Below are 72089 nucleotides of genomic sequence, written 5' to 3' on the forward strand. Positions count from 1 at the left end.
CCTGAGCAGTCAGTTGGAAGGCTCTTACATTCCTTTTTGCTTCTTCTGCGGGTTTGGCTTTATTGTTAGATAGTTTGTTCAGTTTTGGATAATCTGGCCTAAGATGTCCAGCTTCTCCACAGTTGTAGCAAACTGAAAATCTCTTCCTCCTGCAGTCTTCTTCTTGATGCCCCGGAATTTTGCAAAAATTGCAATATCCTTTGCATCTTCCAAAATGCTTTCTTTTGCAATAATCGCAAAATGGGCTAGTGGAAGATTGCCCATTTCCTCCTTTCTTGAAATTATTATGGTTACCCGGACGGAATCCTTGGGTAATCTTTTGGGCTATTTCCTTTCTTCTATTTTCTTCTCTTGTTCGTACTAGTTCGTCAGTCAGAGTATTGGCTAGATCCACCGCATCATCAATCGTGCGAGGTTTCGCAGCCTTGACGATATTACGGATTTCAGAAATCAATCCCCAAATATAACGGGAAATAAGTACCGGTTCTGGCGAAGCCAGGGTTGGTACTACTCGAGCATATTCGAAGAATGTCGAAGTATACTTTCGACAATCTACATCCACCATCCGGTGGGTTAAAAACTTATTTGTCATTTGCTCCTTTTCATATTCGGGACAGAATTTTCTTTCTACAAAGCTCTTAAATTCTTCCCAGTTCATAGCATACGCCATCCTTCTTCCTTTTGCTTGTAACACCTTATTCCACCATTCTAGCGCCCCTTCTTTAAAAAGATTTGACGCGTACATAACCTTATCATCCTGAGCACATTTACTTATGGCAATTACGGCCTCGGTTTTCTCTAACCAACGCAGTGCCGCAGTTGCTCCTTCATTGCCTGCAAACTCAGTGGGTTTACAAGCAAGAAATTCTTTATACGTGCAACCAGGGTTTGCAACTTTCATTTTCTTAGGGAGCGGAGCTTGTCGTGGTTCATTATCATGATTAACATGATCATTGCCTCCGTTTACGCTATTACTGAAGTTATCTTCAGAAATACGTTTGCTAGGAACGATTTGTTGCGGTTCTATTGGATTTTTAACAGCAGCAACGATTGCTGGAATAGCGTTGGCTATCCCTTGAGCAATTATTGTTGGAATAGTGTTGGCTATCCCTTGAGCAACGATATTTTCTATATCCTGCCTAGTCATATATTGATCCCCCGGTTGTTGCTCAGATTGATTAACCTCATTAACTGGTTCATTATTTGCGTTCTCCATCTGATAGTTTAATGTATGTATATATAATTTTATTAGTATCAAATAAATAACAATTATACATAAAATCATTATAAAATTTCACAATACACATATAGTCAAAACTATCAATTTCTCGATTCCCATTTTTATAATTTATAGTAGGCATCAGTACACACTTTTATCTTACAAAGTTTTATTTGTAGTTATTTTGACTATTACTTATTACATAACCATAGTTTCATAAATCCCCTATCCTTTGTCAGATGATATTCTAGTAATGGTGTTCCCTCTCGTCGTATTTCCAGGAGATCTGTTCCCCAATCTCTTGGATCCTATTCCTAGTATTCATTAGTTCTTGGTCAAAGTGGCGGAGTTCAGCTATATTCTCGTTACTCATTGGTGGTTTTGGTAAAGGTTCTGGATTGCACTGAGGAAAAAGCCTATAGGGATTGTTTTGTAACTGTAGTTCATTAGTTAACCATTCGTCTATTCCGAAAGGTTGCAGGTGGATTGAAGGATTTGGAATAGCTGATTCTAAGTTAGTTGGTAGTTGTGTTTCAAGAGAGTGAATAAAAACATTTTCATTAACAGGCTTAATAGTATTATAGCTTGCTAATATAAAATCTAGCTCTTCCTGAGATGGTAACTTTTCAATCTGCTTAGAACTTTCCTCAATTTCCATTTTCTTAGGCTTGGGTTTCTCGAGAGGTAAAGCGTTGAATTCTATAGGTTCCTCTATGTCTGGTATATATCTATTGAAATCTCTGGAAACCTCTATTCTTACTGGATAGAGATTTAAATTCTGAAGGGCGTCAGACAAGTCACTCATGCTGTTTAAGATATACACAATTACTAAGTTAAAATTTATAACAAAATTTTATAGAAAAACTTTTAAATATTATTTCATACTGGGTAACTATCAAAATAACTGAAATTTAAAACACCCTAGGTTTTATTTATAAATTTATTTACTTACTGAATAAGGCTTCTAGACTGTAGATAATAAAGGTGCTAAAACTTGGATCAAATTATTTAAGAATTTGCATTAATTGCTACATTGGCTAGCATATAAAGATCTGTTCCATACTGTACACAATTAGTCAGATAATAAAACACATAATCATAAAATAGCAGTTAATAAAAATTAAGTATTTTCTAAATACTTAATTGGCTTAAATCAGTGGCTTGATCAGTGGCTCTGATACCACCTTTTTCTGTCATGGCCCCCGGCCCAGTTTGACCGGTTCCAGGAGCCGCGGGACAGTAATCCCGTGGTATTTAATTTAGGCGACAGCGGAAGTCTTTTTAAAACAGGATCTTTCAATATCTAAAACTGCACGTTTACATATTTTAGGGATAAAACCCTGTAAATTACAATAAGGTGATTTCACCGGGAAATCTTTATTTTTCAAAACATGTTTCTTTATTTATTTACATTGAGCCACTTCTCTAAGCTGGTAGTGCTCCACGGCACTTTTCTTAGCTCACAACAGATCACCTGAAACATGTTTGAAAAATGTTTTGTCAGCGGGAAATACTGAGTGAGTTCATTCAGGTTTTATAAAATGATCCTTAGTTATAAATTATATAAAATGATCCTTAGTTATAAATTACAGCATAAGAGCGATTACAATGGTTTATATCTTATATTTATCTGGTACTATGTCACAATGGTGACATGTCACAATGGTGACGATGGTCATACCACTATTAGGTCAATGAACCCAAATAGTGATGATTATCCCTAGTAGGTTAATGAACCTAACTGGGAGAAAATTAGTAATGTGCACAATACCCTACTAGCCAGTAATTCAAGATATCCATGACTTAGTCCCTGTAATTATAACTTTTGAAAATAATTTGGAGTATTGTAAAACAGTTGATAAAAAGAGAATGACTCACCTTGCAGATTTAACGAGCAGTGTATAAGCCTACTCATTAGCCTTGATTATCCTAATTTAAATAATAATGCACACACACAAACGCATTAGTAACTAATACAGCAGTTACGACAATTCACGAGATTAAACCCTCACAACGATTTACAAGTGCAATACTTAACAATTCAACGGATTCACAACGAATAACAGAGCATAGTCCGAATTCGAACAGCACTCAAATATTCAAGTCGAAATCCCGATGAATAACAAAGTATAAGCTCAATTTGAGCAGCACTCAAACAATCGTTGGATAGTTACAATCGATCGGACGTTGAATCGTAATAGCGATCGAGTTATTACCCTGATTGCGGCAGCACCTCGTGAATCGTGTGTGTTACTTGTAGTAAACAGAGTATAACTCCGTGCCTCAGACGAATTTCTTCGTCGTTTCAATCACAGATTTCAAGTGCCAATGTCTGCTATTTATACCCGAAATTGGACATGCTTACAGACCGTATGCCATTTCCCTTACGGTCCGTAAGGGAAACAGTCTAAATAGAGGCTGCCTAGGTTCGGGACTAGGCTTGCTGACTTATCAATTTTGTCCAATAAAAATTTAACAACGACTTTATGTTGATAATTATCAACTAGGGTTTACCCCCCTTGAGTTTTAGGGGGCCCTGACCCAGATTCCGATTGTTCTGGAAATTTTAGGGTTTATGCAGAATTACTTGGGTGTCTCAATTAGGGTTTCCTTATTGACCAATTATCATCCTAAGTATTACTTTTAGTGAGAGTTGTTACATCATCTTAAATTTTTCAGCTCTCCTTAAAACACTAGCTAAACACCATTTAATATCCATGAGCTCCATTTCTTCTGCGTCGATCTGATCGTAATCCTCTTTCGTCAACATAGGATTTCCGATCCTTCCTGCAACCAATCCCTCATATGATTCTAACACAGTAGCAAGTAATGACATGTGACCTTTAGCAATCTCTTCAGAGAAATTTTGACCATTCTGAAGATGCAACGCGATGTTGCAGTGTAAAACATGACCATTACTGTTGTTTGAGCTTTGGAACTGATGACTTGATGTAGAAACCTTTGGATTAACATTGGGATATGAAGAAAATCCACTGCTACTGTTTGGACTTTGATTGACTGATCTAGATGAATTTTCTGCACTAAAACCAGTTTGGACCTTCGGACTTGCTTCAACATCCTGAACACTCCCTTTGTAATACATTTTGATGTCTTGTTGACCACTCAGACTGTTCATTCTAGCAATCTTTTGTTGCTCCAGATCTTGTCCTTCAATCTTTTCAATGAACTGGGAAATTGTCAATTTATCATATTCTCCAGTGTTTTTTCAAGATCATCAAATATGTACCCCATTCTTTCTGAGGTAAAGCATCACCTAATTTATCAACCCATTCTTCTTGATCTTTGACAATTTCTAACAAAGACATAGATCGCACTAAGTGACAATATCTTTCAATCAGCTTCTTTGAAGATTCACCCGGTAAACTTGTAAACAAGTCAAATTCTTTCTTTAGCAATGATTTCTTACTCCTGATCATCTTCTCACTTCCTTCAAACTTAACTCTAAGTGCTTCACAAATTGAACGCGAAGTGTTGTCATGCTGGAGTAGAATGAAGATGTCTTCTTTTACAGCTTGCTGCAGTAGACTAATCATCATCTTTTCTGCTTTGTACATATCTCGTTCTTTATCCGTCAATTCAAAAATTGCTTTAATAACTCCCAAATCTGTACGAGGCTTAACATACTTTTTCTCGATACATTCCCAAGATCTCAAATGATTTGCTTGAACCCAGTTTTCAAATCGATCTTTCCAACCATAATATTCCTCAATGCCCATAAGCTTCGGGGGTTTTTGCAATGTTCCTGTTTCATTTTCCATGTTCACGCTCTGAGCAATGGTGGCCGGAGTAGTCGGGGCAGTAGCAAACGCATTATAGAATTCCTCTTCCATGTTTTGGTTTCAAGTTTCACAATCACAACCTAAAAAACAAATCTCAAATGAAATGATAATTCAAACGAAATGGATCAGTTGATACGAAATGAAATCTGATGCGAAATGGCTTTCTCAAGCGAAATACCCTGCAAATCTATTTCGTACGAAATGATATACTTTCACACGAAATGAGTAATTTCGTGCGAAATGAAAATGTCTTCACACCAAAATGAAACAAATTTCAAACGGAATGATGATTTCGTACGAAATGAACTCTTGATTTCGTACGAAATGATGCAATCGATGGTTTCGTACGAAACGAAATGCAGACTCAAGCGAAATGGACCACAAAGGTGATTTCGTGCGAAATGAAAGATCTATTCCGTGCGAAATGAAAGATCTATTCCGTGCGAAATACTGCTGACGTCATCTTTTCGATCTGATTTTTGTCCAATTGATCAATTTTTAGGTTGATTTTAGATCCAATTCTCTTAAGGCTTTGTTAAAACAGTGTTACGCATATAATGTGTGAAAATTAGCCCATTTTAACCGTAAAAACTTGTTAAATTTTGAAAAAAAAGGTGTAGATGTCAGAAAAATGATGAAATCAAGCTGAATTCGGTAAGAACTCCTCCTCCTGAGCTCTGATACCACTTGTAGGATCGTTTTCACGACCGAAACGAGTCGTTCAGAGGTGTTCTTCTCAATATGAGAGGCGGAAACTAACGTATAGAGTTCGAGACAGCTTGATATTCACTTCAATTGTCTTTCTGATTGATATAACAACGTTTTACAGTGAGTAGACACTTCAGCAGCACTTCGGCTCTGGAATCGGAAAGTTACAAATGAGATGACACGACCTACTATTTATAGACAGCCTATTCCGCACGAAACAACACACGCGAAATGACCAGGTTCATTTCGTACGAAATGACAAAGTCATTTCGTGCGAAATAGCTTATTCATTTCGTGCGAAATAGACTCTGATCTATTTCGTGCGAAATAGCCTCCAAACACATTTTTGACATTTTTCTCGTATATCGTGCCCTGATCTATCAATTCTAAAACAAGATTCGATACAAGACGAAGTCGACAGACATATGCACCAACAGGGTCGGGGCGCCCCGTGATCGGCCCCGATCACGCGTGATGAACAACAAAACATCGCCGTCGCCTATATTTATCACGCGTTGATTGTATAACGCGTCAAACCAATCACGCGTTTTCGAATTGAAAAGTTGAACGTTAGTGGGTCATGACCGTTGGAATGTTACCGTTTTTTACCAAATATATATACATACACAACATAAAATTTTTATTTACCAAACCTTCTTTCAATCACAAAATTCTTTCTTTCAACACATTATTTCAAACACAAAAAATACAAAGATGGAAGGTTCAAGCAAGAGAGGTTCGGGTTCGAGCAAAAGAGGTTCGGGTTCGAAGAAAAATCCCGAACGACCGAAGGTTCGAGCGAATCTTGACGAGCCGGCGCGCTTTCGGTTGCAAGACAAACCCGACCAAATCCCACATTTTCAACCCCAACCTTTTCCACCCTTTCAAACCCAACAACTTCCACCCTTGCAAACACAACCGTATCAAAACCAAATGTCCGTTCCACCATTTCAACCTCACCAATTTCAACCCCAACCGTTTCCACACTTTCAAACCCAATCCCACCATGTCGACCCACTAAAAGATGACACCCTCATCCAACAATTCGCACGTGCGTACCGTGAACCACGACTAAATCTCGATGATGATGAAGATGATGATGACGTTCAAGAAGAAGAAGTTCAAGAAGTTGAAGTTGTCCCGACATCCGCTCGGAGACAATGGACTAATGGAGGAGTGAGGAGGATGTTGCCTTGGTCAAGACGTACTTGCACACCTCCAAAAATAAGAAACATTCCAACGAGCAAAGAAAAGACTTGTTTTGGAGACGAGTCATGGCTCATTTTCGCCAACTTCCCGTTCAACGGAACGAAACATGGATCAAATGACTTCGAAGTGGGGCGATTTGAACCGGAAAATGAGTAAATTCAACGGTTGTTTCATTCAAGTGGTACGTTGTTTTATAAATTTAAAATTGTTTTCTTAATTTTAAAAACATAAAACTGCTTTTTTTTTTAATTTTAAAAACAGAAAACTAGTTTTATAAAAACAGAAAACCGGATTTTATAAAAAAAAAACAAAAAAAAAACTGTTTTTATTAAAACAGAAAACAGTTTAAAAAAACAGAAAACTGTTTTTATAAAAACAGAAAACAGTTTTTTATAAAAATAACAGAAAAACACTTTTTTTAAAACAGAAAAAACTGTTTTCTGTTTATATAAAAAAACAGAAAAATAGTTTTAAATAATTTTTTTTATTTTTGTAGAACCGAAATCCACAAAGTGGAGCGAGCGAGACGACTATCATGAAAACCGCCATCGACGACTATTGCCAACTATACAAAAAGCGGAGTTTTCCACACTTGGCGGCATGGGAGGTTGCGAGACATCATCCGAAGTAGGTACCGGTTGATTTGGTTGCCATGGGTGGGCCGACGGCTCCAAAAAAAAAGAGGAGGTCCCAAAAGATCAAAGACCTCCTAGTCAGATAACATGCCCCAAATAAATTTGACCGATCAAATGTAGGTCATAAAGATAAGTGTGAAAATTATCTTAATATTTTGGAATGTGAAAGTTGTGTTTAAACGAAAATGAGAAATTGGGTTATTATTTATTTCTATATAAATAAATATATATTTGGCAAAGACTTGCAGGTTTCCGGCACCGTCTTTTGTGTGAGCCTCCCGATCAAACATTAAGCACAACCACCCACATTGATGACTGATGTGATACAAGGAGTTTTATTTTTAGAATATACTTTTAAACAAAAGGGTAGCATAAAATGACTAAAATACCCTTATGTGCCTTGCACATGATTAGACCTAACTGATAAATTTAACTGGGTTAGTGATAAAGGACGTAAGGTGTAATAGATTTTCCAAATAAAGGACGATGACTGTAATCATTGAAGATAAAGAGTGTCTATTTTAATCTGATACAAACATAAAGGACGAGAAGTGTAACTCACCCAAAAACTAATCTCTTTCTTCCACCTTTTTTTTCGAATGGCCATATGCCTATATAGCAAAATATAGAAACTGGCGAGCAAGAAACTGGAACCCGAAGGTTTACAAAATAGCTTCACAAATGTTAAAGTCTAACCATCTAGCCCAATTGATATTACAATATTTCGACCTACTCGTAATCCAAAAGAAGGAATTTTCTTTGATGATATCCGTCGTTCTATTATAAGGACCATTATGATTGTTGAAGTGGTTGTCGTTTCTCGCCTTTCAAATCTTCCAAAAAGTCACCATAATCACCGCCCCGACCGCCTTCTTCCAGTCTGCTTATCGTTATAGTTTGCCACCAAGCCCAAAAGCTGCTCCAAAGAGGGATCGAAAGATGGGAAAAGTAGTTTCAGCCAAACCAGAACCGGCCACCAAATCGATTTTGCTACAAAACAGTTCCACAAAATATGATGAGTCGTTTCTTCACGTAAGCCACAACGGATGCACATGTTGTCTTGTAAGTAAACGCCTCTAGTGCCTTAGACGGTATCCGATCCAAAAAGCCCTTCCAACAAATAAAATTGACTTTTTGCGGGATCCGGTTATTTAATGGCCATTTAATACACTCATCTGTTTTAGTGGCATGATTCGTCAAAAATATCAGCCCAACAACCGAGAGATCCAGATGGGTCGCTCCTTTCCAAGCCCACTTGTCCTTCGACCCATTCAGCTTCACTTCGACTAGATGGTTTTTTAATAAACCCAACTGATGTAATTCATTTGATGTCATTTGTCAATGTATCCTTGAAGCAAAGCTCCTGCCAAGAGTTCATTCTACCCACTTCCACTATATCTTTCACGGAAACATTTTGCACCTTTGCAACTTTAAACAAAGATTTGAAGACATCTTTTAGGGGCCCACTATATGCCAATTATCAACCCAGAATATTATCCCCTGCCTCTACAATCCCAACAATATTCTCCTTCAAAGACAAATTTAGCTTCAAAAAATTCCTTTTCCACAGAACTAATGTCATTCCAAAATCCAGAAACAATTTAATTAAAATGGATCGAAACTACTCCTTTATTCTTGTGGATAGCTCGAATGACATTAACCCAAAGTGCCTCATTACATGTTTTGTACTTCCACCACTATTTCACGAGAAAGACTAGATTCAAGCTCTCCGATACCCAAACCCTCATGGCTTTTTGGTCTCAACAATTTATCCCAAGCGATCAACTTTATTTTTCCGCCACCCCAAACAAGGACCTTCTAATCTTCTCAAGAGATTTAATAACGCCTAAGGGTGTTTTAAATAGAGAGAAGTAACAATTAGGAAGCTCCCCGAGCACCGCTTTTGCCAACGTGACACGACCCGCTAAAGAAAGTGTCTTAGCTTTCCACACGGATAATTTCGTATTAAATTTATCCAATAAAGGTTTCCAAAATTTGACCCGGTTTTACGTTCGCACCAATGGGAAATCTCTTTCTTCCACCTAAACAAGTTTTAACACAACCCAACCCTACTCAATTTTAACACACATACACGTGTTCGAACGAACTCTGTTTTTAATAAAATTTATATCGGGATGTTAAAAAAATAACAAATACCTTGTATTTGGTTATTTTTAGGTTCGAATATTATAAGTAATTTGAGTAACTAAATTATTAGGGGAATTAGTTTGGGTTGCAACCTAGGTTGCTCCCTCAACCTAGTTGCAAACTTGGGTTAGTATGAATTTTTTTTTTTTTTTTTTTAATTACTCAAACTTTTGTTTTATTAGTGACAAACCCAACTCTAGGTCACTAATGGGCATAGCCTTATATCCTATACAATTACTTTCTTTCCATTGTGTTTCTGAGGTGGTGTTTGTTTTTTGGGTAAAAGCTCTTCTGAGCACTTATGTCTGCGTCGTGCAGACGTGCGCAGACATAAGGGTCCTGCAGCTTGTTTGTTTTCTTGAAGATCTGCAGACCTTTTACCTCTGCCTCACCTCTTCCCCAAGCAGACTTATACCCATGTCTTCAAACCTCTTCTCTCCTCTCCTCTTCAACCTCCACCACCCAGATCCACCACATCACGGTCACCGTCAATCCTCACCACCACCGTCACCATCAATCCTCACCACCACCGTCACCACCACCACCGTCACCGTCAATAGAACACAACCCAGAAAATAGAACCACCACCGCCACCTGAATAAATCATTATCCAATAAATTTTCACTTGAATAAATCATTTTTTCATCAAGTTGCATTGAGATATCTGGACCGTCATCGTCGGTAGCTTTCGAAACTGTAACAGAATCTGAAGAAGCCATAAACCCGTCAGCAAAAGATTTCGAAATTCCATTTCCGTCGGCAAACTGATAGGCCCGTTTAAAGCTAAAGTAGCATCAACTTCATCACGATTATCTCCAATATTCATATTATCACTAGAAGGTTCTAGAACAGGCAAACCAGTATCAACTTTCACATCGGTTCCAGAACATAAATTAGATTCCATATAATAATCTTCCATAGTTGTAAACCTCAAACAAAAACTCCGTGGGCAAATTGTAGTGATTTTGTGTGGTGAGAATTTGGGGGAAAAGGTGGAAGTGGTAGATGAAGATAGAGAGAGAGGGGGGAGTGTTGTGTGTGTTGTGAAAAGAGGTTTTTGTATAAATAAAAAAACAAACACTCTTCTCCTTACAGACTGCAGACCTTTGGTCCACCTCTTCTCCTGCAGATGCCTGCAGATGTGGTCCGCAGACTGCAGACATTTTACCTCTTCAAAAACAAACAGCACCTGAGTCTCATTTAAGAGGGGGAGAGAAAGAAAAATGAATTAGAAAAGGAAGGTACAGATGTGATTTTTTTCGTGTTTCCGAGTTTAATGAAAAGTAAAGGAAAAGAGAAGAAATCAAGCATTTTATGTGTTCCCGAATTAGAAGGAAAAGAAAAGAAAAGAATAATTTTACAATTATACCCTTTAAACATAAAATATTTTAATTAGATATAAGGGTAATTTAGTAATTAATAAGATTTTCTTTCCTAATCTCTCCGATTTGGGAGGATAAATATACATACAAATTTTCTTCCCTTTTCTCTCCTTTCCGCTCCCCTTCTATCCTTAAAAAATCACGGGAACATGGTTTTTTCATATTTTCATCTATTTTCTTTCCCCTCCCCCTATTAAATGAGACTCGGTATTACATTATAGCCTAGTGGTATTTTAGTAACGAGATAAGGCTTATGACCATTAGGTCATCGGTCCGATTTTCCCATATATATTAGGTTTACTTGTGAATTGGTGTATAGGCATTATTATCTAATAGAAATGGATATAATCAAGTGGTTACACAATAATACTCCATGATCCAGATTTGCCGAAAAAAATACTTTGTTTGGTAAAATCTCATTTTCATATTTAATCACTAAAAAAATATTGATAGTGATCGAAATAAGATTTTAATTAAAAAGGCAGTAAAATAATATAACAAGGTTATAACAAGTTTCATGGTACAGCACTTTATTATAAAAAAAGAAATTGATATAGAGAGATGTAGAATCATGTAGCAATTCATACTTTTAGCAATTCATACTTTTGAATGTAGCCAAATCATCTCTAACAACCAGCATGAATCCGCAATCCGAACGAACGAAATCGATCATCTCATCACAACTCAATCCAATTTCTGGTTTAAAACCCTTCCTAATTCTGTCGAGTTTTGTGCTTCAGCAGCATCTCACGCAGCTCAGCTGGATCAATCTGATTCCCATGACCTTCAGGCTTATAATAACCCGTAACCGGATCCGGAATCCACGCACTAGATTTCTTTGATTCTTCACCTCCTTTCTTCATCATTGCAACCACACTCCCTTTCGCAGTTTCCGACACCACACCCTGCGATGCCGATGCATATCCACGCCTGTACAAAACATGATCCATGAAAAACAATAGAGAAATTCAAATTACAAATAATTAAAAAAAAAAGTCTTGTCCGTGAAATCACCTTGCAACAACAGACAAGTGATCAACGATGAATGATGAGACAATTCTAGCCATTGATGAACTTGTTCGATGCAACTACAGAAACTGGTGAAAGTTCTGTAGCTGCAACGGTTGCGTTAGGGTTTATGAGGTAGAAGTGAAAAACAATATTTATAAAGGTGGGAAATAGGGTTTTTTTAAAAAGTGGGCTGGATCATGTGTAGGTGAGGTTCAGTGTACGTTTGGTGGCCCACCAAGGTCCATGTGTTGTAATATTTTAAGTTATCGGTCACCGAAAGGAATCACAGGTGTTGAGAATCGCGAAAGGGAGCATAAGTTTGGGGCGGCGGGTTGCTGATTACGACGACACCCCATGTGGCGGTCGTTTTTCGTGAATGGTGCGGGTCCACCGTCCTACAGTGTGAGTCAAAACCCTATACATTTGGTTGCTTCGACCATAATTCTTAAAGGATGTTGCATTTTACAAGACGAAAATAATATATGATTGTTATCGTTTCAACAATTTTACAAGAGTAAATTTGAGGATCTTCGATGTAGGGATTCAAAGAGCCGAAAAAGCTTAAGCTTTGGGATTTAAAGTTAAAAGACACAAGTTCGGCTTAACTTATTTATCCTTAACGGACTTGAACTTTGAGTTAAAGCTCGGCTAAAAGAAACTCATAGCTTCATGCCTTGTTAGCAAAGAAGCGAGCCTTTTTAGCTTCATGACGAGTCGAACGAAGGAATTTATCTTGGCTCAATCTTGGTCAGGTCATTTATAAACAAGCTGATTTAAAGCAAGCCTTTTAGCGACCCTGAGTTAGTTATATAATCTATGATGGAATGTTATTAATTTTCCGATGGTATCATTCCACACCCCAGAAATACTAAAGGGATACGAGTTAGGTCTATGTAACACACTTTCTTTTAATCACGTGTTGTTTGTCCAACCAAAACTGGACCATTAACTCTCTTTGTTGTTGGTCGACAATTCAACATTGATCAAATTTTTATAGTCGTTAGAAATCCTCTGGTTCAGATATGAGGGTTCTTTTGTGTGGGTTTTAAGTCACGAGAACGTGACTACGGAGGTGGAGATTGTTGAATGGGTTCTTGGTTCGTTGTCCAGGCACAAACAGGGTCGCAGAAAAAAGTGGCACATAGAAAAAGTTAGTATATTTTTAGGCCATTCATTTTAGGGAAGAAGAGTGTGATAATCAAATGAATAGTAAAAACCATAACCATAATTTATTAAACTAGTTGATGCCCCGTCCGCGTTGTGGGGCGATGGCCGAATATTCTCAATCAATTAAAAAAACAATACTATAGTTTTGCTAGAAATAAAAAGTAAAAAAAGTGTTAGGCAGCTCTTTGACACGATTTTTAGTTCGGGGCAAAGTCAAATTTTTATTTTTACTTGGGGGAAAAATCAAAAATTTTTTCCCGATGGTAAAATCCAAATTTTTAGGTAGGAGAAAACCATATTTTTACTTTGCCTAGGAGCAAAAACGTAATTTTGAATTGAGGGTGATATCGTAATTTTGAACCGAATGGAAATTCGTAAATTTTAGCTGGGGGCAAAAGCATAAATTTATTTTGAACTGTGGGCAAATACGTAATTTTAAACTGTGGGCAAAACCGTAATTTTAAAGTAGGTATAAAATAATAAACTGGTTAGCTCGGGGCAAAAGGGTAAACGTATTTTGAAGTTGATGCAAAACCGTATTTTTTAACTGAGGCAAAAACGTAATTTTAAAGTGGATATAAAAGAATAACATGGTGGGTCCAATAGGTATTGCTCGCCGCACATTTGAACCAATGGCAGAGAAACACTATTTCAGGGCAAAAACGTAATTTTAAAGTGTGTATAAAATAATAAACTAGTTGGTCCAATTGGAATGGCCGGCCGCCCATTTGAACCAATGGGTCTACTGTTTCTTTCCTTCAATTATTAGGATAATAATAGGATAATGCTATTTTTTCTTTGTTATTGTTCAAAACGTTGGAGAATTAATATATAGGAGAATGAGTAAATTACGATTTTGGCCCCTGTGGTATATCACATTTACCTTTTTAGCCCAAAAAATATTTTTTTAATATTTGAACCCCCGACGTCTTTTTTTCTAACCCTTTTGGCCCCTAACACTAACTCAATCCATTAAATGGTAGGGGCCAAAAGGGTTAGAGAAAAGATGTTCGGGGCCAAAGGGTTAGAAAAAAGATGTTAGGGGCCAAAGGGTTAGAAAAAAAAAAAGACGTTAGGGGCTCAGATGTTAAAAAAATATTGGGTTAAAAAGGCAAAAGTGATATAACCACAGGCAGTGGCGGACCCGGAATTTTTTTGCTGGGAGTGCGGATGAGGTGTTCAACCATATTTTCAAGGGGTGCGGTCGGGTTTTTTTCACTAAAATATACACTACATTTTTTTTCAAGCGGTACGACCGCCCACCCTGGCCAAAAGCTAGGTCCGCCCATGATCACACCACCAAATTCACTCTTTTGAAAAATTATAACCATCTGATAACATTCCTTCTTGGCTATAATTTTTTTCTTCACCCACCATAGATAGTATTCAGACAAATCTAGATGGTAAATTTATTCTTATAACTATTTTTATACCAAATCATATTAAATATAAAAAAAACTATGACTACCAAATCATATTAAATATAAAAAAAACTATGAATTAGTAGTTCCATTCTAATCATCTTGGTGTATCATTAGAGCCAAAGGACAGAAGTCCTCTCCATCTACCAATGGTGCATTCTCTTAATCAAAAAAAAAGTACCTTTGTCCTTAGTCTTTGAAAAGCCTTTGCATATTGTAAAATTTTAGAAAAAATGACAGTGCACGTCCTTTAGGTTTAACTAAAAGTACAGTGCACTTCCTTAACGTTTAAAAGTTGCACTGCAAATCCTTTAACTTTATTTTCGTTGCATTGCAAGTCCTTTATGGTAAACGGTGTTAATTTTAACCGTTAAATCCCCCATGTGCCTCCCACGTGAGGGGTAGATCTGTCCTTTCCCTTCATTTTCCTCCTTTAAAACCCCAGTTACCAAAAACATTCAACATTTCTCTTCATCCCTTTCCTCTGTAACAACCATAACCCCAATACGTATTTCCCCTTCAACAAAAATTGGAACCCTAGCTCAGATAAATCTGACCCGCACTTAAATCTGACCGAGTTGCACCAAACCCGAACTCGAATCATGACCGAACCCGTAACGAACCCAATCTGCTGTCGACTAATTTTTAACCCGCACCCGAGACCAAGATAACCACCACCTCAGTTGTTGTTGTAGGCGTGGCTCCGGCTGTCGAAGCCACCGTCAACATCATCATCATCATCATCATCATCATCATCATCATCATCATCATCATCATCATCAATTATCATCATCAGTCATCGGAAAAGAAAGAAAAGAAAAGACTAAAAGTAAGAAATGCAATATTAAAGAGCTCACCGGAAAAAGCTAATCCGAACGACACCGGAGAAGTCTGTTGCCGGAAAATAACCATCGTCGCCGTCATCGAAAAAACAGGGGGTAAGAGGGTATACAAAGAGAATAGGGGGTGTTTGTCGGACAAAAACGGCGTGGAGGTCACCGATCTGGTGGTCGGATCTGGAAGACGAGAGGGAGAGTCGAAGGGGTGCGGCCGGGTGGTGTTTGGGTGCCGGAAAAACGAGGGAGGAGGAGTTAGGGGTGTTGTGGGTGTTCGTCGCTGGCAAAACGAGGCGCCAGAGCTCGCCGGAGTGTGGCTCCGGTTGCCGGACACGGGAGAGATGACAGAGGGTGAGCGTGTGTGTGCGGGTGTCTGTGTTTGTGAAAAGTGAAGGAGATTAGGGTTTGTTTCTCCTTTGATAACTGGGGTAGGGAAAGGATAGATCTAGCCCTCACGTGGGAGGCACTTGGGGGATTTAACGGTTAAAATTAACACCGTTTACCATAAAGGACTTGCAATGCAACGAAAATAAAGTTAAAGGATTTGCAGTGCAACTTTTAAACGTTAAGGACGTGCACTGTACTTTTAGTTAAACCTAAAGGACGTGCACTGTCATTTTGTCTATATATGATTCAACCACAAACACAATACAACACAAGAGATAGCGACAAAAAACAGTGACAAAATCTTATTTATCCAACCCAAAAGATTTGCCCCCCAAATACCCAGAAGATCTTACAATAGTAAGATCAAACAATACAAGATACAAACTCTACAAAGATGATCATCCACTGATGATCATCTACACAAGAATACAATCAAACCAACTGAATAATCTCTCAGATACAGATGAGAGATATTCAAACAAAGCCCTGATCTCGAAACCCTAGTAGAGACTGATTACAAGAGAGAGAAAGTTACAACTCAAAACTAAACTCAATAATGAAGGATATGAAGCTTTTATAATGTGAAACTTCACAAGTTCCACTTTAGTCCAGAACTTCATACAAAGGCAATCGCAGTCCCCACAAGTTACACAAGGCCCCCTTGAGATATTTTAAGCTGTTGGACCTGTTACAACAACCCAACAACCACTAACAAACATATCAGCCCAATAAGAATAAGTGAAGAGCCCATCTCAAATATAAACCAAATGAATGAATAATAAGAATCAGCTAAATAAGCCCAAATGTTTTTAGCATCCCCCCTTCATTCAATTGGGTTAAATAGATCAACTAAACCCAGTTTTCTACAAAAAACTTAATGTTGATCAACACTCAGCCCTTTTGTAAAAATGTCTGCAAGTTGACTTTCTGAGTCAACTTTAGTAGGACTAATAATACCATTTGCAACCTTTTCTCTTAAAAAATGCAAGTCTAATTCAAAATGCTTGGTTCTTTCATGAAAAACTGGGTTGGCTGCTATTGACAAAGCATCTTGACTGTCACATTTTAACATCATAGGCAACTTGCAATCAACATTCAACTCAAACAACAAATTTTTAACCACATAAGCTCACAAGTAGCAGAACACATAGCACGATACTCAGCTTCTGCAGTGGATCTTGAAACAGTGCTTTGTTTCTTGCTTTTCCAAAAAACAAGACACTCTCCCAAGAAGATACAAAACCCAGTAACTGACTTCCGAGTAGACAAACACTTTGCCCAGTCAGGATCAGCAAAACCATACAAGTTTAACTCAACTGTTTTCTTAAAAGTCAGTCCTTTACCAGGACTTTGTTTTAAGTATGTTAATAGTCTCAAAGCTAAACTTAAATGCACTTCTTTTGGACTATGCATAAACTGACTTAAGAACTGAACAGTGTAACTAATATCAGGTCTTGTTAAAGACATATATATTAGTTTCCCTATAAGTTTTTGAAACCCAGTTACATTTTTGAGTTCTTGTTGATTTTTTTCAATTTTAGAAGTAACTAAATAATTATGTTCAATTGGAGTACTAACAGGTTTGCATCCTAAGTAACCAAATTCATTCAGGAGTTCTAAACAATATTTTCTTTGGTTAAGACAAACAGACTTGTTATCATACAAAACTTCAATACCAAGAAAATATTTTAACACTCCTAAGTCTTTAATTCTAAAGGTTTCATGCAAAACTTGTTTAATCCTTTTAATCTCAACATCAGAATTACCAGTTACAACAATATCATCAACATACACTAATAAAAACACAGTTACACTGGTTTTAGACATAATAAATAAAGAATGATCACATTTTCTTTGCACATAACCATTTTTAATCAAAACATCAGTTAACCTCTCATTCCACTTTCTAGGAGCTTGTTTAAGCCCATACAAAGACTTAACAAGCTTGCATACTTTGGACTCATTCTTAGAATAGTACCCTTGAGGTAACTTCATATATACATCCTCAGTAATAGTTCCATGCAAAAAAAGCATTGTCAACATCAAGTTGATACAAAGACCAATCATAAAACACAGCTAAAGTTATAATAGTTCTAACAGTAACCATTTTGACAACAGGTGAGAAGGTCTCTCCAAAATCAAGACCTTCTCTTTGATTAAAGCCCTTAGCAACTAATCTGGCTTTAAACCTTTCTACTTCCCCATTTGATTTATATTTAACTCTATACACCCATTTGCACCCAATAGCCTTTCGACCTTGAGGAAGATCAGTTAGGATCCAGGTATTGTTTCTAAACAAAGCATCCATCTCTTTGTTCATAGCCTCTACCCACCTGGGATCACTAGTTGCTTCCTCATAACAAGAGGGTTCAATTGTTTTATTAAGAGAAGCAGTAAAACACAGATTATCAGTAGACAAACAAGAATAACTAACAACTTTATCCAAACTGTATTTAACTTTACTATTCGGCACAAAATTTTCAAACCTTTTTGGCAAAACAACTTTCCTATTTGACCTTCTAAAAGAAGAACTTGTTCCCTCAGATGGGTTATTCTCATCATCTGAGATATTAGTGTCCTCTGCCCTACCAGACCCTTCACTACTACTACTTTCAACTCCAAGTGTGGAATGTTGAGGTTCAACATTACTTGGAATGGCAGATGTAGAGGGGATTGGTTGCTGATCATCACCAGTAACCTCATGAGACTCATGACGCCCCTCTTCATCATTAGGAACTATAGGATAAGTTGTTAATGCTTTAACACTATCAAAAAAATTTAAATGGTTCAATTTATTTGGTAAAGTTTTATCTTGATTACTTAGTTGATATGATTTATAAGGAAAGACAGTTTCATAAAACTTAACATCTCTGGAAAAAAACTCTTTTTTTTATTATCTAAACTACATAACTTGTAACCTTTTTTAACATTAGAATAACCAATCAAAATACACTTTTCAGCATTGAAAGACAATTTATCTAAATCATTTAGAATAGTGCTAAAGCATAAACAACCAAAAATCCTAAGATGTGCAAGAGGGGGTTTAAAACCAAACATTAACTCATATGGACTTTTTCCTAAAAGCACAGATGAAGGTAACCTGTTGATTAGATAAACAGCAGTTAACACACAGTCAGACCAGAAGTTTAATGGGACACCACTTTGGAACAACAGTGATCTTGCCAAGTTTAAAAGATGGCGATGTTTTCTTTCAACCACACCATTTTGTTGTGGTGTGTAAGAACATGATGTTTGATGTAAAATGCCTTTTGATTTACAAAAAATTTCCATTTTATTATTTACAAATTCAGTTCCATTATCACCTCTAAAGATTTTAATCTTTTTCTTAAACAGAGTTAGTATCAATTTATAAGAACTTTCAACATTTTCAAATACTTCCATTTTATTTCTCGACAAATAACACCAAACAGCTCTAGAATAATCATCAACCACAGTTAAGAAGTATTTGAAACCATCTCTACTAGTCACCTTATATGGACCCCAAACATCCAAATGAACAATATCACCTACATTTTTTTGTTTTATGTTCACTTAAAGGAAAAGGAACCCTAAGTTGCTTAGCCCTATGACAAATTTCACATGAATGTTTGGTAACATCAACAACACCTAACTCATCTTTTAATATTGACAAGATCTGATCAACATGATGCCCTAGCCTGCTACGCCACAAATTACTGTTGTTCAAACTATAAAAACACAAATTGACAGAATTACCACCTTTATTTAAAAAATATAGCCCATTATCCTGTTTACCAGTCACCAGGACTCCCTGATTTCGAATCCTGAAGTGAACAAGTATTTTCATTAAAAACAACAGTAATTTGATTATCCTTAGACAGCTTATAAACAGAAAGAAGATTAACACTATAAGTAGGAACAAAGAACACATCATTTAAAATAACATTTTCAGCAAGTGTTATACTCCCAATCTTTGACACTTTAGCCTTAGTTCCATTTGGATGAGAAACAGTTAAGTCATATTCAGACACATCAATGCAATTAAACATATCTTTATCAGTTTTGACCATGTGTTGATTTGCACCAGGATCACAAATCCAATTATAATCAAAACCAAAATTAATTAGACTGGAACAACACATAAATTCTCCTAAAGAATTGAAACTACAACTAGACTCACTTCCCATATTAGAAGGCTGTGAATCAGTACTTGTTTTTTTCATTCACAAGGCTCAAGAGTTTTGCAACCTGCTCTGGAGAAAAAGGAGACACAGATGGAACAGAAGACACATTTGATCTAGTATTTGAAAAAAATTTTCCACCTTGACCTCCAGGTTTCTTTTTCAAACCTGAAGGATACCCAACTAACTCATAACACCTATCAACAGTATGACCAATTTTATTATAATGAGTACATTTAAAGTTAGGGTTAGGACCTCTAAACTCTTTCCTTTTCTGCTCAGAGACCTGATTTGTTTTAGAAACAAAAGAAGCATTTTGGCCTTTAGCCCCTACACTTGTGTTTCTATGTGACTCTTCTCTGGACACTATTGAAAAAGCAACTTTGACTGAAGGTAATGGCTCTCTTGTTAACAAATTAGTTCTAACAGGTTGATAGACATCATCTAAACCCATTAGAAATTGCATAAGTTTGATTAAAGTAGAGAAATCATTATAGTCTTTAGCTGCTTGACATGAACACGAAGGCAGTTGAAGCACAGCATCAAACTGCTTCCACATTGTATTTAGTTTATGCTAATATTCAGAAACTGAACTGCCATTTTGAGTAATGCAGTTATTTTTTTTATACAAATCATACACTATAGAGCCATCAAATTTATCATAAGTTTCTTTCAAATCTGTCCAGACATCAGAAGCTAACTTTGAAAAAACTTGCCCTAAATACAACTCTTCTAAAATAGAATTTAACAACCAACTTAAAACAACAGAGTTACATCTGTCCCACTGACTACTCAAGACTTCATCATCAGTATTTTTCATACATTTACCATCAATGAAACCAAATTTGTTTTTAGCTTCTAAAGCTAATTTCATAGCACTAGACCAAACCCTATAATTTTCAGTTCCTTTAGTTTTATACCAACAATAGTTAAAGAACTTGAGTCACTAGGATGTAAAAACAATGGATCACCTATATCCAACTTGCAAATTAAAGTCTGAGAAGACCCAGCATTATCATCTTTACCAGTCATGATCAAAAATCAATGAAGAACGAACACAAACAATAAATAGAACAAAATAATATCACAACGATACACACAAACAAGACAAGTATACAAAAAACCCTAAGGCGAAGCTGTATCAGTGTCCAGATTCCAGGTTCGTCACTTATAGTGCCTGGACAGGTCTTAATACAGGAGCCAAACACAAAAAACCAAGATCCAAACAGAACAATCAAATAAAAGTGCCGGTCCTCACTACCCCGACTTCAACTAATCCAATCAACAGAAAGTAAAAAAAAAGGAGAGATAGAACAGCCTCACAGTGTGTCACACCCCAACCGATGGCGGAAACATCGGGATGAGACGAAGTGTGTATAGATTGCAAGAGACGTCATAACACTATGTGACAATATTTAATTTAATTCAAATTTCATTTCAAAACTAAGTGTCATACAAAATTCGAAAGGAAATAACAACATCGTTTCATAACAAGCATAACAAATAAAAGATAGATAAATCAAGGTGTGTATCTAGTCCACCCTAAACTTGTTTCATCAATCATCCATACTTCAATAATCAACCTGCAATATGTATTAAAATAGAGTTCAATGCAAAAGCAAAGAGCGAGTATACAAGTTTGTTTACATAGCATAATAGAATAAAAGTCTCATATCCAACATGAACATAATAAAATAGTTTCAGCCATGCTAGTTCACGCAGTCCAAGTGATAGCCCAAGTTTCCAATGCGTTAAGTGCCTTTCCCAAAGTTTAACGGGAGGTTATATGTCTCATCCTAACAATACCCCAAAGACTAACGGGGAGGTGCATTACCCCTATAGCGCTACTATTGTTAAGGCGGAACTACACACAAGGATTAAACGTTCACATAGCACAAGATAGTCTCAAGTATCACAAGTTTCATGTTTCATGTTTAAATGGATAGTGCATGTTTCAAATAAGTTTCAAGTGTCACGTGCGTTTAATATAGAAATACATGTTGCACCCAAAGTGTTTAAAAGTAAAAATGGGTTCGAGTATACTCACTTTGGTTGCGTGTGAGAATTTCCTTGAAATATCGCATGAGTAAAGATTTAGAAAATCCAAGGGAACGAACAAAGCGATTATCCTAGATACAAAGAATAACACGTAACGAGCTTGTTAACATTTAGTAGTTAAATAAAATTCCAAGGTTTTATTGTTTACATTAACTATATCGTGAATTATTTAACATTGTAATTTAGACTTTAATATTTTAAGTTATTTAATATAAATTAATTTGGATTTATTTTGAATCGTAAAAATACATAATGAATTAATAATTTTGAATCTAAATCTTAAAAAGTATAACAGTATATAAGTATTGGTTTAATATAAATTAAAAGTGTATTGTAAAAATTTAAAAGAAAAAAAAATAAAATTAAAATCACAAAATCGGCCAAAACTGGCGAGACTCGAACTCGCGACCTCTAGTTTACGTGCACGTAGCCGTGTCTAACCTGCTGAAATCTTGAATTCAATAATACTTTATGGCTTCATATAACTGTGTATATAGAAAAAAAATAGTAAGTGCAGCGACATGATCGGAGACGAGATCGAACCCGCGAGTTCCGGTGATTTAACGACAACAACAACAGCCAGTTGTTCTGAATATGCTTTTGTGTAGATTTAGTAATTTTATTATTTTTAAACATTTATTGTTGTGTCAACTTCTTTATGTAAAAACCACAGAAGCAAAAGAAAACCAACCTATTTTTTTACCACTTTGATAGAACATATATTTTGGTGGCATATTGAAATTATGGGTAATGTATTGTAATGTAATGAACAGAATCACTAAAACCCAAACATTCAGTGACTAAAAAGAATGCAATCTTTTAAACATGGACAAATTGAGAAGACATGAAGGATAAGAGAGATATACCGAACGGAAGAAATGACGCGAACCGATGCTCCTGAGCCGCCCAAAACTGACCCAAGCTGTTGACTTGGTTCACGAAAACAAAAACAAAACTGAACTTTGTTGACTCAAACCCTAACCCGAACCGAGACGAACCACGAAGCTAGATCGCGACTAACCCAAACCGACCCGAGATGAATCTGAGAAAAGGAAGCACGCTACCTGGTGACCGTCCGAACACCATCAACCATGCTTAAACTTGTAGAAGGAACGCAGTGCCACCGCCACCTCCGCCGTGGCTCCGCCGCCCATGGCAGACCGTCGATGAAAAAGGTGGTCGCCACCACCCCACCTCGCCTCTTCATCTCTGCACCGGTTAACCGGCTCCGGTCGTCATCGACCAGAAGCATCATAGGAGGTCAGGGGGGGCTGTGTTGATTGCGTGTGTTGGCAGTAGAGCTCGAGAGAGAGGGAAGGGAGATGATTAGGAGGGCTTCTTTTATCTGTGTATGTGTGTGTATATTTGATAATGTCTGCAAGTTGAGAGCATTTGGGAGGGGATATAGATTGGGTAGCGGCTGGTGAAAAATGAGGAGGTTAGGGTTTTGGTAACTCTATTATACTTTCAAGTAAATACAGGATTAGTCCCTAAGCTTTGAGTAGTTAATTAAGTAGCTAGATTAACTTGGTTAGTTGTATTTTTTTTTTTAACTTTAAATTCTAGCAAGGCTAACTAGATTAAAACAAAAGTTTTAATTTACCAAAAGTAGTTAGTTTAATTAATTTTAAAAAGAATAAATAATCATATTTATAATTAATTAAATTAAAGATAAAAGGTTTTTTTTTTTTTTTTGACGACTAAACAGATTATAATTTTAAAAGTGCCAAGCTTCTAAAAATAGATTTTTTTTATTCGATTTCTAAATAGGAAAGTTGTGAAAACGCGGAGCGTTACAGTCTCCCCTTCTTTAGGAAATTTCGTCCCGAAATTTATTCAAAAGGAAGACCTTGGAGAAAAGCATTTTAACTAAAAGAATCGAGACGTTCACCATAAGTAAAAGTGTGCACGTGTGTGAGTTTACACAGTTTTGAATCAACTTGGAGAGGTATAAATATAAAAATGTGTCGCATTTAAAAGGAAAAATTTAGTATACAAAAATGGTTTTCGAGGTAACGGCCAACTACGGGTGTTTGCAAAGAATACAGAATAGAGAGGTAGTTTCAAAAGCAAGGACGTAGATTAGGATTCGAACGTTTAAATAGACTTGATTACGAACGGGGTTCATGTAAAAGACGGAGGATAATGGGAGTATAATAGTAAATGATTGATTTAATAAACGAATGCGATTATGAGAATAGCGTAAGTATCGGATAGACAAGGTAGTGTGTCAAGAATGAAGTCTCGTCATGGATAATCGGATATAATGCGTTTGTGAGTTGTTTAAAGTTTGTATTAGGTCCAAAAGGTCTACAAAACACTAAATTTCTCACGGCACGTTTTACGAAAGTTTGGTAACATAGTGAAAACACTTATATATAGGAAGTACCAGCGGCGTATCCACCATGTTTTGACCATGTTACGTCCGTTTCGTATTCGGTGTCATGTTACATCCCGTGTCTTACCATACACAGTAGTACACTCTATGGTTTCTCATACGCCCATCACTATAATCCCGTGTGCACCCGCGATTATATTAACCGTCGCATGATCCGCATAGCTTGTACTAGTTAAGTATGACTCAAGGTATACATAAATTTTGAAAACAAAAATGCGTGAGTATAGAAATGTAGCATATAAGCATGTTTACGTTCCAAATAGTATAAGTCCAACGTAAGCGAATCCTTTGGGTTTCGCCCGTGTACATGTGCGAATGTATAGATTTTTGAGTAAAAAGCATGAGCATAGTATAAGTTTAAATTTGAACACGCACGTGAGCATAAACACAAAACGCATGCCAGGAGTATGAGTAAAAGTATAAGCATAACGTGTATTAAAAATGAGCATAAATGTGAGCACAATTTGAGCACAAACGAATGACGTGAGTATAGACACAATTCGTATAAATGAGAGTACAAACAAAAGTACGAGTATATAAATGCGAGTACGAATATAACGTAAATCGTATAAACGGGAGTATAAATGCGAGTACGAGTATAACATAAATCGTATAAATGAGAGTATAAATGCGAGTACGAGTATAACATAAATCGTATAAATGAGAGTATAAACACGAGTACGAGTGTGAATACGAGTATAAATATAAGTATAAACATAAGATGCATGAGTATGGATGTAAATGTGGAAAATAAGTGTAAAACATGAATGTTTAAGTATGAATAAAATACATGTGTATGAGTATAGGTGTAACAAAGTTGTAAAAGTGCAAATGAAAACATAACTCGTATGAATATGAATACGAATGTAGTATAGACATGAATGTAAGGACAACGTAAATGTATAATTGTGAGTGTGTGTATAAACGTAAAACGTATGAATTTTGAATCATGAGTATAACATAAATGTGTAAGTGTGAACATAAGTAAAGGCATAGAATGTATAAGTATGGATGTAGGAAATAATGATTTTATTTACAGTATAAATCAAAATGCACGAGTTTATGCGCGTAATAGATTAAAAGTTTTGAGCATGAAAGAAAAAGGGGACGAGTGACGCGCGTGAGATTGTTGGGAGATATTGACTAAAACGTGTAAAATCATATGCATATATAGTTGTTTGAGCAAAACATGAAGTTAAAATAGATTGAGTTGTCGTGGAGCGTAAAATCTAGTTTGTAAATGTAAAAGGGAGTATAAATCATCCATTGACTGTGTAAATTTTACTTTGTAGACGAATGGGAATGCTACTATGGTTTTAGAAGAATTTACATAGTGGAGAATTGTCGGTTCTTATGAAGTTTCCTTGCCCACGTGTTTTGAATTTAATTGGCGTATCGAGCGAGGTTTTGAAAAGTTCTTGGGATTAACAAGCTTGCATCGTTTTAAGTAACTTTTATATTAGAAAGTTTTGAAGTTTATAGATTCTTGAGAAAAGTTTATCCTTAGAAAAAGGAATTTGGTATACGAACTTAGTGATTGTTGAAAAATGTTTTATTGGTTTTGAAAATGAGTTTTAGTAAATGATTAAATAATACTGCCAATATTTTATAGGTTTGTGCGAAAAAGTTGATTTGATTCTCAATTAAAAATAGAAAATCTCTAGTTTAATGATATGTGAGATGGGTGTGTTTTAGTAATTACGTGGAATACGAAATTTTGTGGGCAATGGATTTATTAGATCGACTAGGTTGATAAGTAGCATTTCGTGAAATTTGAAAATTGGGGAATAAGCGTTTATGGTAAAAGCTAAGAATTTTGTGGGTGTTAGCGATATGTAAATAGATTGTAGAATAAGAAATTCGTTCATATAAACAATGCATTTTGAAATGAATGAAGATTTGTAACGATAAACGATTAGACGTAGGCATGATTGTGTTTGCATATCATAGTATATTAAAAGAAGGTATTGGTAACGCTCACCTAGGTAAGAGAATCACCCCAATCTGTTGGTGAGATCGTTGTAATATGAGAAAGAAAGCGAAGTTAATCGTCAAGGTAAGGAAATCACTCCTATCTCGATGATATGTCTCCACTCGTTGTTATAAAAGGATAAATAAAATTACGTGAAATCATGCATGCTAATAATGTATAATCGAATGAAAAGTAAGAGTATGATGTTGCGCAAAAATGAAATCTCGAAAAATTGTTCAAAAGTGACAAAAGATCAAAAATAATAAAGCGTAAGCTCGAATAAAACTTGAATGGTTCCAAACGGAACATTGACTAACCAAAGTGGTCGAAAGATCTTTTGGAATTGAGAAACATGCTTTGGCCTAATAGGTGGAATACTCTCGCCGATATCTCGGTTAACGGTATTCACCCTTCCAGTTACTACATGTTCCCAATCCATCGAAAATTCGAGACTTGGCGGGATTTTTGAAAATCAAGGAGTGGGACTAGTCGACTAGGTGTGGGTTTCACCCCTAGCTTGACGAGTTCGTACCCTAAGTGTGGTTGGTACTCGTTGGGTCAAAATTTAATTTCGACACGTTAACGAGGGTCCACTAGAAATTGAATTTGAAATTTGACATTTGAAATTTGAAATTTCCATTAAGATGTGGATTTCACTCCTAACTTAATGGTGTAATTTCTTGCAACAAAATGAAATCAAGCGGGATGAGAGTTGTTTACTAAATTGTGGGTTTCACGCCTATTTTGGTAAACTCGTCTCTTTTGTATAATATGAGTGTTTTCGAGTTTAAGAAAAATCGAGTAAAATGCCTTAAAGAGAGCGTATGTAAAAAGGACAAACGAACAAGCATAAACACATAAGGAGGCATGTCGAGAGTAACACGTGAGGATTAGAACAATAAAACAAGTATCAACACATAATACAACAAGTATCGAACATAATAAACAAGCATTAACACATGATGAAACAAATATTAACACATAAGGGTGGCATGTCAAGTATTAACACATAAGTGACACATATGTTTAAAAGATCAAAAGAGAATAGATAAGGCAAATAAAGTAGCATGCAAGTAGTTTAAAGTAAAACATACGAATAAAGCTCTAAAACTATAGACTAGGTTAAAGCACTCCTACTTTTCCTAATTCCCTATAGTTATGGCTCTGATACCAATCTGTCACACCCCAACCGATGGCGGAAACATCGGGATGAGACGAAGTGTGTATAGATTGCAAGAGACGTCATAACACTATGTGACAATATTTAATTTAATTCAAATTTCATTTCAAAACTAAGTGTCATACAAAATTCGAAAGGAAATAGCAACATCGTTTCATAACAAGCATAACAAATAAAAGATAGATAAATCAAGGTGTGTATCTAGTCCACCCTAAACTTGTTTCATCAATCATCCATACTTCAATAATCAACCTGCAATATGTATTAAAATAGAGTTCAATGCAAAAGCAAAGAGCGAGTATACAAGTTTGTTTACATAGCATAATAGAATAAAAGTCTCATATCCAACATGAACATAATAAAATAGTTTCAGCCATGCTAGTTCACGCAGTCCAAGTGATAGCCCAAGTTTCCAATGCGTTAAGTGCCTTTCCCAAAGTTTAACGGGAGGTTATATGTCTCATCCTAACAATACCCCAAAGACTAACGGGGAGGTGCATTACCCCTATAGCGCTACTATTGTTAAGGCGGAACTACACACAAGGATTAAACGTTCACATAGCACAAGATAGTCTCAAGTATCACAAGTTTCATGTTTCATGTTTAAATGGATAGTGCATGTTTCAAATAAGTTTCAAGTGTCACGTGCGTTTAATATAGAATACATGTTGCACCCAAAGTGTTTAAAAGTAAAAATGGGTTCGAGTATACTCACTTTGGTTGCGTGTGAGAATTTCCTTGAAATATCGCATGAGTAAAGATTTAGAAAATCCAAGGGAACGAACAAAGCGATTATCCTAGATACAAAGAATAACACGTAACGAGCTTGTTAACATTTAGTAGTTAAATAAAATTCCAAGGTTTTATTGTTTACATTAACTATATCGTGAATTATTTAACATTGTAATTTAGACTTTAATATTTTAAGTTATTTAATATAAATTAATTTGGATTTATTTTGAATCGTAAAAATACATAATGAATTAATAATTTTGAATCTAAATCTTAAAAAGTATAACAGTATATAAGTATTGGTTTAATATAAATTAAAAGTGTATTGTAAAAATTTAAAAGAAAAAAAATAAAATTAAAATCACAAAATCGGCCAAAACTGGCGAGACTCGAACTCGCGACCTCTAGTTTACGTGCACGTAGCCGTGTCTAACCTGCTGAAATCTTGAATTCAATAATACTTTATGGCTTCATATAACTGTGTATATAGAAAAAAAATAGTAAGTGCAGCGACATGATCGGAGACGAGATCGAACCCGCGAGTTCCGGTGATTTAACGACAACAACAACAGCCAGTTGTTCTGAATATGCTTTTGTGTAGATTTAGTAATTTTATTATTTTTAAACATTTATTGTTGTGTCAACTTCTTTATGTAAAAACCACAGAAGCAAAAGAAAACCAACCTATTTTTTTACCACTTTGATAGAACATATATTTTGGTGGCATATTGAAATTATGGGTAATGTATTGTAATGTAATGAACAGAATCACTAAAACCCAAACATTCAGTGACTAAAAAGAATGCAATCTTTTAAACATGGACAAATTGAGAAGACATGAAGGATAAGAGAGATATACCGAACGGAAGAAATGACGCGAACCGATGCTCCTGAGCCGCCCAAAACTGACCCAAGCTGTTGACTTGGTTCACGAAAACAAAAACAAAACTGAACTTTGTTGACTCAAACCCTAACCCGAACCGAGACGAACCACGAAGCTAGATCGCGACTAACCCAAACCGACCCGAGATGAATCTGAGAAAAGGAAGCACGCTACCTGGTGACCGTCCGAACACCATCAACCATGCTTAAACTTGTAGAAGGAACGCAGTGCCACCGCCACCTCCGCCGTGGCTCCGCCGCCCATGGCAGACCGTCGATGAAAAAGGTGGTCGCCACCACCCCACCTCGCCTCTTCATCTCTGCACCGGTTAACCGGCTCCGGTCATCATCGACCAGAAGCATCATAGGAGGTCAGGGGGGGCTGTGTTGATTGCGTGTGTTGGCAGTAGAGCTCGAGAGAGAGGGAAGGGAGATGATTAGGAGGGCTTCTTTTATCTGTGTATGTGTGTGTATATTTGATAATGTCTGCAAGTTGAGAGCATTTGGGAGGGGATATAGATTGGGTAGCGGCTGGTGAAAAATGAGGAGGTTAGGGTTTTGGTAACTCTATTATACTTTCAAGTAAATACAGGATTAGTCCCTAAGCTTTGAGTAGTTAATTAAGTAGCTAGATTAACTTGGTTAGTTGTATTTTTTTTTTTAACTTTAAATTCTAGCAAGGCTAACTAGATTAAAACAAAAGTTTTAATTTTACCAAAAGTAGTTAGTTTAATTAATTTTAAAAAGAATAAATAATCATATTTATAATTAATTAAATTAAAGATAAAAGGTTTTTTTTTTTGACGACTAAACAAATTATAATTTTAAAAGTGCCAAGCTTCTAAAAATAGATTTTTTTTATTCGATTTCTAAATAGGAAAGTTGTGAAAACGCGGAGCGTTACAGTCTCCCCTTCTTTAGGAAATTTCGTCCCGAAATTTATTCAAAAGGAAGACCTTGGAGAAAAGCATTTTAACTAAAAGAATCGAGACGTTCACCATAAGTAAAAGTGTGCACGTGTGTGAGTTTACACAGTTTTGAATCAACTTGGAGAGGTATAAATATAAAAATGTGTCGCATTTAAAAGGAAAAATTTAGTATACAAAAATGGTTTTCGAGGTAACGGCCAACTACGGGTGTTTGCAAAGAATACAGAATAGAGAGGTAGTTTCAAAAGCAAGGACGTAGATTAGGATTCGAACGTTTAAATAGACTTGATTACGAACGGGGTTCATGTAAAAGACGGAGGATAATGGGAGTATAATAGTAAATGATTGATTTAATAAACGAATGCGATTATGAGAATAGCGTAAGTATCGGATAGACAAGGTAGTGTGTCAAGAATGAAGTCTCGTCATGGATAATCGGATATAATGCGTTTGTGAGTTGTTTAAAGTTTGTATTAGGTCCAAAAGGTCTACAAAACACTAAATTTCTCACGGCACGTTTTACGAAAGTTTGGTAACATAGTGAAAACACTTATATATAGGAAGTACCAGCGGCGTATCCACCATGTTTTGACCATGTTACGTCCGTTTCGTATTCGGTGTCATGTTACATCCCGTGTCTTACCATACACAGTAGTACACTCTATGGTTTCTCATACGCCCATCACTATAATCCCGTGTGCACCCGCGATTATATTAACCGTCGCATGATCCGCATAGCTTGTACTAGTTAAGTATGACTCAAGGTATACATAAATTTTGAAAACAAAAATGCGTGAGTATAGAAATGTAGCATATAAGCATGTTTACGTTCCAAATAGTATAAGTCCAACGTAAGCGAATCCTTTGGGTTTCGCCCGTGTACATGTGCGAATGTATAGATTTTTGAGTAAAAAGCATGAGCATAGTATAAGTTTAAATTTGAACACGCACGTGAGCATAAACACAAAACGCATGCCAGGAGTATGAGTAAAAGTATAAGCATAACGTGTATTAAAAATGAGCATAAATGTGAGCACAATTTGAGCACAAACGAATGACGTGAGTATAGACACAATTCGTATAAATGAGAGTACAAACAAAAGTACGAGTATAACAAAAATCTTATAAACGTGAGTATAAATGCGAGTACGAATATAACGTAAATCGTATAAACGGGAGTATAAATGCGAGTACGAGTATAACATAAATCGTATAAATGAGAGTATAAATGCGAGTACGAGTATAACATAAATCGTATAAATGAGAGTATAAACACGAGTACGAGTGTGAATACGAGTATAAATATAAGTATAAACATAAGATGCATGAGTATGGATGTAAATGTGGAAAATAAGTGTAAAACATGAATGTTTAAATATGAATAAAATACATGTGTATGAGTATAGGTGTAACAAAGTTGTAAAAGTGCAAATGAAAACATAACTCGTATGAATATGAATACGAATGTAGTATAGACATGAATGTAAGGACAACGTAAATGTATAATTGTGAGTGTGTGTATAAACGTAAAACGTATGAATTTTGAATCATGAGTATAACATAAATGTGTAAGTGTGAACATAAGTAAAGGCATAGAATGTATAAGTATGGATGTAGGAAATAATGATTTTATTTACAGTATAAATCGAAATGCACGAGTTTATGCGCGTAATAGATTAAAAGTTTTGAGCATGAAAGAAAAAGGGGACGAGTGACGCGCGTGAGATTGTTGGGAGATATTGACTAAAACGTGTAAAATCATATGCATATATAGTTGTTTGAGCAAAACATGAAGTTAAAATAGATTGAGTTGTCGTGGAGCGTAAAATCTAGTTTGTAAATGTAAAAGGGAGTATAAATCATCCATTGACTGTGTAAATTTTACTTTGTAGACGAATGGGAATGCTACTATGGTTTTAGAAGAATTTACATAGTGGAGAATTTGTCGGTTCTTATGAAGTTTCCTTGCCCACGTGTTTTGAATTTAATTGGCGTATCGAGCGAGGTTTTGAAAAGTTCTTGGGATTAACAAGCTTGCATCGTTTTAAGTAACTTTTATATTAGAAAGTTTTGAAGTTTATAGATTCTTGAGAAAAGTTTATCCTTAGAAAAAGGAATTTGGTATACGAACTTAGTGATTGTTGAAAAATGTTTTATTGGTTTTGAAAATGAGTTTTAGTAAATGATTAAATAATACTGCCAATATTTTATAGGTTTGTGCGAAAAAGTTGATTTGATTCTCAATTAAAAATAGAAAATCTCTAGTTTAATGATATGTGAGATGGGTGTGTTTTAGTAATTACGTGGAATACGAAATTTTGTGGGCAATGGATTTATTAGATCGACTAGGTTGATAAGTAGCATTTCGTGAAATTTGAAAATTGGGGAATAAGCGTTTATGGTAAAAGCTAAGAATTTTGTGGGTGTTAGCGATATGTAAATAGATTGTAGAATAAGAAATTCGTTCATATAAACAATGCATTTTGAAATGAATGAAGATTTGTAACGATAAACGATTAGACGTAGGCATGATTGTGTTTGCATATCATAGTATATTAAAAGAAGGTATTGGTAACGCTCACCTAGGTAAGAGAATCACCCCAATCTGTTGGTGAGATCGTTGTAATATGAGAAAGAAAGCGAAGTTAATCGTCAAGGTAAGGAAATCACTCCTATCTCGATGATATGTCTCCACTCGTTGTTATAAAAGGGTAAATAAAATTACGTGAAATCATGCATGCTAATAATGTATAATCGAATGAAAAGTAAGAGTATGATGTTGCGCAAAAATGAAATCTCGAAAAATTGTTCAAAAGTGACAAAAGATCAAAAATAATAAAGCGTAAGCTCGAATAAAACTTGAATGGTTCCAAACGGAACATTGACTAACCAAAGTGGTCGAAAGATCTTTTGGAATTGAGAAACATGCTTTGGCCTAATAGGTGGAATACTCTCGCCGATATCTCGGTTAACGGTATTCACCCTTCCAGTTACTACATGTTCCCAATCCATCGAAAATTCGAGACTTGGCGGGATTTTTGAAAATCAAGGAGTGGGACTAGTCGACTAGGTGTGGGTTTCACCCCTAGCTTGACGAGTTCGTACCCTAAGTGTGGTTGGTACTCGTTGGGTCAAAATTTAATTTCGACACGTTAACGAGGGTCCACTAGAAATTGAATTTGAAATTTGACATTTGAAATTTGAAATTTCCATTAAGATGTGGATTTCACTCCTAACTTAATGGTGTAATTTCTTGCAACAAAATGAAATCAAGCGGGATGAGAGTTGTTTACTAAATTGTGGGTTTCACGCCTATTTTGGTAAACTCGTCTCTTTTGTATAATATGAGTGTTTTCGAGTTTAAGAAAAATCGAGTAAAATGCCTTAAAGAGAGCGTATGTAAAAAGGACAAACGAACAAGCATAAACACATAAGGAGGCATGTCGAGAGTAACACGTGAGGATTAGAACAATAAAACAAGTATCAACACATAATACAACAAGTATCGAACATAATAAACAAGCATTAACACATGATGAAACAAATATTAACACATAAGGGTGGCATGTCAAGTATTAACACATAAGTGACACATATGTTTAAAAGATCAAAAGAGAATAGATAAGGCAAATAAAGTAGCATGCAAGTAGTTTCAAGTAAAACATACGAATAAAGCTCTAAAACTATAGACTAGGTTAAAGCACTCCTACTTTTCCTAATTCCCTATAGTTATGGCTCTGATACCAATCTGTCACACCCCAACCGATGGCGGAAACATCGGGATGAGACGAAGTGTGTATAGATTGCAAGAGACGTCATAACACTATGTGACAATATTTAATTTAATTCAAATTTCATTTCAAAACTAAATGTCATACAAAATTCGAAAGGAAATAACAACATCGTTTCATAACAAGCATAACAAATAAAAGATAGATAAATCAAGGTGTGTATCTAGTCCACCCTAAACTTGTTTCATCAATCATCCATACTTCAATAATCAACCTGCAACATGTATTAAAATAGAGTTTAATGCAAACGCAAAGAGCGAGTATACAAGTTTGTTTACATAGCATAATAGAATAAAAGTCTCATATCCAACATGAACATAATAAAATAGTTTCAGCCATGCTAGTTCACGCAGTCCAAGTGATAGCCCAAGTTTCCAATGCGTTAAGTGCCTTTCCCAAAGTTTAACGGGAGGTTATATGTCTCATCCTAACAATACCCCAAAGACTAACGGGGAGGTGCATTACCCCTATAGCGCTACTATTGTTAAGGCGGAACTACACACAAGGATTAAACGTTCACATAGCACAAGATAGTCTCAAGTATCACAAGTTTCATGTTTCATGTTTAAATGGATAGTGCATGTTTCAAATAAGTTTCAAGTGTCACGTGCGTTTAATATAGAAATACATGTTGCACCCAAAGTGTTTAAAAGTAAAAATGGGTTCGAGTATACTCACTTTGGTTGCGTGTGAGAATTTCCTTGAAATATCGCATGAGTAAAGATTTAGAAAATCCAAGGGAACGAACAAAGCGATTATCCTAGATACAAAGAATAACACGTAACGAGCTTGTTAACATTTAGTAGTTAAATAAAATTCCAAGGTTTTATTGTTTACATTAACTATATCGTGAATTATTTAACATTGTAATTTAGACTTTAATATTTTAAGTTATTTAATATAAATTAATTTGGATTTATTTTGAATCGTAAAAATACATAATAAATTAATAATTTTGAATCTAAATCTTAAAAAGTATAACAGTATATAAGTATTGGTTTAATATAAATTAAAAGTGTATTGTAAAAATTTAAAAGAAAAAAAAATAAAATTAAAATCACAAAATCGGCCAAAACTGGCGAGACTCGAACTCGCGACCTCTAGTTTACGTGCACGTAGCCGTGTCTAACCTGCTGAAATCTTGAATTCAATAATACTTTATGGCTTCATATAACTGTGTATATAGAAAAAAAATAGTAAGTGCAGCGACATGATCGGAGACGAGATCGAACCCGCGAGTTCCGGTGATTTAACGACAACAACAACAGCCAGTTGTTCTGAATATGCTTTTGTGTAGATTTAGTAATTTTATTATTTTTAAACATTTATTGTTGTGTCAACTTCTTTATGTGAAAACCACAGAAGCAAAAGAAAACCAACCTATTTTTTTACCACTTTGATAGAACATATATTTTGGTGGCATATTGAAATTATGGGTAATGTATTGTAATGTAATGAACAGAATCACTAAAACCCAAACATTCAGTGACTAAAAAGAATGCAATCTTTTAAACATGGACATATTGAGAAGACATGAAGGATAAGAGAGATATACCGAACGGAAGAAATGACGCGAACCGATGCTCCTGAGCCGCCCAAAACTGACCCAAGCTGTTGACTTGGTTCACGAAAACAAAAACAAAACTGAACTTTGTTGACTCAAACCCTAACCCGAACCGAGACGAACCACGAAGCTAGATCGCGACTAACCCAAACCGACCCGAGATGAATCTGAGAAAAGGAAGCACGCTACCTGGTGACCGTCCGAACACCATCAACCATGCTTAAACTTGTAGAAGGAACGCAGTGCCACCGCCACCTCCGCCGTGGCTCCGCCGCCCATGGCAGACCGTCGATGAAAAAGGTGGTCGCCACCACCCCACCTCGCCTCTTCATCTCTGCACCGGTTAACCGGCTCCGGTCGTCATCGACCAGAAGCATCATAGGAGGTCAGGGGGGCTGTGTTGATTGCGTGTGTTGGCAGTAGAGCTCGAGAGAGAGGGAAGGGAGATGATTAGGAGGGCTTCTTTTATCTGTGTATGTGTGTGTATATTTGATAATGTCTGCAAGTTGAGAGCATTTGGGAGGGGATATAGATTGGGTAGCGGCTGGTGAAAAATGAGGAGGTTAGGGTTTTGGTAACTCTATTATACTTTCAAGTAAATACAGGATTAGTCCCTAAGCTTTGAGTAGTTAATTAAGTAGCTAGATTAACTTGGTTAGTTGTATTTTTTTTTTAACTTTAAATTCTAGCAAGGCTAACTAGATTAAAACAAAAGTTTTAATTTTACCAAAAGTAGTTAGTTTAATTAATTTTAAAAAGAATAAATAATCATATTTATAATTAATTAAATTAAAGATAAAAGGTTTTTTTTTTTTACGACTAAACAGATTATAATTTTAAAAGTGCCAAGCTTCTAAAAATAGATTTTTTTTTATTCGATTTCTAAATAGGAAAGTTGTGAAAACGCGGAGCGTTACACAGTGGGTGCAAGCAACTCTAAAATTATCAGATCTGAAGTTTACAAGAACTAACAGATCCAATAAAAAACACAATATGAACAACACTACTAGTTAGTTTGCCCTAAATCTTCGAGGACTTAGAGACCAACACAGCGTGTAAGAGCCACCAGAAGAGAGGAGATCTTCACCACAATCAAAAACCTTAGCAAAGGTTTTAATACCACAAGCTCGATCTAATAGATCTAACAACAATCCGACAACAGATCTGCAATCTTGAAGCAGACCTAACAAAAAACAACAAAAAGATCAGAACAACAGCGGAAACAAGATTGGATCAAGAGCTTAAGCTCTGATACCATGTAAAATTTTATGATTCAACCATAAACACAATACAACACAAGAGATAGCGACAAAAAACAGTGACAAAATCTTATTTATCCAACCCAAAAGATTTGCCCCCCAAATACCCAGAAGATCTTACAATAGTAAGATCAAACAATACAAGATACAAACTGTACAAAGATGATCATCCACTGATGATCATCTACACAAGAATACAATCAAACCAACTGAATAATCTCTCAGATACAGATGAGAGATTCAAACAGAGCTCTGATCTCGAAACCCTAGCAGAGACTGATTACAAGAGAGAGAAAGTTACAACTCAAAACTAAACTCAATAATGAAGGATATGAAGCTTTTATAATGTGAAACTTCACAAGTTTCACTTTAGTCCAGAACTTCATACAAAGGCAATCGCAGTCCCCACAAGTTACACAAAGTCCCCTTGAGATATTTTAAGCTGTTGGACCTGTTACAACAACCCAACAACTACTAACAAACATATCAACCCAATAAGAATAAGTGAGGAGCCCATCTCAAATATAAACGAGCCCATCTCAAATATAAACCAAATGAATGAATAATAAGAATCAGCTAAATAAGCCCAAATGTTTTTAACACATATATTATAAAAGTGTAAAAAGAGAATCACTTTGCCCTCCATATGATGATGTTACAAAACAAAATTAATTAAATTATAAATAAATTGATTCTCATTTGTTGTTTAGGAAAAATTAGTTATTTGTTAAATTATAGAATTAGGAAAAAATCTTTCTAAACATTAACTGTGAACAACGATAAAAAAAATCATTTTTGTTTAAGTTTCAAACGTAGCAACATATATAAGGCATGCATATAAAAAATTAATATTAAAACATAAAGTTCAAACCTTTATTTTCTAATGTGTTATTTAAATAAAAAATAAGAATTTTTATGTTAAACTGATCTTCACTTTTGTAGGTATTAGTTGATTTTTTAAATTATGTTTATTTTTTGTAATATTAAAAATAAAAATAAACAATAAATTTAATAAAAGTAAATTTCATAATTGATATGTTATTAATTAGTGAGTTATTTTTTTAAATTATGTTCATCTTCCACAATAATGAAATAGAAAAATGAAAAAAAAAAATAAACAAAACATTAATGAAAGTAAATTACATTATTATAAATGTAAGGGGAATTGGCCTGTAATAATCTCATCTAGACCTTATTGGCCATTAATAATTCCACCTCAGAATATTCCCCCCACCAGTCCCACCTTTCACCTATTTTTCCTACAATGGTCCCCCGTTAAAAAAACTTAACGGAGTTAAGCTTTTTTCCAAATTACAAACAGATTTTTTAGGGTTTTTGATCAGAACGATGAGACGAGTCCATTGATGTAAAACTTACTTCGAAATGGTGCTCCAAGTGACTTGATTTTGGTTAATTGGAAATTTAAACACCCGAATTGAAGCGCCGTTTTCATCGTTTGGAGCACCGTTTCGAGGCAAGTTTTACATCAATGGACTCGTATAGTCGTTCTAATCAAAAGCCCTAAAAATCTGTTTGTAATTTGGAAAAAAGCTTAACTCCGTTAAGTTTTTTTAACGGGGGACCATTGTAGGAAAAATAGATGACAGGTGGGATGATGGGAGGAATATTCTAAGGTAGGATTATTAATGGCTAATAATGTTTAGATGAGATTATTACAGGCCAAATTCCCTTAATGTAAATAATACGCTTGTCAATTTTAATTATGAGAAACATTAACGGTACGTAAAATATTAGACCACCTTTATTTTATTTTTTCTAAAACATGAAATGGATGTTTAAAGCTTGTCTTGCAGAAAATTATTTTTATTTATTAGGTAGGAAGATTACATTTTTTTTTACAAATGTATTGTTTAAATAGAAGTTTATTAATTAATTTATATTTATATAAATTTTAAAATATATCTAAAATATAATACACTATCAAGATTTTCATTATGTATTATTTTAGTTTTAATTTTGGTTATATTTTAATTAATATAAAATTATTTTCTTACAACAAATAACTTCTTAATTATGTTTGTCCTGGCATCTCAAGAAGTCTATTACCTGAAATTTCAAATGGCATGAACATTCTTAATTAATATATATTTATATATATTGTAAAATATATCTAAAATATAATACACTAACAATAGTTACTTTGTATTTAAAACAACTGATTTTCATCATGAACAGTTTGTACGGGACACTATTAAAAGTAAAGAGTAGAGATAAAATCCACTTACTAATATTAGATGTAGATGGTAAAATTATAAATAAAACATATAATGTTATATATAAAGAAATTTTTAGAGATTTATAATCTATTTCAAGTTTGTGAATTAAAATTGTACATGTAGATTTATAATCTATTTCAATGTAACAGATAATTTTATTTTTAAAATTTTCCAACCAGTAATCAACGGTAAAGTTATCAATATCACCCTAATGTTTAAGTAAAAGTTAAGGGATGTTTGACAGCTTCTGAATGATTAAGTGCTGAACTAGTAAGAGATCTGAATCATTAAGTATTGAACCATTAAGAGGTCTGAACCATGAAGAGCTAGTAAAATGCTTAACCGTTCAGAGGCAAATGTCTGACCAAGTCAGATTAGAGGTATTAATCATTCATACTCAGTATAATACTTAACCATTCAGAGGCAAATGTCGGAAGTATTCAAACATCTCCTCACGAAATAAACAGTCTGAACCATTAAGTGCTGAACCAGTAAGAGGTCTGAACTATTAAGAGCCCCGTTAAGGGAACCCTTAGTCACTATATAGGCCCAACACGATGATTGGGCCCAATAGATCAAACTACAACAAAGCCCATTACAGATTTCATAGTGATCGTTTGGACTTTGGGCCTGGTAATCGTTTTTGATTTGTGAAAAAAGCGGAGAAAACCCCTTCTCCGTTGCTGAAAATCCTGCACAATCGAAACCGAAAAATGGCGGAGATGACGGTCGGCAACGAAACTCCTCAAAATAACACCATTTACATCAACAACCTCAACGAAAAAATCAAACTTGACGGTAACCCTCTTTTTAATTTCACATTCCGTAACTCTTAAACATCTTTTTGCCCTAATTGTTCTATCTTTAAAACCTTTCTGTAAATTCTTGATTTTGAATTTTTGATGAATTAGAGTTAAAGAAATCGCTGCAAGCTGTGTTCTCGCAATTTGGGAAAATCTTGGAGATACTTGCATTCAAAACCCTAAAACATAAGGGTCAAGCATGGGTTGTTTTTGAGGATGCTGCGTCTGCTACTACTGCCCTTAAGCAGATGCAGGGGTTTCCGTTTTACGACAAACCTATGGTATTTTTCTTTTCTTTTTATTATTACTGTTGTAAGATTGTAGGTTAGGTTTGAATTCAATTTGAACTATGGGCAGGCATACATTGTTTGTTTAAGACTAAGGGGGTTGAAACAAACCATGATGGTGTTGTTTGTCAACAGAAGGTTCTTTAATTACATATAATAGTTATATCAGATATGTAGAGATGGAAAATTGGAAACCATAAGGTACATTTTATAACAGATTAACAGTAACTTCATCATCATACTCAGTAAATCCCACCAATAGCAAAGCTAAGGTAGGGTCTGAGGAGGGTAAGATGTAGACGGCCTTACCTCTACCCCGTAGGAATAGAGAGGCTGCTTCCCGTGAGACCCCCAACTCCGTAGTAGTTTTGCATCAAGCCTTGGACATAAGGGCCAAGGCACATAACACTCAACAATTGGGATAAAAGCCGATTAGTGCATGTACCCCCTTATCTTTCGGCTATGAACGCCACCACATGATGCATGATTAACCGTCCCTCGCCTTTTAACGTTATTTTCACGAAATTAGTAAAATAACACTAAAATTAGTACACTTTCACTTTTGCCCCATGAGGGCCCACACATATATTACATATACATACATGTGCATACCGCAAGCGGGCCGTTGATGAAAACTAGACATGGACTGTAAAAAGAGGTATATTTTGACATGTGTGAGGTATAGTTGGTGACTTGGTGTTGCTGTTGGTCTACGTCTGACATGTCTATTTCTATTAGGATATTGGTGCACCAAGAGAGTACATGATATTTCTGCTACTTATTGGCTAAATAGCAGTAATAGAAGTTCGTATGGTATAAGGCAAAATATATTTTGGGAACTCCATAATAAAAAAGATTAAGTTAGTTTGTCTATTTTAACATTATCTTCTAGGTGAGGGTACATGGTAGGGAAGTTGAGCTACCAATTTATAAGGAAGTTTGATGTGGGTGATGATGCTTTCTTTCTAATGCTGAGGTGCAGAAATTAGTTGAAAGTTGAATATTTTTTATAACAGAAATCCTTTGGGAATAAAATTGAACTTGCACAAACTACTCATGTAAAACAATTTACACAAAAAGTAAGTCGGTCTGTATTTTAACTTGTGAATTTCTTGATAAACAAAAGTCTTAATCTACAAGCATGTTTTGTATTTAATGACCTCAAGCTGTAGTTATTTCGTCCACAACAGCATTATATGTCTAAATTTACATCTGATTTTAATAAGAGACATCATCACATTGTTTTTTTTTGTATGTGGCGAGTTTTACCATGGTGATTGGTGTATTAGTATATCCTGCCATGGCCTTTAATTTCTCCGAAGCCTTTATCTTTCAATATGCCAATCTTAAGTTAAGATGAGTTATTTAAAATAACACATGTTTTTTTTTCACTTAATGACATATCACTCATTCACATGGAAAATTTGTGCTGATAAAAGATGCTATCTGAGTCATTAGCTCGTTACATGTTATACTCAGGTCATATTGACATCATTCTATTTAAATGATTACAGAGAATACAGTATGCTAAAACAAAATCAGATATTATAGCAAAAGCAGATGGCACTTTTGTACCCCGGGAAAGACGAAAGAGGCATGACGATAAAGGTGACACATTTGTTATTATTGATATCTTGTGTGGTCTAATGGTAGTTAATTCTATTTGCTTTGGTCTCTCACTCTCACTGTAATGACAATCTTAAAAGTAACATGACTATGAAACAACCGCTTTATTACTTATGGACACAATAATTGCCATGGATTAGAATGAACATGAACTAAGCATTAGAACCTTTTGTGTAGAAATATTTTACGAAATAGCTGACATAAAAAGTTAAATAATTTTGTCTATTTGTTCCAATTATTCGATCTTCTATATGCCTGTTAGTTCCTTTCTAGCTATTATAACATATTTGTTTTTATGCAATAGGGAAGAAACGAAAGGGCCAACATCATGATGCTAATCAAGCGGCAGTAGGTGTAAATCCTGCGTATGGTGCTGTTCCTCCGGTAATTGTTATTCTTATAATTCAACACTTCTTTTTTTTTTCTTTTTCTTATTAGTACCCTGAAATCACAAATTAATCTTCTGTTACATTTTGGTGCAGTTATCACAAATACCATACCCGGGTGGGGCTAAATCTGGGATGCCCGAGGCACCGGCCCCACCAAACAACATTTTGTTCATACAGAATCTTCCTCATCAAACATCATCGATGATGCTGCAAATGTTGTTTGGGCAGCACCAAGGGTTCAAGGAAGTAAGAATGGTGGAAGCGAAGCCAGGGATTGCTTTTATCGAGTATGGAGACGAGATGCAGGCAACAGTTGCTATGCATAGCCTTCAAGGGTTTAAGATTAATCCTGAGAGTCCTATGTTGATCACCTATGCTAAGAAGTAGATCATTTACTTGTTTTTGTTTCCATTATTACTAGTAAATCGACGTGAGATGTTAGATATTTTCTGGGTTCTAAGACTCGTACTGTTGTAAAATTACGTTCGGCAAGATTTGTTACTACTTTATGCGTCTTCTACTTTTATTTGTTTGTAACAGGGTGTTCATGGTCCGGTCCGGTCCTCTACTTTTATTTGTTTGTAACCAGACATATTTTTCGCAAGTGTTTATTGTCTGGTTGTGTTGGTTTTGATAAGAATTTTTTTGGTTAAGCTACACGTCACTTTTTAAAAAAAACGCCAAACAAAATGGGGTTAGGTTTGTTGTGTTGCTAAAACCGGTTCTAACTACAAAAATCACCAGTGACAATTCCAACTGTTAACGTATTGGCTTCTAATGGACCCTGACTAACGGAACCCTAAGGCCGTTTACATGTGCCTACTATCAAAACACACCACTACTTTTACATACCTACTTGCACAATTCAATTCTATGGTTAATTGTTATCCTATTTGCTATTGTTGTACTTGTCAAATATTTACGTACCAACTTACATTCATTAACTTTGTACAAGCCGGACAGGAGTATATGGTAGATCTATAGGCCTGACACCATATTCACAATCCTTGGCCTTTTAGGGGAATTCCTCTGGGAATGATAGAAACCGATTTTAATACAAGTCAACAAAGGTTTGAATGTACCACTTATTTGTTTTTTTAGGTTTTACACTTGCTTTATGATACCTACTATGCCACATGAATTGTGATTTTCCTACTATTATGTGTATTCACCCTATGTGTTCACCAACTTTTCATAGTTGACCTTTATTTTGTGCATGTGACACGAAATAATGCTTAGGGGACTAGGGGTGGAATAACTCACCAACCATTCCATCACTCATAACATCCAATCAGGTTCTGCCATGTCATCAACCATTATTTCCATCACTCACACCCTTTTTTGCTAGAAATGGTCATCACTTGTACAAATTCCATCACTCACTAATTTTTTATTTTTTTTGCTGGAAAAGACCCACAACCGTTCCATTTTCAATTTTGAAAACGCGTGCTCCGTTTGACGCGTTATATGTAAAACGCGTTATACATAGGGGCGGCGCCGGTGTTGAGCTTTCAATCACGAGTGATGGGGGGTCGAACACGGACCACCCCGGGTCCTCTTAGGGCGGGTGCTTTACAAGATTGTCAATCACTTAGGACGTTATCGGGCTTAGAATAATTTTAATTGAGATTTGTTTTGTTTATTTGAAATTTTGAACTATTTGTCTTTTTTATTCGTTGTAATAAATAATTCAAGTAGTTTAATGAATATTTGAATTTTAGTTTCCATGTGCTATTGAACAATCTAACAACGTGGCGCCTCGATGTTTCCGCCTTCGGTCGGGGTGTTACAATGCACCCCTTGCAGCCTTGATCAAAACCAACCCACAAGTCCTATGAACCCAACATTGACGAGCCACTAGACACAATTTATCTTTGGTTCACAAATTAGAGTCCTTAGATTGAACACCCCACTTGAGTCTTGTACTAGTATAAATTACGAGTATTATGGGCTTAAGTTTAGGCGTCCTAATCAAGAATACCTCGATACAAACCTGTGACACCTGCATCTTTATTGTAATTATCAAGGTTATTAAAAAGTTAAGGAAAATGGCCACACAAGTTTCAAAATACTATATTACACTGAAGAGTTTTCAAAAGGTTTACAATATTAATTTACAGACAACGTGGGGTACATTGACCAAAATCCAGTTTAAAGGACAACAAAATTCTTTAGCTTACATAAGATCATGTGTAGTGGTAAGCCTTGTGAAATGGTATTTTTACCATGTAGCGTCCATATCAGCATGGTGTAGTGGTGAGCTATGTAAAATTAGTGAGCTAAATATACGATTTGAAATTAAAAAAAAATGGGGTTGGGTAACGAACAACCTTCATCTCGTGGCCTAAACCACGAAAACATGCCAAAAAACCCAAACAACATGAAGAGGGGGCGGTATTATGTATATGGTTTGGTGGACCACGAGACTACCGCACATGGTCTAAGTTTATAAAACAAGTCTCTTTTGATTAATTCCAAAGCTCACTACTCCTTTTTGCCTTTTTAGACGCTTTACATGAAATTATACACCACAACATTAGCAATAAATGCATACATAAAGGGTTTTAATCTCAAAAGCCAATTTAAATTTTTACAGAACTATTTACCCCAAGTATAGTAGTATCGCATTCTGAGACAAAATGTGATTCAAATTCCCTCGGACATCAAATCTTAGAGTAGGAAGTGTAACAATTAAAATGGTCAACTACCGAGCTAAAATACACCAAATGAAACACAATAAGAGGGTGTTTGGGATTACGTTTTGAAGTGATTATTTGATTATTGCGTTTGTAAAACATAAATAATCTAAAAAAGTGTTTGGATGAAAAAGTGATTATCTGCCTCCAAAACGCAGTTTTGGAGAAGCATGTACCTACATGCTTTTTCAAAATGCAGTTTTGAAAACGCATAATCTATTTTGAAAACGCAACACCAAACACCCCCTAAACCTAATTCTGGTACTCATAACACAATAATCAGGGATCAAGTTCTTGCCACCCATTGTCATATGCTCCCCACTCCGTCGTGGTAAGTAAGTTCCCAATTCAGTTATGGGAAGCTCCCGCCATTCGGGAACTAAACATCTCTCAAACAAACTTACGAAAGTAAGTTCCCATGTATCCGAGATTCATACAGTTTCAAGTGACCTTAACTCGGTACCTTTACACACTAGTTATTATAATACATTTCTAACACATAAATGATAGATTTAGTATGCTACAGAAACTCGTCGAAATGATATTTTCTTTTGTTCCAAATAAACTGTAAAGGATGGAAGTGAGTCTATTGCATTGCTCAACACTTCAATCAATGTAAAATAATTAATATTCTAATTTAATAAATATATACGACATACTGTTATGTTTTTTTCTTTTTTCTTTTTTCTTTTTTGAACTGCAAATCTATCCCCCAATGTTATACCACATCTTTAGGATGTTACAAATAAGCATTTACTCTTTTAACACTATACTTTGTGACTGCCTTATTCCTTATACAATCAAAAATATTTTACACTCCTTTTGGATTATGTCCTTTTATTCTATACACTTCTTATATTTTAATTAAGAGTTAATTACTGTTTTCGTCCCTGTGGTTTGTCAAAAATCACTATTTCAGTCAATTAGTTTAAAAATTGCGATTTCAGTCCCTGTGGTTTCACTTTCATAACCATTTCAGTCCCTGTACCTAACAGAATAATGGATTGAAATGGTTACAAAAGTGAAACCACAGGGACTGAAATGGTTACGAAACTGAAACCACAGGGACTGAAATCGCAAATTTTAAACTAATGGATTGAAATAGTGATTTTTGAGAAACCACAGGGACGAAAACAGTAATTAACTCTTTAATTAATTAACATAATTATTATAAAAACAACAGAATAAGTACATTTTAGCTTATAAAACTATATTTTTTAAAACAATGTCATTCCAGCCTTTAAAATGATTTTAATCAAACGTGTTATAACATTTTTATACTCCTGTGCATTAAAAAATCCCCCAAAAAAAGGTCAACAGTAAAAGATCCCTGTTGATTAAGGATTTTTATATGAACCAATAGTAAAATAGTCTTGTCAACATAACTACTTTACACGTAAATAGTGGGTGGCAGCCTTTGTACTTATAAACAATAAGGTTATTTTATTAAGCGTTAGCACAGAACGAAAATAGTTATGCAAACCATATGCAACTTTGTAAACTAGTCATTTGTGTATATAAGTCATTTATGGGGTGCGATATGGTGCTTTTCCTCTATTTAAGAGGTGAAAGATTTGAATCCTATAATGTACAAGTATATGAGTATTTAATAGTAACTTAGTTTATTGTTAAAAAAAAAAAACTTTGTGTGTAAGTAAAACACATCATATGAGCCATATAATTTGACGACCACGATATCATATAAGCTCTTTATACGACATAGGCCATATAATTTGACGACCACAATATCGTATAGGGTCTCATACGATTAATATGACAATTTTTCACTTAACGTAGGATACATATGTCGTCATACAACCCGTATGACACGTTAGTGATATCTGAATAGTATGTCAGTAGTGTACCAATAGAGGTTACCTTCAGAAAAAATATCATAAGAACTAATATAAGGTTACTAAATCCATTTTTTATTTATTAAATAATTAAATTTCATAAACTTAGCTAAAGTACATGTAATCATGGAAGTTACCATACACTAATACTTTAATTTAATGAAGTGCTATTCCATATTTTCAATAACTAGAGAGATTTTCTCACGTGATACGACAAAACTATAATACATATACAGAACATAAAATAATAATTTCAATATTATCGACCTAATAAAAAGAAGTGAAAGACATAAATTGTGAGTTATAAAGTTATGTAGGGGTGGTGAAAAATATCAATACGGACTTATAATGAAGCCAAAAAATATAAAAATGAATACTGGTACTAGTAGCAATATTGCTCAGAAGGTGTCGTTTGGTTCAATTCGACCAAAAAAATTACGCATATTAAAATAATAATAAAATATTAGTTACAATAGTTTAAATTTTAATAAGAGTAAATTGCCCTTTAATCCCCGCTGAGGTTTGTCCAGATTTGCTATTTTAGTCCAAATAGTTTTTTTTCTCCCCTATGTCTCTGACTTTTCTCATTTGTTGTCATTTGATCACATATCAAACTATGGGTGTAAACAAGCCCAGAGGCTCGAGAGTTACTCGTTATCGGCTCGGTTAAAAGCTCGAACAAGTCGAGCTTTAACGAGCTTGAGCCCAAGCTCGAGCTGAAATAAAGCTCGTTTAGTTATCGAGCCCGAGCTCGAGCCTGAAACACAAAGTTCATTTAGACTCGCGAGCCCAAACAAAATTTATTTTATTTTATTTATAATATAACAATAACTATGACAACTCTGAGGTTGTTCTTAAAATAACTCAAGCCGAGTCGAGCCGAACTCGAGCTATGGGTTTTACTCGCGAGCCGAGTTCGAGATCAAATTAGTAGGCTCGAACCGAGCCGAGCTCGAGCTTCATAAAAAATATGACGAGCCGAGCTCGAGCCCAGTCGAGCTCGGGCTCGGCCCGGCTCGTTTACATCCCTAACGATAACTGCGTCCAAAAACCCTAATTTTAACCAGGGGTATTTTTGAAAAGGTTTAAAATGAATAGATCAAAATTGCAAGTGGAAAGGTTTAAAATGAAAATCCCAAAAATATCCCTGGTTAAAACTTAGGTTTTTAGACGGGGTTATTATATGTGATCAAAATGGCAACAAATGAGAAAAGTCAGAGACCCATATGAGAACCAAAAAAACCTATATGACCTAAAATGGAAAATTTAGACAGATTTTAGGGATTAAAAGGACAATTTACTCTTTTAATAATAATAAAACAATTAATATAATAATGTAAAAATCTTCAAAATAATAATTAGAATTTCTTTATAAAAATAACAATAATGAAAAAGACGGTGAATAATCTATACTATATAATAAAAGAAACCTGATTTTGGACACGTGTCATTCATTGAAGATGTCTACATTTGTAATTTCCTACCTTTTCATACTTAATATTATTATTTACCAAATTGACACTTTTTTATTTAGTTTACCCTTATCTCATATTTTATGAAAAAAAAAATATCGATTATTCTATCTCTTCCACAATACTTTATTCGCTTTTATATTTATATTAAAATAATTGTTTCGTGTAATCATTATTGATACATCATTATTTATAGAACCATCATTATTTACATATAAATATTTACATATTTATAGAATCATTATTGATCTATCTCTTATTTTCATATTGTATTTTTTTTTTAAATTTAGTTTGTACTTATCTTTTCCGTTCAAATGGGACAGAAGTAAAATTATTGGGTTTCACATTTATAATTAGTTATTTTTTATTAAGATTATGTTCAAAATGATCAGAAAAAAAAAACTCAGTTATTTTTGTTTCTAGGAAATCATAATCCTTTTATTTGATTCAATCATTCTAGAAGTTTTAAAACTAAAATATAATCTATCATAATCAAATTCACATTTCAAAACCCTCAAAATTCAACCATTCAATAATCACAATTACTCACACGTATAAGCCCATATATAATCTAACCTACTTTTAATAAAAGATTCCAATTAATTCTACGTGAAATTCATAAAGACTTTTTGTTGTACACTTAATTTCATATATAATCTAATCTAACTTTTAATAATGTATATATGTGTGGACGTTCGGATGGCAAAAGTGAAATTGCATTAATTTTAACGTTATTTCACTAAATTTGTGAAAATAACATTAAAAGCAGCGGACGGTTAATCATGCATCATCATCATGTGGTGGCGTTGATAGCAGAAAGACAAAAGGGAACATGCACTAATCGGTCTTTGTCCCGATTGCTAAGTGTTATGTGCCTTATGTCCAAAGCTTGATGCAAAACTACTATCGAGTCGGGGGTCTTACTGAAAGCAACCTCTACATCTTACTCTCCTCAGACCCTACCTTAGCTTTGCTATTTGTGGGATTTACTGAGTATGATGATGATGATGATTTATTATATATAATTAGATTTATTCAACCCGTATAATACACGGGGTTTATAAAGATATAATTTTTTTATTATTTAGTTTATAAAATTACATTTATCCAACCCGTGTAAAATACAAGGTTACAAAATTACATTTATTTAACCCGTGTAATACACAATGTTTTTAAAGATATATTTTTTTTATTTAGTATATATAATTAGATTTATTCAACCCGTACAATACACGGGTTTTTATTATTTAGTATATAAAATTACATTTATTCAGTACAATACATGAGGTTTTTAGAGATATAATTTTTTATTATTTAATATATAAAATTACATTTGTTTAACCCGTGTAATAAACGAGATTTTTAAAGAATAACTGTTTTAATTTAGTACATAAAATTACATTTATTCAACCCATGTAATACACGGGGTTCTTACCTAGTAATACCTAAACTAATAAAGATAAATTAAAAAAGGTTGAAAAGAGCTAAGGCTATGCGGGGCACCCTCGGTGACTCCCTTCGGGGACCAAAGTTGTCGAGCGGTGATGGTGCTGCCAACCAAGAGGGGAGGGAAATCGGGGAGGGGGTTGGGAGAGAAGTCACCGAAGAAGAAGGAGAGAGAAGGTGGGCCCATAGCTTGTAACAACCAATGAAAACTTTTCTTTTTTTTTTGAATAAAAAAACAATTCCCCTAAGAGGGGTGCACCCCATACGTTTTTGGACAAGAGGGAAGTTATAGAGAGGAAATGACATGGCAACGTATGATTGGGTTACAAAAAGTTTCCCCTCACCTCATTAGGCCATCCGTAGTCATAAAGCCCCTCGTGGGGCGTTATGCGACACGTGTCGTGCCACGTCACACATGGGCTTTATGGGGCGTTATATCACTTGAGCCCGTAGTCATAACGCCCCTACCCATCATTACCTAATTATTAATTTTCATTTTTATTAATTATTTATAAAAACCCATGCTTTATTTTCATTGGTCAAAGGTTGAAAAGCTTCCCCCATAACCCCGTGAAAAATATCGCGCCTGCCCCCCTTTTTTTCCCCATAACGCCGCCCGTCGCGGTGTGCGGGGCACTATGGGGGGCGCTATCTTTCTTTTGGGCGATATATGGAGCCCCATTACACACAGTCTTAGGGGTACCCCCTTTACCCTAAGAAAAGCTTTTGAAAAGGGGGGAGAAAGTGCAAAGGAGTAAGGATTTAACTTGAAACCCCTTGGTTAAGAGTTAAAAGACCTAACCAGTTGGTCTAGATTAGTTTTTTTTTTTTCATCTCCAAACGAAAGTCATACACTTGACAAAATATGAAGGGTATCATTCATGGGTTATCATTTTGTATGGTGGCGTAGATGATATTATCACATAAAATGTATAAAATTGTATATAAAACACTAAAAAACTAATTAGGTAGTGTATCACATTAATAAAAGCCTATATGACACGTAGATGATATTATCACATAAAATATATCGAATTGTATATGAAACACTAAAAAGCTAATTAGCCGGTGATATATCAAATTAATGTGTTGTCTACAAAAACACAAATACTAACCTTCAATTATGTAAGAAATATGGCATTCGTTAATTTCGCAATTACACTGGCGAAGTATAGTGGGTGCCCGGGGGTGCACCCGCCCACCCCAATGTTTCGGTTAAAAGTGTATAAGTTCTGATTTTTCGTCTAAAAAATTTAAAATTATATAGGATCACCCCCCGATTATTTTTCCTAAATTGTATATCCTAAATATTTATAAACTTTGTATATAAATGATGGGTAGTTTGGTAAATATACACTTTGTTTTATTTGGAACTATTATTATCTGACCCAACTTGAATCGAATAGCCAACCCGACCCGAAACATAACGATAGGAAAAAAAAATTGGGTCCCATCACTTTACGCCCCCTCAAAACTTTTGGTCAAGCTCCGCCACTGTTCGCAAATACATCTATGTCAAACAAGTTTTATGACTTTTATACGGTATAATTTTGTTAACTCGGAGAGCTATGATTTTTTTTATGTATTCTTATAATAATTTTTTTTTTGAAAGGTGTAAATCAGTTGGAAAACCCACCACCGACTGCTTCATCCCTGTTTGACGGAAGACAGCTACCCGGGTTTGAATGAGGGGGAGTGCAATGCAGAGCCCTTCCTCGGCCCTCGCACCTTGTGGGGAAAAAAGCGCCCACAGCCAGGCTCGAACTCGGAACCCCGGTCAAAAACCCCACCAAGGTGGGTAAACCTTACCACCTCCGTTGCAACCACTGAGCTACAACATCATTGTGATGCGATAAGCAATGGAGGATAATCTGTCTAAATAAAATATTATCAAGTAACAAACAACTTTTATCTATCTATCTAAATAAAATATAATCAAGTAACAAGAGGAAAGCCAATGATCTCTAGATCAAGTAGTGGAGAGCTTGCTTTTCTCTTGAGAGATGCAGGTTCGACTTCCACTTGGTGCAGAGTGAGGCACTGGTGGGCAATGATAGGAGACCCAGTGAAACCTGGGTTGGATCCTTGAGCCAAACGGGTTTTACCGGTAATTTCACTGTCGTGTCTACGGGCGGGTGGGTTACCGGGTTTTCCCCGGAATTGGTGGTGGACTCAGATTACTCTCGGAGTACTCCGTTTGTCCAGTAGGTGTCCCAAAAATGCTCGAGATTGAGTTTGTTGGCCGTTAAAAGAAAACAAAAGGAAAAAGCTGTAGAGGTATGGATGAGATAAGCAATGGAGGATAATCTGTTTGTCATGTAGCTGTCCCTTGATTACACACATAACACAAGTCAAAGGTGATGCGTCAGGATATGTTGAAATATGGGGGTTGAGGGCATGATTGAGGAGCATTTAATTGTACCATCAGCAATAGCAATAGTACCATGACTTGTATTCGCAGGATTGCCAACAATAATAGTAATAATCCAATGCAGCTCTTCTGGTGCACACGCCAAAACCCCACCCCCATTTAATTTATTTTTACTCCAACACTACACTACTGACTCCAATACTCCAACATGTGTGTGTGTGACTTCATCCATTATGTACTTTAAGTTAAACTCATTGTATTTTTATTTTCTAATTTTCTAACCCATAATCATTATATAATTTTACATTTTTTAGACAAAATGTATAGTTATAAACGGGTTCACATGTAAAATAATATACGTGAGTGGCAAATGTGTATTAGTGTTCGTCTTTGACATATGTTATCCTCGCTCAAGAACTATGCTTGGGGAAATTCTTCTCGGAACTATCAAAAGTATATTTGTATAACCATTAGCGGAGTTACATATATGGTGTCAGTGTCAACTGACACCATTCTTTTTTGCGTTTTATATAGAACATATAATAACCAAATTCCAAACAACCTTAATTTTTTACGATTGCCCCCATTGATTTTATGAAAAAATTACCCTGTTTTATAACTAAGCCCAATTTCTAAATTCTAATTCTAATATAGCCAATTTCAACTAATTTAAAGCCTACTTTCTTTATTTACCCAATTACACGTACCCAATCCCCCAATTATTAACCTAACTTAGAAAACAACAACCTAAATCGTTGAATTTTTTTAACAGCGATTGATTGTCGACTGACTAAGAATGTAGTCGCTCAAATAAGGGTTTGATTAAACATTTAAAAAGGTTCGGCATTTAATAAGAAATTATTACCCAATTAAAGCTTGAAACACGAGTAAATGTTGGTTTCCTACTCTCTTTCTTATTTTTTTTATTGTTCTTCAAGCTTGAAAATTGAAATTAGATTGTTTATGTGATTGTAGACTTTTATTCAAGTTGAAATTAGACATCTTTATATGATTATAGACTTGATTAAAGTTATTTTGCTTTTCTTATTAGTTGATGATTAAAGTTATTTTGCTTTTCTTATTAGTTGATGGTTTGGTTATTAATTTTAATGAGACTTTATCTTTGACTCTTTAGATGTTATAAATTTTTTTAAAACATGAAAACTCGTAGGGAACGACTATAAAATATAAATTCTATTTTTTGTATTTTTATTGTGGGTTTTTTCCCGATAATATTACATACTTTTATTTTTGTATTGTCTTTTATTACATGAGCTGACCCGAAACTTTTGACCATAGATTGTAATGTTTCAAGCACCAAAAAAATAAAAAACTGATGTCGCAGGTAAAAACTTCTCACTTAGCCGTTGTTATATCTCTCGTTACAATTCGTACTGTCTACTTTGATTGCACGTTATACCAATTCAAGATTTTCAACCCAAAAAAAATGCACTATAATTACAATTTACGTACAAGAGATGCACAAACAACACCTTTTTGGCCTACAAAATCACAATCTATGCATTATAAGCACTTTACTTGCAATTCATGCTTAAAAAAAGTTGATTAAAGGTAGCTTGCATATCTGCCTTAAGGTTTGAAACAGAAGAAACCCAAAAGACTCCAACCCACCCCCACAATATATGCAATCAAATACATTGGGCAGAACACGCAAAGCAATAAACACACGTAGCATTACGTTATCCCACCCACCCCCACTCCAAAAACACACACTACTGCCTGATCTCATCATCATGGTGCCGTGGGGGCACAACACAAACACTCAAGTGCTTTATTAATCTCTCCTTCCTTCTTTCTTTCTGCACCTATAAATACCCACCACACCACCCTTTGCTATTGTATACAATTCAGGTGACCAATCTTTGTTGGAGAAGCAGGGTACGTGCAACCACAGAAATAACCGTTTCGGTTTATTTATTGCGCGTACTCTCCCTCTCCAACACGGGTTTGCTCACCTTCTTATAAGCTACAACCATTGGTGGTATCTGTTTATATGTATCATATCGTATCACTTTCATTGTAATACTTATGTTTTTTTATGTATGGCCAAAACTGGGCTCAATTGTCTCTGTTTTTACTAACTTATGGTTCATTATGTGGATGATGTTTTATTGTTCTGAGATTGGCCTTCATATTGGTTATAACTTATAATCTTTAAGGCTTAAACGTTTTGCTGAAGGGTAAACATTTGTAAAAAAGTAAGTTATATTGGTAGTAAGATGAACGGTCGCTCAAAAAAAAAAAGATGAACAGATGGACCTATGAAACTTATTGCTTCACAACACGTTTTCATTATGGATGTTTTAGAGGGTTTTTTTTTTTTTTTTTTTTTTTTTTTTTTTTTTTTTTGTTAATTGAAAGATGTTTTATAAATATGTTTGACAGGGGTACGTATAGGATATCTTAACGAAACTATTTACATTTCTTATTATTTTTTTCTTTTTGTGTATATTTGACATATATATTTTTTTTATTAATGTGTGTCGTCTAATATTTTTGAAACTTCAAAATACATGGTTGTGTTTTTTAGTCTCATAATATTAGAAAATAATTTTATTTTGTATACAACTTAGTTTTAAATCAATTATACGAGAACATAAATAAACAGTAAAACATAACTTTATATTTAATTTCTTTTTTTGAAAATATCATTATCTTACATTATTAGAGAAAAACTAAATTATCTATTAAACAAGCGAAAAGGAAAAATATATTGACAATCAAATAAGAGATTTCTCAATCTCATGTATCGAAAGCTACCTTTTTCTTGAGATATCGTTATCTTAGGTGCTGTTTGTTTTTTCAAAGAAGAGCTTCCTGACTTCTTTTGTCTGTGCGGCGCAGACCACACGCAAAGGTTTGAGTCTGCAGTCTGTTTGTTTTCTCTAAGACATTTCATTAAAAAAAGTTTGTGCGTCCTATTTTTGATGCAGACTTGGGATGTCCTCTTCTCACCTCTTCTTGTGTTTCATTTCATCATGAACCCAAAAAGCGTCAAACTCATCACCCACGTTGGAATCCGGTGGATTTTGTACCGACAATTCTAAATTAAGATTAACTGATATAAATACAATGGCCACATTTGGTTAAAGGCACCTCCAAAGGCAAAGCTACTTTGAAAATCACGTGTAAAGTGTTCTCAAGTAATAAAAGCATTAATATGTTCACACAATATTGTGTTTCACACTAATTTGTATGAACTACTATGAGTGTCGAAGCTAAATAACTCGTGTACCCAACGCTTTATGGCGCATGGTCATTAGAGCATTTTACCCAAATTGTGTAGTACAAAAAAAATCAACTAAATCATAACTCTCTGTAAGCATAATTACAATAACTCTTAGCTACATAATAAATTATAAATAATATATTTTATCCTGTTTTAAATAACATGTAACGCATAATGTATTTTGTCTAAATGTAAATAATGTGAAAGAAACCAAGAATTTACTTTATATTCGGTTATCTAAGATTTCATAAGTATAAAATATCGTAAACTTTTTATATTGAGAAATAACCATTATTTTTAACTTTCTTATCCCACAAAATAATCAAGAAATAACCATTATTTTTAACTTTCTTATCCCACAAAATAATAAAAAAAATTGGGGTTTGTACGTACATATCCAATAGATGAAGCAAAAGAAAAAAGAATTTAGAAGAAGATGGATGGCATAGTCTAACTAAACTAAGAAGTAAGAACTAAGAAGCCATAGGCATCACGCCATAATGTGATCAAAGAGATTTGCCACGACACGCAAAGCAATACAACACCAAAAAGAATAACATTATCCCACCACACCCCCACCATGCAAAACACACTCCAAACAATCATGAGTCTATGATCAGACGCGGAACCAGACGGGGGTCAAGAGGGTCCGTTGACCCTCCGGTCACCAGAACTTTTTGAATTTTTATTTATAAACTTTGAGTTTTTGAAGAACAAACTTAGAGATGGACCCCCCTAATTTGAACCAGTATAAAATATAAGCTTATGATGACCCCCTAACTAAATCCTTCTGGTTCCGCCACTGTCTATGATGATAATTGCTTAGAGCATCATCAACGCACTAGGTCACGAACACCTGTCGTCTCTCTAAAGTCACGAACCGCGGCACCTTATCACTCCTCCATCTCTCGATACGATCTGTGGCCATGCACTAATCGTCTTCACTCTCATGTCCTATTTCTTTCACGCTCGCTCTCTCTCTCTTTCACGTTTGCAATCCGTGGAGCTCAAAATCTCCTAATGCAAATGCTCTTATGGGCATGAACCGCAACATATAATACCCATATGTTCTACCATGTGTGAAACTATAATCACTTAAAATTACCACTTGTTGCTACCCCACAAAAAACTAAAATAAAAAACCTCATCATTTTAGATTCACAGATGATATAAATTGATTTATATGAGATCCATACTTGTTAGAGAATAAGAGTATGTGTTTGTTCTTTGCATGCGTGATGGGAGTATATTTAGCCATTTTTTAATATGTTTAACTATGTTGTTTACATGCTTAACTATATAAAAACAATTTACTTTGAGAGTTATTTGATTTACAGGTACCCGGAGCTTAATGGATGTTTTTCAAAAGTTTTTGGATGCACCCGAAATCAACCCGGATTAGAAACACGAAGAAATGGGACAAAACTGGATCCTACCGCAAGTTGTGTTGGGAGGAGCTGTAACACCTCGAAAAAATCACGACCAATATAATAAAAACACGTGTCATGGACTTCAAACGTGTAAAGAATTATCTCTGAGGGACTGAAATTGTTAAACAATGTAAATATGTTAATAAAGGGATCCAAAGCGTCAACATGTTGAAAGTAACCTCTGAGTGACCTTTTAACGATCCCAAAAACATTGTAACAATTATATTTTGCCCGCAAGAATATTGGATATTAATTCGTGGAATTTCGACGCACATAAATAATTAAAGTGTTAATTCCAAGAAATAAGGGTCAAAAGCGTCAACGCTGAACTTCAGGACTTTTCGGGTGATCGTATAACTAATCGGGAGCCTAACGGAGTTTGTTTATGACTTAGAGTCCTTAAAAGTCAAGTTTGGGGGTTAAAACTGCAATAAACGAAAATTAAAACTAGTTTAGAGGGACCAGGGACTGATATTGCAATTTCTGAAACTTGTTGACCGGATGTAGCCCCTCACGCGGTCCGCGTAGGCCCTATGACAACTCTTACGCGGGCCGCGTAAGAGTGCCCGCGATAGCAGACCTGCACAGCTGCAGGTTAATCAGTTTCCACCGCCTTTGCATGCCATTTCTTGATACCAGGAGCTGAGCCAACAGTATTTCATGCATAGGGGACACCTGGGATGATCAGAAAACATTTGTAGACTTGTGTGGAGTGATCTTATGAGTTGTTTTTGGCTATATAAGCACACTTGTTTGCTAGCTCAATTGTTCACTCACTCAAAAATCATTCTAACTCTTTCTCTGGAGCTCTCTGGACTTCAAGCAAGTTTTCTCAAGCTCCTAATTCGTGCTAAGAGCCGTTGTAAGCATTCTTAGCCTTCCTAGTTCAAGATTTATTAGCTTAATGACCAAAAGTCAAAGTCGTCATAATTAAGCTTTGACTTAGTGATTAATCACTAATGGTCCAGTCATTTTTCGAATTGAAAGTGGCTATGAGTTGGTATTTATGTGGGTAATAAGTCCTTAAAAGGACACCCCCTGATTATCACTCTAACTTGGTCAATTGTCGGGTCAAACTTAATATTAAAAAGTCAACTGAAGCTATTTTTGCAAATAAATTCATAACTAGCAATGTAGAAGTTATGGAACCTGTTTTAACACTAAAATAACTTGGTAAATAATGTAAGAACATGTCTAAGCATGTTCAACCCGACAATTCTGAGTTTAGGCTCTGTTCGAAACCGAAAGTCGCAAAAGTAGACTTTTGCTTTGACTTTCAGTTCTGACCCGATTTATCTTGTTTTAGAAATGTCTTAGGGTTCCATTAGGACCATATTACATATTAGTATAACCCTCTGAGTTTATACAATGTGGTTCCTTTGTAATCCTAGTTCGTTGCATATTTCCGTTAAATGCCTAAAACCATTATGCCCTTTTAATGTAAAAACGAGATTTTTGAAAATATGAGAGGACAAAAACCTTTATTACTGATTTATAAACTTATCCTAAAAATTTGACATCAGTTTGAGGTCTAAATTAGGAGTTATGCTCAATATCGTAATTTGAAAGCTTTTTATTAATTTAACGGCATATTTACCATGAAGCCTATTTAAACCTAAATTTCGACACCAAACTTTTTACCCACTAATGTAATATAATATGTTGGGATTTTTGAAGATTTTTAATTATTTTTAAACTGATCATAACATAGGGTTCTTGCTTTGATTCGGTAATTGACAGTTATACCCTTTTTGATAATAAAATGAGTTTTACATAATATTTTGATACCAAACCTTTTTCTACTGATTTTATATGATAAATAAAATATTTTAAGCCTTCTGGACTGATAAAAATCTCAGCTTTTCTTATATAACCTGAAAATCGCTTAAAACCGACTTTTTACGCGTTTTAAACGCATAGTATGGGTTAAAACTATTTTTGACATATAATACTTAATACCTACTGATGTTTTAAGTAAATTTTTATACTTTAACCGTAAGAAAAAGTTTTGAACTCAGATTTCCAGTTTTGATCTTTAAACCTTATGTGAAATGACTAAAACGCTCATACGGTGCATAGTTTGGTTAAAAATGATAAATTTCACATATATGCAATACCCTACTATTATGACTTACAAAAATAAATATTTTTACTGATCATTTCAGACCAGAACCGCAGATTAATATTTAATCTCTTTTATAACCTTAAAATGACCAAAATACCCATTCGGGGCGTAAATTGATTTTAAATTCGTTTTGGGCATAATGGAATGTATCCTACTGATATCATAACACATTTTAAGCATATTAACCTAGGAAACCTGTACATGACTCTTTTGGTTACCCGTTATGCGTTTTTCGCGTTCGGTACAGTTTATGTGACTAGTTTGCATAAATTGACCGAAACGGGTCAAACCCTATCGTTTTTACCTCAAAACCCAGAATGTGTTTAGTTTACCCATATTATACAAGTCTTCATACTTGTCGGGTCTAAACCACATTCAAATCCGGTCTTCGCTTAATGTTGCGTTTTGAACCGTATATCTTCCTTTAAAACTAACCGGTCTAAGTTTAAACTTAAGTAAGACCCGTTAGGAATCTAATAGGTTATTAAAACCTTCGTTCCAGGTTTAGGAGCCCAGTAAAAGATATTTGCACTTGCTGATTGTATACGGCTGGGATAAATTTGTATAATTTGCTCAGGTAAATAGTTTTAACTTATTTTCCCTTATACGGGCTTGGGGTACGGTATATAAAATACCGCTTGGTCAGGTATTGAATTTTTAATCATATGAAGGTTAAATCATTGAAATAACCCGTTTAATCAGTTATGTTTGTTTTAAGCCTTGGGGGGGGGGGTTAATGACCATGTCCTGGATATCCTTGGCTCATTCATTGAAATGACCACGACTTAAGCACGGGGTGTAGGCATATACCTGCCAGTGCGTATGTAAAAATAATGTACCCGCCTATTTGAGAATAACTCGTCGTGGGATATATTATGTGGTGTGTCTATTAATCTTTAACCCGATATTCAGCCCGGGCTACTGAACGTATAACGAATATGTAATTCTTTTACAAGTTTATTTTTAAAATAATTATCCCAAGTTATAAAAGATTATTTGTGCCTTGTGCATTCAAATCAATTTTCTTAAAACATTTTCAAAAGTGTCAGTTAATTGTATTTACCAGTGTAAACTGACGTACTTTCCAAAAGGTTAAGTGCATGTACTTGGCGGAATAGGCTGGTTTCTCTTGAGTGACTTAAATAAAGAATTATGCAAGCTTTATCACTTGAAAATCTGTTGAACATTATCTCTTTTATTTTTTATCTGCCTGTGGATCCTTTACATTCCGTTTGTAATACTTTGTTACTTTCAATTCGGTTTGTAATATTTTTACTTTTAGACTTTCGTTGTGCATTAAACTGTGATTATTGACTATGATGATATCAACTACGTCACGATACTCCCCACCGGGCCCACCGGTAATACGTGGAAATATTGGGGTGTGACAGGAGCGCAACTTGTGATGGTCACCAGCGTAACTTGTGCTGTTAGTGGCATATATCAGCAGCAAATCAGTTCCCAATGCAAGGCGTGTTAGTAGTGGCGTAAGTTGTGTTGGGTGTCAGGCTGGCTTCGCAAATACAGGGTTTTCTTGCCCTGTTTGAGGATAAACATCCCCAAACGAAAGTTAACCTTTCCCTAACTATTTTTAACCTTTCTAGAGGCGATTTTTAGAGTTCCAAACACTAATTCCTTCAGTTCTTTCATGCAATCAAGAACCTGATAAATGACTATTGTAGATGTAACAATTCATATTTTCGTACTTTCCATTTTTAGAAAGATTGTATTCGTATTTTATTCCAATCTTTGTAGGCCGAGACTTCGATCATAATGGGAATTTATATTTTAAAAAGTATCATGTTAAATTCACTTATTCGTTATATAATCAATCATGAAATACATGATTATTATGAGAAACCGAGACATACAATACATTCATGATATCACTTATACATACATCATACTCATACTACACTTGTATACGCTTTGCATACTTCAAAATGAATTAAAATGCAAGCTTATGGCATAAAATAACAACAAAACCAAGTCCAGGGGTCAAACGTGCAAAAAACAAACAAAGTTTGGGAATCTAGGACCTCGCGTCGCGCGAGAGCCTTACCTATTTGGAATGCACTCGTCTAGTCAAGTCACTAAACACACATATTCATCTTATGCAAACACTCAATCCATTAAAAACATGCTATCTGTTATTCTTGATGTTGATACATACTAGAATACATTAATGCAAACTACTTTTCATTAACTTCGTGAGCCTACTTTAACATTTATACCACCATAGGAGTAGCACACTGCTCGTTTTGGGGTCATTGTTAAGTATTTTATCATAATAGTCTTGTTCACTTGTTAACGAAATTACGCTAGCAGACACTTTGGATTGACACTTAGGATATGTGTGCTAGTATGTTGATTAAACTTAGTATAAAGTTGCCATGTTGGATTCGAGACTTTTATCACATATACTATGTAGACCAAACTTGTATGCTCACCGATCTATTTTGTGTTGATGTATACTTTAATACATGTTGCAGGAAATTGATGATGACATCTCAAGAAAACTATTAGGATGGACTAGAAACTCACTCGAAGTTACATATGAATTTGTGTACTTGTTATGTTTTTAATTTGCAATATCTTGTACTTTTCCTTTCAGACATTGTACTTTGAAATTTGGAAATGAAATGAAGATGGCTATTTTAAATTATCGTCACTTTAGTCACGTTATGATGTTTTGAGCAATCTCGTTCATATCGCTCTGATGTTTCCGCCATCGGTTGGGGTGTGACAGTAGATGACTGAAAAATAATGAGATTAAGCTGTAGAATCATACATTTTGGCTAGAAATTGAGCTCGAATTGATGGAATGAAGTTCCAAGCCCCAACTTCTTGATTCTTGAAATAACAGAGAACTTGTGTAATTGAAGGTGTGTTTGTGCTCTAATGGTCTCGAATTGGTCACGGAATAAAGGTCATAGTCTAGTTTTTGTGTTAAAGACACAAATTGAATGATTTAAATTTGGGTGTCAGTGGGTGTTTGATGAAGACATTGATTTTGGGAGGTTTCACTTTGAATTGGGGCTTGAACTCGAGTTAGGAACCTGACTAGATGCATTGGAATCAAGATTGTAACTGAAGATTGTGATTAAAATCGGGTTTGAATGAGTTGGGTGTAAAACGCAAGACCAGTCGATTAGCTGACCATGTTGGCTGCGCACAACCCTCCCTCGCGTGACGCGAAGGGGAGGTGTTGTTTCCTCGCGCGGCGTGGAGTTCTTGTTTGACCGGGTCAGCAAATGACCTCTCGTGTGTCGCTTGGGTGTTAGACGGGTTCCCCGCGTGGTGCGGGTGGACCAAAGATCTAGAAAGTTTGATTTTTGAAACATTTAGCCCCTAGACTTGTTTGGTTGTCAAAAATGATGTGTTTAACCAATTCTAACGAATGTATTTAGTATAATATCACGTGTATAGTATGTATGGACAACAAATTAGCATGTCAGTATAATAGTATGTGTCTCAAAACCAAGTAGACTAACATAGAATTTCCAAAGTTTTATTGTAATGATAATAGATTGGATGATATCGGACGCGAAAATGGGTCGGGTTACAAGTATGGATAGTTGACGGATGTCACAAAGGCCATGTCTATGTGGTATCTATTTAGTTAAATAGGTTCGGGCGATTCATTGATCCGGAAACCTCAAGGGGTTGATTTTCTTTAATTTGAATTCTAACCAATAATCAAATTTTTTGCTTTAAAATCAAAGTTTTCAAAATCAACCAAACGCTTAAATGTGTTTTCGTATCTAGAGAGCTGATCAACACTTTCCACGTATTCCCTGTGGAGATGACTTTATTTACTCGTACCCACATACGTAATTAAGTGAACAAAATAAACTTGGTTTTTATTAGATTACGACATCTACATCAATGCGCTCTCCTTCTTCGACATGGGTTTGTTCATCTTTTTATATGGCTCGTGCTTGTATATGCATTCGTTCTTTGCAAACATTTTTAGGTGATTGCGATTACATAATTTTTGTTTGATAGTGTTTGCCTATCACTCGAAATATACATTGCCCATGTCATGATCCACTCCTTTTCATCCCATGGTCCTCAAACACATCTGATTACTGCCCACGTGCTAGACACTTTACTGTAGCAAATGGCCTGTGTTTTAGAATATATATATATATATATATATATATATATATATATATATATATATATATATAGGGAGGGGCTCATGCGAGAACCACCCTTATTGTGAGAACCGCGAGAACCAATGTGAACACAACCTAAAATAGCTAAAAAAACCTAAAAAAAACCTAACCCGCACCCCCCCCCAAAAAAAAACCTAAACCCCCCCCCACCCCCCCCCCCAAAAAAAAAAACTAACCCCCCCCCAAGCTAAATGCTAAAAACTAAAACCCCCAAAAAACCTAAAAAAAACCTACCCACCCCCCCCCCCCAAGCTAAAATGCTAAAAACTAAACCCCAAAAAAACCTAAAAAAATCTAGAAAAATCTAAATTTTTTTAACATTTTTTATGCTCAAATCGCTACTTTTAGTGGCCAAAAAAAATTTTTTTTTTTGGCTTTGAAAAGTAGCGATTTTTATATAAAAATATTAAAAACAAAATTGTGTGATTTTTAGCTATTTTTAGGCATTTTTTGTTGTGTTCACATTGGTTCTCGCGGTTCTCGCAATAAGAGGTGGTTCTCGCATGATCTTCTCCCTATATATATATATATATATATATATATATATATAGGAGATTAAAGATCCTGTACAAAGGGCCCAAAGTGTGAGAAGTGTGAGAAATATTGTGAAGATGACATGTGTCCTCAATCTAAATTAATTCAAAAGGGTAAACTAGTAATTTTCTCATTGATTTTATTAGTTGATAACCTTCCATAACCGCCACCCTTTATTATAGGAATAAAAATTAATCTACGAATTTGTATTTTTTTATCGTTCATTAATTATAATTTCTGAAGATCGCAGAATGAATGTTTTATAGAGTGTTATATAGTGATGGATGCAGAATGAATGTTTTTATAGAGTGTTATAGTGTTATATTTTCTGGTAGCAATCTATGATTGATGTATAGTGTTATATTGTTTTGTAGCAGGTCTATGATGGATGTATAGTGTTATGATGTATGTATAATGATGTATAGTGTTATATAGTGTTACATAGTGTTATATGATGTTATATGGTGTTATATAGTATTATATATTTTCTAGTAGCAGTTACATGTTTTTGGATTTTTAGAATAAGTTTAAAAATGGACTACGAGAATTTAAAAAAGGTTACTGAAGGGGTATGGTCCCAGATCTCGCGTCAGCATCGACCGCGAGTGACCATTACCCTTATCAAAACCCCCATTAGCTAACAACCTACTTATGTCCGTGCGGGAACGCATCGACACAGTGGTTGAATCCAATCTGTCCAGTGATGGAGGAGGACATACCTGGAATATGAGAACGGTAGAGTGATGCAGCATAACATCACATCTGGTGTATGAAAACGGAAGTATTCACAGCGATGCGGCCTGGCACCGCGTCCAGTGAACACTTCTATCAATACAAGGAAGCTGGACAACAGCAACAGTCACCACAGGCGACGATGCGACTGGCACCGCGTCTCGCGTACTTCTTGATCACAAGCAAGGGACGCGGTAACATCAGATGTTACCGCAGGCAGCGATGCGACTCGCACCGCATCCTATACGCCCAACAAGTGGGACTGACACCACAGTGCAAGTAGCACCAATGACAGTCATCTGTCAGGGCTACGTAAGTAACAGACTGACGTGGCGTAACCTCCACACCCGACAAGCCTGACACACCTGCAAAGGTGCAGCACGTCGTCAGTCTGTCCACCATCCTCCTCTTTCACTCCTCGGCTATAAATACCAACCCCAAACCAGGTTTGAGGTATCTCTTCACAACTCTCTCACTACTACTACTATCATACTTTGCTTCCCAAGCAGATTACTAATTCTCACGCCGGAGAGTGGTAACAAGGAGCACCCCCCACCCCATGCTCCTTGTTACGAGTCACGGTTTGTTTCCTTGTGCAGGAGATCAACCCACCGGTGATCCAGCCAGCGATCCTCGAGAGGAAGGGATTAACCCTTCTTGACGAGATTAGTGAGTTAACCCTGCCCGGTTAACCAATTGTTTCATCATTGGCGCCCACCGCTACTCTTAGCACTTTTTCAACCATCCTTTTCCCTCTCACAAGATCATGACTGATCACCAAAACAACACTGGGGATAACCAAAATCCCACAAACCTAGGTCCGGTAGGGGTCAATCCCTCAACCTCGCAACCCGGACACATCGGCACGTCGACGCAAAGGGGCCCATCCCTTACATTCGGACATGACTTATCACAGTACGCATCTGTGATCTCACCAGGCATGGACCTTCATACCTGGTATGACCAGCAGGCAGCCTTGCTGACTGCAACATACAACCGCGCTTGTGCGGAAGCGCAAATACAAGCTGGGCCTACCCCAGCACCGCACACCCCTGCCGATCGTATTCTACAATACGAAGGCAGGGTACATTCACGTCCAGCTTCGAGAAGCAGACGTGAAGACCGAGGATCATCTTACTGTGAGGTCCGCACAATAAACGAGGACGATTCCTCGTACGGGTCCCACACCAGGGGACCAGTGCATACCCGCCTAGGTCCTTACAGCGAGGACAGGCGACGGTCCGCATCCCGACACGGCTCAGGAATTCAGAGCCGGTTGGGCCCACAGCCATACACCAAAGGGTATGGTCGTACCGACCCGAACGACCATACATATTGCGGGAATTCGCATGACACCAGCATCAGACCGGGAGGACGCAACTATGTCCCTCCCACTCACCCCGCAATACATACCTCAGGGCTACAAAGCGCCCTGAGAATCAACCCTACAGGCCAAAGGCTGCGGCCGAAAATTCCAAATTCGCCTCGCGGATTGCACAAGCCCATGTCACCACAACAAAATTCCCATTCAATGCGGGGAAGTATAGTGGATCGACCGACCCGGACGACCACATGAACATTTTTATGGGTGCAGGATGCAACGGCCTGTGGGACGAACCCACCTGGTGTAATTTTTTTCCCCAGACCCTCACGGGCCTGGCCAGGGCATGGTTCGATTCTTTGCCAGTGGGATCACTGGCCTCATTCGAGGACTTGCATGCAAAGTTCCTCGCTCATTTCAGCCAGCAACAACATCACATACGTGATTCGTTGGACGTTATGAATATCTGGCGCAGGGACGACGAATCTCTGGAAGCATTCGTCGTCCGGTACAATAAAGAGTGCCTAGAGATAGGTGACGTGCAAGACCAAATGGCACGGAACCATTTCATCAAGGCCGTCAGGGACAGGCAGATGGTTATGACCATCTCTGGCAAGGAGGGCTTGCCTAAAAAATGGGAAGATGTCATGGCCGCGGTCAAGACATACGCCCAGACGCAGCGGTCACTCGAACCGCATATGGCAAAGGCACAGCCCCAAGCCGAAACCTCCCACCAAGGGTCCAAGTGTAACAATAAACGCAACCGGGACGTTGGAAATCGCGATATTTCCAAACCATACTTCCCGTGGACCAACCCGTTTGACCCAAGGAACTACAACCCCCAACGGGACAACTGGGCACCAAAGAAGGATTCCCGGGACCGCAACTGGACCGAGATCACTGTGTCGCCAAGCGAAGTCCTTCTTACGGACGCACAGCTCTTGCGACTGGCCCAACCAATGAAGTCCAAGAAAAATCAAGATCTCACACTCTATTGTGAGTACCACAAGGACTCGGGCCACACCACAAACAACTGCATCAGTCTCCGGCTGGAGATTGAGCGAGCTTTAAAAGAGGAGAAACTGCAACATCTTTTGTCAGGTGGACAAAAACCCACCAAGCGCATCACCCCTCATGGCGAAGGCACCTTCTCAGGGAAGAAGACCATGCACGTGGCCTCCACCCACATGATCAACGGAGGTAAAGGTAGGCCGCACAAAGCGGCGAGAAGGCCGGACAATGACTGGAAAGACGAGCAAGTCGCCTTTCCAAAAGTCCGAGGCGGACCGCGCGACAGGCGCGCCATCGTTATTACAGGCCAACTGGCGCACTACTGCACCGAGCGTCTATTCATCGACCCGGGCAGTACTTCTGATACAATCTACGAACAATGTTTCAACCAGTTCAACCAGGAGGACAAAGATCGGTTGCAAGCAGTAGATTACCCGTTGGCCGGGTTCGCAGGGGAAACTGTCTTTCCCCAGGGCCAGATAACTTTTCTTGTGCGTCTTACTAGCGGAAGGCACACAAGAACAGAAGAGGTAAACTTTATGGTTTTACCTCACACCTCCAGATATGACGTACTCCTTGGGAGGGAATCCCAAGGCGATTTCAATATGATTACGTCCGTCCCCCACTCTGCTGTCGGTTTCCCAACCGAATCGGGGATCGCGATAATCTACGCACGCAGAGACGTCATGATGTCGGACGAAATACGTCCGACCAAGGTCGCAAGGCCCACCCCCAGCAACCAACCAGAAAAATGGGTTCTCAACGCGAGATACCCAAAACAAAAGGTTACATTGGGTCACGCCTTGTCCCCGACCACCAAAGCGCACCTGAAGCAGCTTCTCTTCAGGAACCAAGACATTTTCGCGTGGACACCCGCAGACATGACAGGGGTCCCACATGATATCGCGCAACATCACTTGAATACCTTGCCAGGTATCAAGCCGGTGATCCAAGGAAAACGCCACCTTGGATCCGCTAAAAACCAGGCGATGCAAGAGCAGGTGGAAGAACTGCTCTCCGCAGGCATCCAGCGGGAAGTTAAATACCAGACTTGGTTATCTAACCCAGTCATGGTAGAGAAACCATCCGGGGGCTGGCGCATGTGCGTCGATTACAAGGACCTCAACAAAGCCTGTCCCAAGGATTGTTACGCACTTCCAGAAATCGACGAAAAAGTCGATAATCTCGCACCATTCAGATGGAAGTGTTTCCTCGATTGCTACAAAGGTTACCACCAGGTACAAATGGCAATCGAAGATGAAGATAAAACGGCATTCCGCACTCCTACCGGGAATTACTGTTATACAAAAATGTCGTTCGGGTTGCGCGACGCGGGCGCAACCTACCAAAAACTGATGAACGACACTTTCCGCGGGCAAATAAGCAAAAGTGTCGAAATCTACATGGACGACCTAGTCGTCATGAGCATGGAGGAAGATACCATGCTCACAGATATCGAAAGAACATTCCAGACTCTGCGAAGCGTTAACATAAAGCTCAATCCAGGGAAATGCTCGTTTGGAATGGAAGAAGGCAAATTCCTTGGGTTCATCGTGACTAAAGATGGATTCAAGGTAAACCCGGAGAAAGTTCAGGCGATCGAGCGCATGCCATCGCCTTCAACGATGAAAGATATGCAGCGACTGGCCGGCAGGCTAGCCGCACTCAACAGATTCTTAGCCAACCATGCAGCTAAGTCTTACCCTTTCATCAAGACCCTGCGGAACTGTTTAAAGAAAGAACAATTCCAGTGGACCGCAGAGGCTGAGAACGCTTTCCGAGAAATGAAGGAGTGTTTGATACAACTCCCAACTTTAACCGCACCACGCAAGGATGAACCACTCATATTGTACCTATCTGCCGCGGACAACGCGGTAGGTGCGGTGTTGATAGTGGAGCGGGAGGGGGTTCAAACACCCATCTATTACATCAACAAGATGCTCAACGACCCAGAGACAAGATATTCAATAATGGAGAAGTTGGTATTAGCATTGGTGCACGCTTCAAGACGGTTGCGACGCTACTTCGCAAATCATGTCATCACAGTGCTAACCAATTACAGGATCGGCCCGATCCTATCCAAAACTAACATCTCTGGGAGATTAGCAAAATGGGCAATAGAGCTGGGCTTGCACACGTTGAACTATAAACCGCGCCTCACGATTAAAGGCCAAATCTTAGCTGATTTCGCCGCCGAAGTACCGGTGAATCACATCCAAGAATGCGAAAAAGCACAAAACCCTGCACCAACACCATCTTCCTCAGAAACATGGGCACTATTTACCGATGGTGCCTCCAACGAAGAAGGTGCAGGCGCAGGTCTGCGACTCGTCAGCCCTGATGGTCAAGAACTTACATATGCAATCCGCCTCGATTTTAAAAGCACAAATAACGAGGCAGAATATGAAGCTCTATTGGCAGGGCTACGTTTAGCAGTTAAGCTCGGCGTGCAACATCTGGAAGCACACGTCGACTCTTTGTTAGTTGCGGGACAAATACGCGGCGACTATGCCGCAAAGGGGGATATTATGACCCTCTACCTCGAGTAACCCCTGCAACTAACATCAAAATTCACTTCATTCAATATCCGACATATCAACAGAAGTGAAAACAAATCCGCAGATGCACTATCAAAACTTGCATCCACCAGCTTCCAACACCTGGCAAAGGAGATACGCATCGAAATCCTGCAGAACCCTTCGGTACCCCTGCGCCAGGTCAATGTCATCCAATACGGCATAACATCTTGGATGACACCAATTATTGCATATTTGCAATCAGGTGTGACTCCCGAAAGCAAGTCAGAAGCACGCAAGTTGCAATAAAAAGCGTGCCATTATCAAATGGGAGACGGTATCTTATACCGCAAATCATACCTAGGGCCACTCCTACGATGCGTCAACCCCCATGATGCCACATACCTCATCAGAGAGATACACGAGGGTATGTGCGGCATAAACGCAGGACCACGCATGGTAGTGGCCAAAATCATGAATGCTGGGTATTACTGGCCCGGCATGCACCTGGACGCCGTCAAAGAGTTGCGCAAAGGTATCAATTGTCAACGACATGCTCCAAAAACTTTGCGCCCCAAGAACAACCTGGTCCCGGTCACCACCGCATGGCCCTTTCAGAAATGGGCAATCGACGTTGTGGGACCTTTCCCTGACGCACCAGGTGCGGTCAAATTTATCATAGTAGCGGTTGGTTACTTCACAAAATGGGTAGAGGCAAAACCGCTCGCCTCGACCACTGCTATGATAACAAGAAAATTCATATGGGAACACATCATCTGCCGTTTTGGTCTACCAATGTGCATCGTCATCGATAACGGCACCAACTTTGCTGCCGACGAATTCCAAAAATGGCTAGATGAACTGCATATTGAGCACATATTCTCATCAGTGGCACACCCGCAAGGGAATGGCCAAGTCGAGAGTATCAATAAAAGTCTAGTCGAAGGCATCAAAGCACAGTTGGGAACAGCCAGACGTGGTTGGGTCGATGAACTCCCAAGTATCTTATGGGCTCACCGTACAAGCCCAAAAACGAGCAAGGGGAAACACCCATCAGCCTAGTCTATGGTTCAGAAGCGGTGATCCCCGCGGAAGTAGGCCTCCCCTCACCCAGAATGTTGTCTATTGAAAAAATGGACAACGATACGGAACACAGGATTGACTTGGACCTCTTGGAAGAAAGGCGCGAAAACGCTGCCATCAACGAGGCCAAATACAAATCCAAACTTGAAAAGTACTACAACTCACGCGTCCGCGTTTGTACTTTCAATCCAGGAGACTACGTCCTACGCGACAATGAAGCATCTAATGCTGAGCGCCCAGGAAAACTTGCCCCCAAGTGGGAAGGATCCTACCTCATCAAAGAGGTCTTGGGGAAAGGCGCGTATAAATTACAAACGTTAGAAGGCGAACTTATCGCACGAACATGGAATGCACAACAGCTTCGACGCTGCTATATGTAAGCCATGTTCTTACCTTTTCTATGTAACCTATCGGGCCGTAGGCCATTTGCAAATAAATAAATGAGCAATTTAATACAACATTGTTTGTTACTACTATTACAAATGCGTGTTCCACTTTGCGGTATCCGCAAAAACAGATTGGCAAAATCTTCATTCGCGATACTCACACAAAGTGATAACCACACACAAATATTGTAATAGGCCAACAAATGGCAGAATGTTAAGCGTCTATCCGGCCGGACAGACAAGTTTTTATTAACCTTAACACAATTCCTGAACCTTGATAAGGTAAACAATGGAATTGACGCATACTCATACGACATCAGTATGGAGTATACTCGACCCCATTCACAATGGGTAGAGTCCCGCATATACACGTTCAAACATGCAAGAAATTAAAACACTTGTACAAACTGAACAACAAACTTTATATTCAAAAAATTCAAGCACCCACGCGGTGCTCAATGGATTTACATGAAGTTTCCAACATACACGAGGAAAACAAAAAAGGGGCACACTGGCCAACCTAAACCCTATCTTGTACCGCTGGTTCCCGCATCATCTCGAGCACCACCAGCAGGATCTTCCTCTTCTGCATCGGCATATAGCATCCTCAACCGGTCCACATAATCCGCGGCCTCTAAACATTCGTCCAGTTTTTCCACGCAAGAGAGAGACGTATCATAAAAGGAGGCAACGACCGCATTAAGAAGCGCTTCGGTGTCCACGTCACGGAACCCGGAACGTTGGTCAGTATAGCCGCCTTTGGACATGATGTTTATATGACCGACACAACGACTATAACCAGCTTTGAAACCAGCGTCACGAGCATGCTGCTTGATCAAATCTATGCCAGTTGTGGTTTCCGGAGCATCCATGATGGCCTGAACAATCTGCAACAAAAAAAATAATAAGGTCATCATATGTTCAACTTTCGATACAAAGTCACGAAACACTTACATGTGCAATGCCATGACTCCGCATCCACTCACGGTCAGCCTCTAGTTGGTGGAACGAAGAAGTCAGAGCCTCCCTGGCCTCAACAGCAGCATTAGCCCGCTCTTCCGCTACAGCCACGCGGGCTGTGAGGTCTGTAACCGCGACCTCCCGTGTCTGAACCTCAGCCTGTCAAAGAACAAGAAACAGTTTACACAAAATTAGTAAACACTCTCAAAAGACGGAAAGAAAAATACAACAGGAATAACAAATCATACCTGAAGGCTGACAACAACTTGATTCAAACGGGTGCGCTCAGCATTCGCCTCTTCAAGAGCCTTAGAAGCACGACTCTCCCTCTCGTTGGCCTCCTCAAGGGCCTTTGCAGCACGCGCCCCCGCTTCTTTGGCCTCTTCAAGCGCCTTTACAGCCCGGGCCTCCGCCTGTTGGGCTTTAACCGCAACCATCTCAGCTGCAACCTTCTTTTTGCCCTAAGCAGCGTTCGCTGCCTTGGCATTCGTCAACTCCTGACGAGCATGAAACAAATTGTCATTCTGCTTAG

At 36.7% G+C, this 72089-nt stretch overlaps 5 protein-coding genes across 7 annotated transcripts; 1 reads left to right on the forward strand and 4 right to left on the reverse strand.

Annotated features, from left to right (window-relative positions):
• Window positions 1-11554: 11554 nt before the first annotated feature.
• Window positions 11555-12275, reverse strand: LOC110937020 (protein SENESCENCE-ASSOCIATED GENE 21, mitochondrial). Its single transcript, XM_022179428.2, has 2 exons — window positions 12116-12275; window positions 11555-12031 (listed from the first exon to the last, which is right to left on the reverse strand). The coding sequence occupies exons 1-2, from the start codon at window positions 12166-12168 to the stop codon at window positions 11815-11817; spliced, it is 270 nt and encodes an 89-aa protein (XP_022035120.1). The 5' UTR covers window positions 12169-12275; the 3' UTR covers window positions 11555-11814.
• Window positions 12276-21551: 9276 nt separating this feature from the next.
• Window positions 21552-23651, reverse strand: LOC110934944. Of its 2 annotated transcripts, XM_022177629.2 has the most exons (4): window positions 23206-23651; window positions 23008-23070; window positions 22131-22212; window positions 21552-21666 (listed from the first exon to the last, which is right to left on the reverse strand). In XM_022177629.2, exons 1-4 carry the CDS (start codon window positions 23394-23396, stop codon window positions 21655-21657), a joined length of 348 nt encoding a protein of 115 aa, XP_022033321.1. In that variant the 5' UTR covers window positions 23397-23651; the 3' UTR covers window positions 21552-21654. The 2 variants fall into 2 exon arrangements, with proteins under 2 accessions (XP_022033321.1, XP_035844515.1); XM_035988622.1 differs by lacking the exon at window positions 23008-23070 and having other exon boundaries at window positions 23206-23649.
• Window positions 23652-27824: 4173 nt separating this feature from the next.
• LOC110934945 lies at window positions 27825-29961 on the reverse strand. The gene is made up of 4 exons (XM_022177630.2): window positions 29481-29961; window positions 29283-29345; window positions 28407-28488; window positions 27825-27943 (listed from the first exon to the last, which is right to left on the reverse strand). The coding sequence occupies exons 1-4, from the start codon at window positions 29669-29671 to the stop codon at window positions 27932-27934; spliced, it is 348 nt and encodes a 115-aa protein (XP_022033322.1). The 5' UTR covers window positions 29672-29961; the 3' UTR covers window positions 27825-27931.
• A 4142-nt stretch (window positions 29962-34103) lies between these two features.
• LOC110934947 lies at window positions 34104-36166 on the reverse strand. 2 transcript variants are annotated; one of them, XM_022177631.2, is made up of 4 exons: window positions 35779-36166; window positions 35581-35643; window positions 34704-34785; window positions 34104-34239 (listed from the first exon to the last, which is right to left on the reverse strand). In XM_022177631.2, the coding sequence occupies exons 1-4, from the start codon at window positions 35967-35969 to the stop codon at window positions 34228-34230; spliced, it is 348 nt and encodes a 115-aa protein (XP_022033323.1). In that variant the 5' UTR covers window positions 35970-36166; the 3' UTR covers window positions 34104-34227. The 2 variants fall into 2 exon arrangements, with proteins under 2 accessions (XP_022033323.1, XP_035844517.1); XM_035988624.1 differs by lacking the exon at window positions 35581-35643.
• Window positions 36167-39722: 3556 nt separating this feature from the next.
• Window positions 39723-42727, forward strand: LOC110937021 (U1 small nuclear ribonucleoprotein A). Its single transcript, XM_022179429.2, has 5 exons — window positions 39723-39883; window positions 39997-40169; window positions 41690-41783; window positions 42106-42185; window positions 42284-42727. Exons 1-5 carry the CDS (start codon window positions 39799-39801, stop codon window positions 42575-42577), a joined length of 726 nt encoding a protein of 241 aa, XP_022035121.1. The 5' UTR covers window positions 39723-39798; the 3' UTR covers window positions 42578-42727.
• The last annotated feature ends 29362 nt before the right edge of the window (window positions 42728-72089 follow it).

The sequence above is a fragment of the Helianthus annuus genome, chromosome 4, assembly GCF_002127325.2.
Source record: "Helianthus annuus cultivar XRQ/B chromosome 4, HanXRQr2.0-SUNRISE, whole genome shotgun sequence".
Lineage (NCBI taxonomy): Eukaryota > Viridiplantae > Streptophyta > Magnoliopsida > Asterales > Asteraceae > Helianthus > Helianthus annuus.

What these genes read in the sequence shown, in the direction of transcription:
- LOC110937020 (XM_022179428.2), bottom strand. Translation starts at nt 12,168, where the DNA reads ATGGCTAGAATTGTCTCATCATTCATCGTTGATCACTTGTCTGTTGTT. An exon ending in CACTTGTCTGTTGTTGCAAG is followed by an intron (nt 12,032 to 12,115) that starts GTGATTTCACGG and finishes TGTTTTGTACAG; the next exon opens with GCGTGGATATGCATCGGCAT.
- LOC110934944 (XM_022177629.2), bottom strand. Translation starts at nt 23,396, where the DNA reads ATGATGCTTCTGGTCGATGACGACCGGAGCCGGTTAACCGGTGCAGAG. An exon ending in GGTGTTCGGACGGTCACCAG is followed by an intron (nt 23,071 to 23,205) that starts GTAGCGTGCTTC and finishes TCGTGAACCAAG; the next exon opens with TCAACAGCTTGGGTCAGTTT. An exon ending in CGCGTCATTTCTTCCGTTCG is followed by an intron (nt 22,213 to 23,007) that starts GTATATCTCTCT and finishes CTTTGTATCTAG; the next exon opens with GATAATCGCTTTGTTCGTTC.
- LOC110934945 (XM_022177630.2), bottom strand. Translation starts at nt 29,671, where the DNA reads ATGATGCTTCTGGTCGATGATGACCGGAGCCGGTTAACCGGTGCAGAG. An exon ending in GGTGTTCGGACGGTCACCAG is followed by an intron (nt 29,346 to 29,480) that starts GTAGCGTGCTTC and finishes TCGTGAACCAAG; the next exon opens with TCAACAGCTTGGGTCAGTTT. An exon ending in CGCGTCATTTCTTCCGTTCG is followed by an intron (nt 28,489 to 29,282) that starts GTATATCTCTCT and finishes CTTTGTATCTAG; the next exon opens with GATAATCGCTTTGTTCGTTC.
- LOC110934947 (XM_022177631.2), bottom strand. Translation starts at nt 35,969, where the DNA reads ATGATGCTTCTGGTCGATGACGACCGGAGCCGGTTAACCGGTGCAGAG. An exon ending in GGTGTTCGGACGGTCACCAG is followed by an intron (nt 35,644 to 35,778) that starts GTAGCGTGCTTC and finishes TCGTGAACCAAG; the next exon opens with TCAACAGCTTGGGTCAGTTT. An exon ending in CGCGTCATTTCTTCCGTTCG is followed by an intron (nt 34,786 to 35,580) that starts GTATATCTCTCT and finishes CTTTGTATCTAG; the next exon opens with GATAATCGCTTTGTTCGTTC.
- LOC110937021 (XM_022179429.2), top strand. Translation starts at nt 39,799, where the DNA reads ATGGCGGAGATGACGGTCGGCAACGAAACTCCTCAAAATAACACCATT. An exon ending in CGAAAAAATCAAACTTGACG is followed by an intron (nt 39,884 to 39,996) that starts GTAACCCTCTTT and finishes TTGATGAATTAG; the next exon opens with AGTTAAAGAAATCGCTGCAA. An exon ending in CGTATGGTGCTGTTCCTCCG is followed by an intron (nt 42,186 to 42,283) that starts GTAATTGTTATT and finishes ATTTTGGTGCAG; the next exon opens with TTATCACAAATACCATACCC.